We start from the raw sequence: 72089 nt of genomic DNA on the forward strand, positions 1-72089 counted from the left end.
ACTTACCAGGTTTCACTTCCAGTTCATTTCAGAGAGTGACAATTAGAAGAAACAAGGAAGGCCTTTGTTTTGTTTTGCCAGACTCATTTCAAGGAACACTACACACAGCCTGCCTACTCACTTGTTTGGTTAAAGAAAATGTTTCCACTCCTCTTACAGCTCCATCGTAATGGAAAAACGCTCCGGGTGCCAAACCCACCAGCAACATTCACCACGCCAAAGACTTCGTCACTCGACTTGTGTACATTTTTCTCACTTGAGTAGATCAGCCAAGAGTCAGAAACTCTCACGGGCCTCTGGAAATGGGACAAGATCAGTCAAGCTCAGTTTGCCCCCCAACTCTCTCTTGAATAGCAAAGGGAGGTTTCCTGAATCGCAAGGCACATAGTTTCACTTGGGAACTCAGCCAGATATTTATAGCAGAATCTGGTGCACTGGCCTCCATGTCGCCCTTTTGCCTGGAAGCTTGCAATGCTCAGAGTTTGTGATGGTTATTTTAAAGACAACTTAGAAAACTACAAAGACCAAGAAAGCCGTGTGCCTTCTAATGCTGTTTTGACATCGCTTACTAGAATTTTCTATGAGGTCGGATCAGAGATATTATTACTGGTGCATAGTATTGTTAGCTAAATTACAGTATACCTCTCATTCAATTTCACACTGGGGAAAATTGAAAACTTCTAATAGACAAGGAAATTATTATGTAAGAACTTGCATGGTAAAAAGAAATTCAAGAAATAAATGATTCATCTTGGGTATTCTGAAAGACACCTTATTATTAGTCTAATACATAAATAACAGGAATGAATTATCCCATATCTATAAGTAGCTTTATCTGGATAAATCAGCCACTGGGATCATATTTATGAATTCATGGACATAATGTAATTATGAAATATTCATTAAGGTTTCCTTGTATGAAAGTGTGGAAATTCACTCCACACTCAAAGTTTAAGGAAAAAAAAAAAAAAACAGTTCAATGAAAGGGTTGGCTTTTCCTTTTATAGGGATTTACAGTACTTATCAGTGGGTGTAGTTCACATTAGCATCCGGTGACATTGCTTTGTCTGTATATATTTCTAGCTGTCAACAGAATGTCCTGAGGCAATTGCATCCTGATTCTATAGCTATCTTCTATTCTTTTAGAATACACAAGGGTCTAATTTTCCATCGACAAAGCATGAAATCATGTAAGAATGCCACGTAGACAGCGTGTGCAAACAAGTAGCAGATTTTCAACATCAAAATGCATGGTAAAGTAACAGATAAATTTCCTTGCTCAAGACAAGAGCAAGGAAATCAAGACCTTTTATAAGAAAAAATTAAGGTTTTCTTCGCAGAACTAAAAGTGTGGTAAAATTCAAACAAATTCTTTCACCATTTTGCATGTTACTATGTATGACCATATCATTTTCCTTTGACTTACAGTGAAATTATTTTATAACAGAGGTGTTATGTGAGTATAGATTTCAGGCTCTTTAACTTCACCATGATCAGCCTTTGGCAATTATCAAATTAACCAGATGACGAACAGGTTATCACTTGAATCCAACTGCATTAATGTTAACTCTCACTCAACACTGTATAGTGAAAAGACACAGAAACCAAGTGTTCATTTATTCATTATTTGGGTACAGTGGGATAGGCACTCAAAGTAAACATGAATCCTCAAAAAATGACTTTATAAAATATACTAAATGATGCATTCAAGATTTACCTACCCTCTCTGGAACATGTCTGAGTTTGACAAACTGTTTGAAATTATCAATTCAATGATGCCCTTAAAAGGGGTTAGCTTTGGCATATGTTTAAAATGCATTCAAGACACAAGTCTCTTCTGCTACAGGAGCTACAGAAAGCTCCATTTAACAACAGTGAGCTGTCGGAAACAGCTTAAATTATCATCCTCTATATGCACCTCACATTTCTACAACTTCAAGGCATTTTTAAACATTCTCTCTACATAATGTACCATTTACTTAGCACGTGGCATTCATATGTCTAGCTGTAAAATAACTTGTTGTAATTTAAGCAAACATGTTTTAAATAAAAGGTAGCTAAGGCCTCTAATCTCTGTTGTATTACACACAGGGAAAGCTTCCATAAAAATGGATTTCCTAGGCAGTCAAGGGCCATAGAGTTTCCCCTTAAGAAATATCATAAGCTATGGTTTCCCTATATGTATTTCAATATATCTGAATGACCAATTTCACTAATTATGTGATGTTATGAATGGATTTGACTAAAAATTGAAAGGAAAATGAAAAATAAAAAATTTTTTCCTATATTTTTTTTTCATTTCCAAGCAATAACACTCAATGTAGTAGTAATATGTCACATATTCAATTAAATAAAAATAATAGATTTGGTAAGTTAAAATGATATGCAATGTACTACATATGTTTAAGTGATGTAATTTGATAAGTTCGGACGGTGTGTACATAGGTGAAACCACCATCATAGCCAAGAAAATCTTGCCTTGTACTGCTTTTAAATTCAGCTCTATTAGTTCCACCTATGGGGAACTATCCTTTCCCTAGGTGTAAAAATGAGCAAAATGATACACAAACGTCTTTAGTGAGTGATACTGATAAAATGCCTTGAGTAAGTACTGGATTTCCTTCTACATATCTATAACTTACATAAATGGAATCTTGTAGCTTTCAGCCTTTTGATATTGTTGTTGCTCACTTTCGTTTTTTCTCTCAAGCAATAATTTTGAAATTTATGACAATATTTCACTTTTTTATTGTATGGATTTCATTTTATGGATGTACTCCATTTTATTTACCTGTCATCTGCTGATGGACATTTGAGTTGCTAAATTAAGCACAGTGAGCATTCATGTATAAATCTTGACAGAACATACACCATTATTTCCTTTGGGTAATTGCCCAAATATAGAATATCTGGATTATTCAGTAGTGGCATATTTTATTTGTTGAAGTGGATACCAAACTCTTTTCCAAAATAAGTGATCTTTACCCTTAGCAACCATTCTGGAAACTTGGAAGAAATTCGTTTCATATGTATCATCATCCATGCTCGACATCATCAGCCTCTTTTATTGTTATCATTTTAATAGATATATGATGCATAGATATCTCATTATATTTTTAATGACCACTTTGTTAATGACAAATTAGGTTTAGGAATTTCTGTGAATGCGCTTTTATTGATGAAATGTCTGCTATAATTTTTCCCATCTTTATGGAGTTGTTTGTTTTGATTAATAGTTTATGTATACAGGATATAAGTGTCTTAATCATTGGTATGACCTATAAGTACTTTTAAGTGTTTGGTGAGAAAGGAAAGCTTAATCCCAAAGAATGACTACTGCAATGCAGGGGTACTTGTAGATGATTAATCTTTGGCACATAATACATTTTATTTTCTATTCAAAGAACTCTACAATTGAGCCAAGAGCATTCCTTGCTCCCTACGTCCTGTAAGTGACCTAAAATGGCACATGGTATTTTCTCCATCTTTAATTTTTGTTGTTCTGTGATTCATTTTCTCACACAAAATATTGCATATACTTCTATTGAAAGTTTAATGAAGTTGGAATTGCTCAACATCTATAGCCTTTCTAGCTTACTGGTGCTTGGCTCTAGCAAGAACTCAACAAAGATGCAGTGATTGAAATGAGATGTCTTCTCCTTGTTCTGTCATAGTGTGTATTACAAACAGTCAGCTATCACAACTTTCCACTTCTTACTATAGCCAACAGTAAATAGTCTCATCCTTAGCCAGAGGGATGAACATATAGTCCCCAAAGGGACCCATACCAATACTGACAGTAAAGAAAGGTCAGATTCTCTCTGAAATGAGTCTACAAAGAGAAAATAAAACACTAGACACACTTATGTATTATGAATTCCAGAACAGGACTTGTCTAAGTCAAGGAAGTAGCCAGATATTCTCCATGAAAAACAAATGATCTCCTCTATTTCATTGCATCTCTGATAATATGGAACAGACGTGTCCACCTGTGAGACTGAACACTTGTCATAAGAAATCTTCATATCCATGTAAGCTCAGTACATGAGTAAATAAAAACACAGCTTAAATTTATGTAAATGGAAACTTGGCCTTGGATATATCAGAAGACCCTACCAAAAGATGTGCATATCATTCATATATCCGACCACACTGATGATAGTCCTAGAATACTCACTGAGACCATGTGGACCCTGGTAAGAGAAAGATATAGACACAGTTGCTGCCCATTTGGATTCTAGTGAACTACCAGTCCCTGGAGTAGAAGAGTCTGCCTGGGGATCCTGTAGTTTAAGAACTATCTCTTGGCATTTTCCATTTCTGTCTTCCAAAGTGAAAGATGCAGCTTTTATTTCCCAAACAAAATCCTGCTTGTTTTAACTAGCAAAGAGCAATCTCCAGAGAGTGTCAAATAACAATATTGCAGTTGTCATTGTGACCTTGTTATTGAAGAACAGAACAAAGTCTTGGTGGGGTTGTGATTATTATTTTTGCATTCACATGTAGTCTTATTCTCTATAATCATTACTTTTCAGAAGCCTGATCTGAAATACAGAACACTTTCATTACTGCAAAGATCAGCTTCATTACATGAACATCCGATGACACATTTCTAAACACTGGCTGTTCTTCTCCCTCCAGGAAGGATGTCATCAGCAAAAGGGAACAACTGCTCTTTCCAAAACTCCAATACAGGAAACTCATAGTGTCCCCTAGGAGCTTCTCTAATTCAAACGTAGACAACAAACTCACAGCTTCCATCAGTTTCTCATGCTTCAGTTAAGCCTTCTTCCTTCTGACCACAGGGATTTCAAACAGACAATCACTCTCTCTGATTTATTTTGTGCTTAAAAACAATGTATTATGACTACATGAGTCATACTCACACTTGCTGTGTCCCCATGCCAAATTCAATGAAAATTAACAATTAATATTAGGCTAGATAATTGGAACACAAGCATAGTCCCTTACCATTCAAGCATAAAATTTCAATTTTAAGGAGGAAGACTTGTGGAGTTTCAGTTTGGAAGTGGATATTAAAAATAAAAGGAAATTAGAATGCAGCATTTCAAATGCCCAAGTAATCTCTATTATTACTATGAAGCCATATTGAATTTTTCATGCAGTGTGTGTGTGTATGTATGATACTTTGTATATTTTCATATAATAGTAATTATAAATATTTCACTCTCACCTTATAGATTATTATATTGCAATACCCTTTTCCTTTCTGATAAACTCACCAACGGTAAAAATGATCATTCTTACAGTGTCAACCATTTTCTCTGAAAATTAATGATATGACTTAAAATATAGCCTTTCAAGTTATGCAGAGTGGAGTAATCCTAGTTAGAAAATCTTGTCTTTGCTTTGTGAATTGTACAAACAGTTCTGAGGCAAACTGTGTCCTCCCTTCTCTACCTTTTCCCAGATACCTTAATGATTGCCTTGCTAAGTTGATTGTTATCGTCATTCCCAAGAAAGAGGATGACATTTTATCAATATCACAGCATTTTCGAGGAGCATAGGAAATAACAGTATGCCACTTCTGAGAATTTTTATAAAACAGAGAATTAAACTGGCAATTAACCCATCAGCAGTGCAAGCAGATGGGGGTATTAGAAATGGGCCCAGTCAACCTATTCTGAGTATTTATTAGGTGTCTTATGTGAGCTGGTATACACAAATTTTCATAATTCACCATTTCAAGGCTATACATTTTTCTTCTTACATTCTAAAATCTCATAGCAGAATTTTTATTATATGCAAATAAACAGCATTTGATTAGGTCCTGAGGCAACTTCACCTGGATGGTCAGAGGAATGGCAATTGGAAGGAAGTGCATTTCATGACTGAAGTGTGTTTTCCCTTGAGGGAAACCACCATTTGATTTTGACATTTATTTGTCCTATTTTATAAAGGACAAAACTACAATTACACTTTTCTTATACTGTACATCAGGCATTGTTTCAGGAAAAAAAATCATATCAAAGACAGTCTGTTTGTACACAAACAAGCTCAAGAGCAAGTTTATGAACAAATTCCTGTTTAAAATCATAGTGTACTAAGAAATATTACTTCACTAATATTCAATGTCGAGGGTATAAAGAAGACAGCCATAAGAAATCAAACTGAAGAAATGGATTTCATGCATATCCCTGTATAATGTCATCTTGACTTTAAGTAACAAGCAAAATAAAATAAAATATGGGTTCAGTACTTGATTAATTACTCAGTTCCTGTTTGTCATGTAATTTTTAGGATCCTGAAACAAAGGTGTTGCTTGATAATTAATTTGGTTATTCTAACAGTAGATTAATATTTGTAAAATAAATTTCGATGCATTTTAAATGTTTTTGCTATCTGTTTTAAAGTTGAAATTGTTGCTTTCTCAGTCATGAAATAATCTTCAACCCTATAAATAGTTGCCCTTACCTTTTTGTAATTGAGCTTGATTATATTAAATGCAATTGCAAAATGTATTTCACTTTTCTATTTATCAAACTATAAGCTTTGCAAATGATTGTCTTAAGCAAGAAATACATGGTAAGAGACTGGGGCTAGCCAATGACAGCTATAATTTTTCATTAGAATGGAGAAAGCTTTTATTTCTTAATTGTTTTTTGTGCTAGCACTTATAAACAATTCATTGAACTTAACACATTGTAACTTGCACCCTAAAATTTATGTCTTCCCAAACACACGATTTCCTGTAAAGCATCTACTTGTAAGAGGAGCCTGAGTCATTAGAGGAACATGCTGATAATAGTTTTACACTGGAGGCTGAGGGAAAAGAATGGAGAAGAGGAAAAGAAAAAAGGAAATAGGAAAGGAGAAAATAGGAGAGAGACTTGAGGGACCATGACAATGTGTGTTGATTGTTTAGTACAAAAATAAAGCTAAAAGTAGGACTTGGAAAGTTGGCTCTGTGGTTAAGGGCACTTGCTGCTTTTCCAGAGACTGGAGTTCAGTTCCCATCACCCACACCAGTGGTATATGACAGCCTCTATTCCAATTCGAAGTGTCCCTGGCCTATAATACCAGCACTTAGGAGGTAGAGCCCAGGACAGCATAATACGAGAAAGGACCCCTCCATAGGGCAGGTGTGGGGGAGCCTAGATTAGACACAAACCACACCAAAACACCTATTTTCTCTTTTCTTTGCTTTATTAAGCTGGGAAGAAAAGTAACAATGGCTGATTTCTGACTCAAGAAGAAAAGCTGCAAGAAATCATCTTGCAGGAGTGGTATTTAAGAGGAAAAACAGGTGAGGTCTGCGTTAGAATGGTGTAGGAAGCTATCCGGTGGTATGTTTTGACTGGTTATGTTCATTAGGCAAGCCAAGGGGGGCTTTTGATTGCTGGACATGAATACTTTGATAGCTGGACCTTAGTGGTCAGCCTCAGGAGGGAGTGGCCAAATAAGGGAATTAGTGGCTAAGGTTAGGAATGCAGTCTAGTGGATTTTACCTAGCCACAGGGAATAGGAGAAGGGCAAGCCAAAGACGTGTTTTGCCATGCTCTGGCTGGCTGGAGTCTCTTCAGTCTCAAACACTATTAAATAGACAGCCAGAAAATCCTTCACTTCCATTAATATCTCCATCTTCTGGCACCTTGCCTTCAGCTCTGATGTTTGAGTCCAAGGAAAGAATCAGATGATCTGACCAGCTATTTATAAATCAACTCAGATTCAACCTGTTTGCGAGCTCACCTCACTGAACTGCCTATCCACAATCATGTAGGTTCCTCTGCCCCAAGAAAGCCTTCTGATTTGTTTGGATGACCTGGTTCACTTTACTCCAAGGAGATGTGACTAATTAGTTAGTAGCAGATGAGAACCGACGAGGTAGGCAGGGACATAAGAGTCAAGGGAGAGCCGGGCGGTGGTGGCACACACCTTTAATCCCAGCACTCGAGAGGCAAAGGCAGGCGGGTCTCTGTGAGTTCAAGAACAGCCTGGTCTACAAAATGCTACTTCCAGAACAGTCTCTAAAGCCATAGAGAAACACTGCCTCGAAAACAAAAACAACAACAACAAAAAGAGTCAAGTGAGACCTTGAGTCCTCCACACTTTAGCTAATGGGCAAGCACCACATAGATGGATAGATGACAGCCTCTGCTTGTTCTTGTGTCATAATACAATGACATCTAAAAGACGCTGTGGGGGCGATGCGGGGCGGGGGCGTGGATGGCAACAGGCAACCTAATCCATGATGCACAGGCAGTGAATATGTACAATTCGAACTTTATCTCCCCGTGAAGCCGAAAGTTTCTTCTGAGGAGAGAAACATCTCCCACCCCCTGCAGAGATTTGGAGTGTGGAGCTCAGCAATAACTGGCCAGTGGCCTAGGGCCATTGCAGCGCTCTTCAGGTGTCATGCTTCTGAGAGGCTTGACACAACCTTAAAAAAAGAAAGAAAGAAAGAAAGAAAGAAAGAAAGAAAGAAAGAAAGAAAGAAAGAAAGAAAGAAAGAAACTGTCTTTAATATGAATGGAGGTGGTATGACTAGAATCCTGACTCTTACTCCTTGGGGAAAGTGAGAATTCCTGAGACATAGAGAAACCTCCAGAGACAGCAGTGGGAATGAGCAACAGGGGCATGAAGCATCATTACTACAGGAAGCATGAGTGTGAGCCTTTCTTCACACCTCCTTCCTCATCAGTCACTTTACCTTTAATCCAGCTCACCTAAAGAGAGCATGTGGCCAAACTGTGGTTACAGAATCAAGCCCACAGGTACCCTCCTTTTTCTGGCCAGGTGGTCTTTGATATGCTTGCTTATCAGTCACAGCATTTCCATAAGGAAATGCAGCACTTTCCAGACTAATCCTCTTTGTAGCCCATGTTGTAGGCCAAAGTAAATGCCAACAGGGCAGTTCAGCCACTGAAGCAGACTCTGCTTGAGGCTGAGTTAGGGTCAGTTACAAACTGTCTGATGGATGCTATTCCCTACTGACAGTCCTAGATAGCCATGTTCCATCTGCACACCCAACTGCAGATTTCATCAAAGAACCAGAGAACCTTCTCCATTAAAGAAGGAACAGTCCACTCAGAAGCGAGTAACTTGTCTTAATTGTGATAGTTTATACAAAAAACATATAAAAGCTAATTTGCTATTCAAGAAGACACCCACAGCTAAACACTGAGCTGAACTCTGGAATCCAGTTGCAGAGAGGGAGGAGTGATGAGCAAAGGGGTCAAGACCAGACTGGTGAAATCCACAGAAACAGCTGACCTGAACAAGGGGGAGCTCATGGACCCCAGACTGATACCTGGGAAACCAGCATAGGACTGTTCAGAACGTGGGTGTCAGTTAGGAGGCCTGGGCAGTCTACGGGGCCTCTGTAAGTGGATCAGTATTTATCCTTATACAGGAATGGACTTTGGGAGCCTACTCCACATAGAGGGAAACTCTCTCAGCCTACAGGAGGGCCTAAGCCTGCTCCAGATGATATAAGAGATTTTGAAGATCCCCATGGAAGGCCTCTCCCTCCCTGGAAAGCAGAAAGGGGATGGGATAGGAGGTAGGTGGTGGGCCAGGGAGGAGAGGATGGAGAGGGAACTGGGATTGATGTGTAAAACAAGATTGTTTCTAATTTAAATTAAAAAGAGAGAGAGAAGAGAAAAACAATCAGAGCCAGAGAGATGGCTCAACAACAGAAAGAAAGAAAGAAAGAAAGAAAGAAAGAAAGAAAGAAATCATGTGGTCATGTGGGAGAACTGGCAGATAGATTCTTGCTGTCACAAATTTCATTTACCAGCTTTGCTGCATCTCAAGAAAAACAATCTGTCATATATATATATATATATATTATATATATATATGTGTGTGTGTGTGTGTGTGTGTGTGTGTGTGTGTGTGTGTGTGTATGTGTGTGTGTACTTATGTAATCCTAGTGATTTAATTTTAGCAATGAGAGAATGTTTTCTTTCCCTATTAGAAACTTAGCACAGGAACGTTGCTTTCTCCTTTGTATTTTCCTGTAGTTACATTATGTAATATAAGCATGCACAGAAAAATGAGGAGATTTGGTTAATCAAGTTTAAAACATTAAACATGAATGACTCTTCTCTCTTTAAGTCTTTAATAATAAAAACAGACCAAAGATATCAACTATTGCCTGGCTCTAAAAAGCAGTATGATTAAAATATTGGAAGAATGTTAGGTACTACAAATGAGGAATTTGTAAAAGAGAGAAGAAAATTTATGTTGGGTAATTAAATATTTGGGAAGTTCAATAATATGGTAAGCATTGTGGAACATTTAAATGTGGTTTCTGTTCTTATTTCCCCCTTCCTACTTTCAGCTTTTTGTTAACAGATCTGCCTCGCTCCTGAAGCTTTGAAAAAGAATTTAAAGCCCATAAATTTCACAAATCCTAAGCAGGAAGCATATATTAGTTCTTCAAAGCATATTGATATTTTTTTAACTGTGGATTTTAGCTTTCATGTGATAAAACTTTAGTGATTTCCTTACCATGTCTTGTTAAGGCTTAAGTTCCTCATTTACATATTTGATGTCTCCCAGGAGACAGACAAGCTTCAAGTTAATTATCTATGTAGCTGTAAGAACTCTTGTTTCCTGGTTAAGAACTCTTCAAAAGAAAACTAATAGTTATTAAATGTTACACTGAGTCACCAAAAGTAATCATGGTACACAATGAGAGGCACTAAATAGGCACTTAAATTTAATAAAAATATCCTCAACTTTTTTGCAAGATAAATGAATATAAATCAATTAAATCTCTTACACTAATGTTCAAGAAAAACAGACAGCAGAAACCAAACAGCTGAGAATCTCTGCTGGAGAAAGTGATTAGGCACTGCTGGAGGTTTGTAGAAATTATGAAATTTGGAAAATAGACCCAGTGATCTCAGACCCACAGTAGACCTGTGGTGGAGGAAATGCCACAGGAAAAGAAACTGTCCTTTTCTCTAGTACATTGGTTCTCAACCTTCTTTATGTTGTGACCCTTTAATGCAGTTCCTTATGTTGTCATGACTGCCCATCATAAAATAATTTTTGTTGTTACTTCATAAGTATAACTTTTCTACTGTTGTGAATCATAATGTAAATATCTGATACACAGGATGTTTGATATATGACCCCTGTGATAGGGTCATTCAACACCCCCCCCAAAAGGGACACAACCCACAGGTTGAGAACCACTGTTTTGGTGATGAGTTATTGTATAGTACACATGTGTATGTTTGTATGCATATATAATATAAAACATAGCATGAAGTACAAGCATGCTTATACTGATATTAGATGAATAAATGTTTTATTTTCTACAAAGAGAAGTCAACATACATAAAAATAATCTTTGAATGTAAATGCCTGTTAAGGGTCTTTTTCATAGAATGATGGGAAACAGAGGAAAGAGGACAACCATAAGACAGACTTGACTTGCAGTTGGGAAATTGGAACCATAGCTATCAGGTGAGTTAATTAATCTGGGTATCGTGCAGTAAATGAAAGTGTGCCATCTATTTCACAGGGGTCCATTGTGTCTTGCATGTGAAACAAATTTACCCTGTTTGATTAAGGATTACTGATTGCTTCCAATTTATTATATGTATCCTATAATTAAGTCACAATGAGTTCGGATGAAATGGGGATGGTCTTCTCCACAAAGAAGACAACAAGCTCATTCTAGGAAGACCTTGGGGGTCATTCAAGAAGCAATTAAATGTTCTCTGGGGTGCATTAAAAGGGAAAGAGCTTGATGGGCTGAATGGCCTCTCCTTATATGCACCTTTTTCAATATTCTGCTTTTATAGAGACACATGAAACCATGTCATAAAATAACTCACAGCAAGAAAAACAATGCTGTCTGTTCTGCTATGCTAAGGAAAATGCTGTTAAGAAAATAATCTATTCTTCACTGAAAAAAAACAAGTGCAACATTTGGCAAACTGCGAAGCTTTGCCAGAATCTGTTTAAGAAACATAAGCAAATCAATATCTCCTGGACCATGTGCAGAATCTTTGATGATTTTTCTCTCCTGTATGTTACTTAAATACCTTGCAAATTCTTTTCAGCAAGTGAGATGAAAAGAATCAAGATGGGTATCTGAGTCATGCTGTGAGTTTTTATAAATATTCTTATAAGTGGGCAGCATAAATGAAACAATAGTACCAGGCACCTGCTAAAACTGGCATGGCAGAAGTTATTCAGTATTATGGCAACAAGGGAATAAAACTGAACTTAACTCCACTGAGTTTTTAAGGGAAGGAAAAATATGTAAGGGCATTTAGATATGAAGAGGCCATCTTGTATTTGCTAGTTGGTGCTTATGAGAGCTAGGCTCTTCCTTTGCTACAAAGACTGGAAGATAGGTAATGACTAGATTTCTGGGAGCAGGTTTCCATTTCAAAAGGACAGAGGAAGTATTTGTAATTATAGGTGTTTTTGAAGTGGGTGCGGTAAGGAGCTCACTGGTTACCGACAGAAGTTACAAGTTGAGTCAAATTTTAGTCACTTAGCTCCTTAGTCAGGAATGAATGCAGCTTCATATAGAACTCAAAACAGCCTGTAGATGGAAAGATGGCTCAGTGGCTAAGATCACTTGTTGCTCTTGTAGCAGAACAGGTTCAGTTTCCAGCAACCATTTGGTGGTTCACTAATATCTGTATCTCTACTTCTAAGGGATCTGTTGCTGTCTTCTGATATCCATAGGCACTGGGCATATACATGGTATGCATACATACATGCAGGCAACACACACACAAACATAAGCATAAAGTAAATAAATCGAAGAAAGGAAGAATGAAGAACCTCCTGTAGTAACGGTCCATCTTTAAAAGGTAGTTCTTTCAAAAGCACATGTCAAACTAAGCCAAGCTGCTAAGAGTTCATCTGAAAACTTTGGTGATTAAAGAAACTGAGATATCATAAGATTCACTTTCATACACTAAAGACACCAATGATAATTTTGTTTATACATAAATCAAATTGTGGGCTGGAGAGATGGCTCAGTTGTTAAAGGCTATGCTCACAATAAAAAGCAAACCTTATCAAGTAACATGTGACACAGATATTACTTACAAGGACTGTCTGCAGCAAAGACCCAGAATGAGCACATTTATACATAGAGCACACAGATCATTTCTATTGGAAAAATGAATAAATATAAAAAATTCAAAGAGCCTAACCAAATCTCAGCCACATAAATCATTTGTCGTTATGTTTATGGATAACATTCACTCACTCTCAGCTTCACTTCCTCATTTTCAAATAGCAGAGAACCTGTGGTTTACTACACTATACTTGAGAGATGAGAGAGATCAACAAAACAAACATAAACAATGCTTATATACAAGTTCACAAAACAGTAAAAAACATAAAGCATGTATTTAAAGTTGCTACCAGAAAGAGAAGCAGAGACCAGACCAGAGTGGACCTGACATGATCTCTCTCTCTCTCTCTCTCTCTCTCTCTCTCTCTCTCTCTCTCTCTCTCTCTCTCTCTCTCTCCATTGCAGATTGGGTTGGAAAGGCAGAGAAAAGACTTTAGTGGTTCTTTATGGTTCTGTGCAAGTTGTTCCCCAATAAAACACCCATTTATCATTTATCTTGTGTCTAGTGAACTATTTACACCCATGCCTTCATTAGATACTTGTGTTTGTATTAGTATCCATTATTGAATGCCTAAGTTTATATATTATAATATTTGTGTTTCATAGTAACACAAGAACACATCAATTATTCCTTTTCTCAGGAGGTTCCTCTTTCTGCTTCTATCCACACCTGAATCCATGCCCAAAGGGGTGTGGCCACACTTACAGTTTCCCAGGCAAGATACCTCACAGACGTTAGTGCTGTATTTAGATTTTTTTTCTATAAAGCCTAAAACAAATCAAAATCTTCTGTTGAATTTTTAAGCAAGAAAATGGCATGATATGATACTCACTAAGAAAGCCACTCAGTTGGCAGTATGGGGAATGGGTAAGTATAGGTACATAAGAACTGGGGACAGTGTAAGAGCTAGGGGCAGGTCTAGATGTGGCCACTGGAAGACGAAGAATAAAAATGTCAATAAGGGCATTTATGAGATTTGTGGTAATGTGTTCTAAGGTTGAATTTGGTAGTTTAGAAACAAAATGATATGCAAAGAGGCTGTTCCAAAGCAGTAGGTTCTGTGATGATAACCTTACCCAGAGCAGATAAGGAGGGGATGAGGAAGAGTCGGTGGATTCAAGAGGTGACAACAAGACAAAAGCAACAGGACACAGTACTGGCATATGTCACAGTAGAGGGGAAGAGCTTGTCCCGGTGAGAACACTCAGAAAGGAAGGGCAGGATTAGCCTTGGACAAGAGGAACACCTCTTCTTTTTCAACAGGAGGGAAGAAAAGAAGAGTAGGTACAGCATGTGTACAAGCTAGATTTTGTCAGCAAGGCTAAGCATTCCCTCATCAAGCAGTGCATCTGTTAGGAAGGGAACAGTGTGACAGACAGGAGCGCACTGTTTCAGAAAGCATGGAGAAGGCAGAGCAAAAGAGCTATCGAACTAATTATAGGCAACTGGAGACTCCTAAGCTTGAGGAAGGGAGAGGAATGGCTGCTGGCATGGGTTTGAGAAGATGGAAGTACATGGTAGAATAACACTGGGAAGCAGGGCAGCAGCGCTGTGGTAACAGAATGAATGCAGGCTAGGAGGGTGGGGAGATGTTCAAGAAGAAGAATAGCTTTTTCTAGAGGAACAACTAGGAAAGGATCATTGCTTCTGTAATTAAGTTTTCAGGGAAAGGAAAACAAGAATCCTTTTTTTTTATTTTTCTCTGTAATGTCAGAGGCAGTGTCTTCAGTTGAAACAAGAATATGGATGGGCAAGGGCAAAAGACAGAGGCTTATGAAGTAGGAAAGATCTATACAAGAGCACCATAAGAAATTCCAAGCTGTGCCATCCTGCAGCTAAAGTTAGCATCCGTGCTTTTATGGTGGTAGCATTCCATGTAATGGAACCATATGTGTATTTCCAGACACATGATTTTGCAGAAATCACATAGCTTTATTGATTCAGGTTGGGATATTTCTTGGTGGTTGAGAAAAGAGGACAACAACTTAAGAATTCTGAGGCTATGATGCACTGTGCTTGAAGTAATGAATGACAGCAACCAAGCGGGATAAGAAGAGAGGGGAACATGGTTATACTGATACATGGGAAGAAGTAGAATAGAAAAGAGAAAGCTAAGGTAAAGGATAGCAAAGGTCAATATTAGTTTGGTAATTTTATAAAAGGTCAGAAAAAGTGACAGAAAATAATGTTTCAATAATGTTTCATTGTATTGAAGAATGAATCGTTAGAAGGGATTACAATGCTCAAAGCAGGATCACATAGGCACATAGGCTCCCGAAACAAACTGGATACCAACATCACCAGAAGGAAAGTAAAAACAAATGTGCCTAAGTGTTTTGTTGAAACAGTAATGTTAAAAAAAAAAAAAGCAAAACAAAATCTAAGGAATGCCACTAGGAAGTGGGTTTGAAGGGAGAACAGTAAATTAGCTATAAATACCTGACAGCATCTACATCTTGGCAAAAGCAAATAGAAAATTTAAAGGACAAAAGAATGATAATTTGCCCCAGAGAAGATGATCTCCATGGCACAGGAAGTGAGGACAGTGCTGCTCTTACCCAGAAGCATTGCTGTGGTAGAGAAAAGAGCATCTATGAAAATTCTACCTGCAGGAACTGGTCAGTTTCTAGGAGCAGAAGGGAAGGAAGCTTTTCAAGAACAGTTGGAGGATGCAAAGAAGCAGGATTCCAGTGGTCAGAAACGTGTTCATGGGGAAGTGTGGTGGAAAGTGGAGACAGGCAAGGCGAAGCTCAGAGCAGACATGGGACCACCAGAGACAGAGTGAAGGGATTCAGTCCAGGGGCATCCAGTGATAGGGATGCAGCAGTGAGGGGGGTATTTGTTTTCCCAAAGTTATTTCATCCCCCGGATGAAATCTGCAGGGATGCCAAGACAATAGGCACATACCTGGCATCCATATCATTCCCACTGTAAGGCAAGGTGGAAGTAGCAATGGAAAGCAGAAGAGAAAGAAATCAGACTTAAAAAATATGAGGTGGGATCAAAACCAGATTGTATGATTTCAAAATTTTGTTTAGGAAGGTGTCTGGTTGTAATGTTGACACAGCATTTGTTCGCTCATTTGGGGGTTCAAACAATAAACAGAATGAGTCTCTTTAACTCATGTATGCTTTTGGAAATTGGACTTTTCACAGGTTAGATCTAAAGTAGATGACAAGCACAGCTCACTTATTAGCCTTGTCACACAAGCACTTATCTTAGACATCCTTTCACTATGGCAACCTCAGGCCACCTCACTTATTCTAGTAGCCCCAGTCTTTTCTTTGTTTCTAGAATCTCTCTGTGTCTCTCTTTCTCTTTCTCTTTCTCTTTCTCTTTCTCTTTCTCTTTCTTTTTCTCTTTCTCTTTCTCTTTTTCTGTTCTCTCTCTCTCTCTCTCTCTCTCTCTCTCTCTCTCTCTCTCTCTCTGTCTGTCTCTCTCTCTCTGTCCTTTGTGTGTGTATGTGATATTTCTTGAACCATTCACATTATGTACTGCAGTGTGCTCTGGTACTATAGTTCCTGATCTGAAGGTGTCTGCCACAATGCCAAGCAAGGATGCTTTATAATAGCTCATCTTCTCCAAATTCTATGTTCCTTCTGTGTCAGTTCACTCATCCATAAACACATCGTAAAGACCAGCCCTTCAAGATTCTTTTTCACATCCTATAAATGTAATGATTTATGCAGATGTTTCAGACATAAACATGATGATGTGTGTAGATGCTCCCTCATATGGTTATTTTAATGTCCACATAGGGATTCCGGCTTTTCCAACAAAGTGCAAACCCTTCCTTCAGGAGGAGGAATGTCATCCTGTCATCTGTAGCCTTAGTTCACATCAGGGTTCCTCTATAGAGGGGTTGTAGTAGAATGATTGTCTTGTAAGACAATCTGTACACGTGAATTGGGCTGGAAAGAATGCTTTAACAAAAGGAGTGCCTCTCCAGGAGGAATTTTAGGTTTCATAACAAGATAGTGAAATATTTATGAACAAAATGGCCTTTCTACACCCTCCAATTATGTAAGTTACTTATGGCATCAGCTATGGCAGGGAGGTTTTGTTAAACATATATTTACACATAAGAACTGTTATAAGATTGAAAACATAGTTTTAAAGAGCACTGCTAGTGTTAACTGTATTGAGAAAGCATCTGAGTAAGTATTAGAAAACATTTCTGAGTGACGTGATTAATATTGACTAAGTTAATGAAATCTGAAGAATCAATCATAATGACCTTCCAAAAGTTGCTTTTCATCCTGAGACTTCCTTTGAACAGCTGCCTCATGTCTGAGCATGCATCTGTGCTTACAGGAGAAATAAGGAAATAAATAAATAAAAGACAAGCTGAGTAAAGAGGCCACCTGCCTGAGCCAGTCTGGATGCTGGCCACTATGTGTTGAGGAGCTATTGCGGAGTTTCTCCCTCACAGCTGGAAAGTGGCTGTAGATGAACCGTGATCTCACAGCTGGCTCAGCGGGGTACCACATCAGTACCCCTATTACTCTCCTTGGCTATATCAAGAATGGCAAGTGCATGAAAAATCAACTCCCCAGAAGCCAATGATCAGACCAATGATAAACACTTCCCATCCATGTACACATTCTCTGTATTTTCCTTCAGAACACAGGATGACACTCTGAATACTGGCTCTCTCCAGGCCTCCCCTCCAAGGTGAGTTGTAGGATCAAAAGATAAATAAAATACAAAATTAAAACCCATGAAACTTAGTGGTGAATTAATATCTAAATTTGGGAAATAGGCTGTTTCCTCTGGGACTGTATCCTCAGAGTTTTTTGACACAAATTTGAGGCAATAGAAAATAAATGAAGCCTAATAGAGCTCAATTTACAAATTAGGTTAATTTAAGAACCATAGGAGACAACAAATGTGCAAAAGAACCAAGGTAGAGCCAATATGTTCACAGTTTCCATGAAGCCACAAAGTTTAATGCTAACACAACTCCGAAATGCTAAGCAGTGTTATTCTTTGAAAAGCATGTAATGAAAGGAGGATAGAAAGAAATGGGAAATGTTTGAAAACAAAAGTGCTATTCACACAGTAATGAAGCAATGAAATTCCTTCTGTAGCATGAGATTTACATTATCCCAGGAAACACAATCATTCTGCCCCCTGCTCTGAGCCTGCTTGCTTGGGTAGATTAAATGCCATCTCCTGGCTCTTGGTACAGAAACAGACCTAGAATTATAAACCACTGTTCTAAGAACATACTGATATTTTAAAGTACCTTTCAAACACACAGAGTTTAGACTCCCAAGTCTAGAATGTGGCTAGAACTGAGAACTGCACTTCCACAATACACTTTTTGCCCAAATTCTGAACTTGATTTACCATCTTATGATGGCTTTTCAACCACTTACTCAGAGGTTCCCAATAAAGTTTTTCATGTGAATATGTAGTGAAAAACCCCAGAAAACTAATGAAAAGCAATTGTAGATGGCAATGTTTCTGACTGTAGTGCTTAAGTACTCGAGAATCAACATCCCCAAAGAACTCGGTAAGGAAAAGGCTAAATCAGAATTGCAGATAGATGTTCTTTCATTGCTAATATAGACTAAAGACAAGTGAAGGATGGTTGAACATTTATTAAAACAAAAAACAAAAAGAATTAGAGTGTTGTAAACTGAAAGAAACTCTAAAAATCAAGCAAAAAAAAAAAAGCAGGAAACCCACCAAAACAAAAAAAAAAAAAAAAAAGGGAACAAAAGGCAGGAGAGGAGCTGGCACAAGGAGACACAAACAGCTGAGCATTTGAAGAGATGTTAAATCTGATTAATTACTAGCAAAAATGCACATTAAAATATTACTTCCCATTCATCATATTTTCAAAAATTAGGAAGTTGAGTAATATCAACTTTTCAAAATGTGGAAATAAATTATTACTGTCATTATAGGGACTGAGTAGGCAGGCACAGTGAAAATTTGAGTGCTATAACCAATGACACAGCAGTCACTCTTTAGAGCAGGACATCAGCCAATCTACTACACACTTAAGGGGGCAATAAAGGAAAATACAGTGAGTGTATATTTATAAACTACCCTTAGCCTCAACGGTGAAGAACAAATGTAGACAGCAGATATAAGAAGATCTTAGAAACACAGTGATTAAAACAGAAAAGAAGGACCAAGAACTAATGTCCAGAAACTGTTTCTGCACTTGTGCAAGGGAATTCTCCACAAATGCTTAAAATATAGCATAGAAAAGAGTTAGGTGGTGTCAATGGTGGCAACAGTGTCAAAGCAACAAACATGTGGCTTTAAAGAAACCCAGAATTCCAATATTTGCCTTAATTATTTTTCTTCGGTTGTGATAAAATACCTAGCAAGAAGCAGCTTAGGAAAATAAGGCTAACTTTAGCTTCCAGTTCTGAAAGGATAAAATCTGTGTGGCAGGGAAGATACAACCACAGGATCCTGAGTCTACCCAGGCAACCAGGAGTTGCAGCATTTCATCTGAACACAGGAAACACTAAGGGAAAACAGGAAGTAGGGACACTACTAAAGCTTCTACAACCTCAAATACAGTGCCACCAGCTGGCAACAAGCCTGTGCCTATGAGGGACAATTCTCATATTCAAACCATAACAATACCATGAGTAGAAGTTCAAGATCATGTTTAATGTTAGAATGAATAGTAATTACCTTGTTGGATATTTTTTTTTCTTTCCAGCAGATACAAAATGGCCCCTATCTCAAGGAGGAGCCATAGGATTAGGATTGTATGGATCCCACCTTTCTCAGTTCTATTGCAAGAAAAGAAAGCCTGAAGGGATTTGTGTCAAGAACAGAGTTGGAAAGGAGCTTTCATGCCAGGTCTCTGACAAGAATTTATAATTCTGACAATGTATAGATAAGCAATAAAACTTATTGAATACTCATATACTCTAAAGGTACATGATGTTATCAAAAACACTGGGCATGAGTGCAAGGGAAATAGTTTAGTAGGTAAAGTGATTGCCTTGATAACATGAGGACATGAGTTCAAGTCCTAGAACCAACATTAAAAAGCTGACTGTGGTTGCCACATGCTTGTAATACCAGCACTGGGGAGTCTAAGACAGGCAAATTCATGGGACTTTATATCCAATCAGTCTAGTCTGTATGATCAGTTCAAGACCAGTGTGAAACCCTGCCTCAACAAAAGGTAAATGACACATGAAGAATGGCATTCAAGGCTGATCTATGATCTCTGCATGCATACATACAAATATAAATACACACAAATATTCATGATGTATTTTATATCTTATATCCAACAGCTAATACTTTTAAATTCAACTTTCTTAAGTTCATATTAAAATAAGACATTCCTAAATTATAAATACGTGTTTGCAGTAGAAGGCTGAAATGAAACAAAGAAAACTAAGTAAAAATGGGGATAAGAGAGCCTTGACAGAGAAAAAATTTAAATAATCTGCATAGTGCCTGAGAAGCAATCAGCTATTTAGAAGTCAGACAGGTTCATGAACATATCTTACATCTTGTACAAAAAAAATAATCAAGAAGACATCATCTTGAGAAAGAAGTCTGAAGAAATATTAAAATAGAATTCATCTAAAGTTAGGGAAAGTTTATATACATTTGGAAATTTGAAAGTACAGTAAAATTTAATAAGAAATTTCCCTTGAATATTGGAACTTAAGGTAAATTAAATTAAAATTTTAATTATAAGAGGAAGAGACAGAATATGTCATTATACATTCTGGAGAGGATTCAAGATATTGGAAGGGTTGATGTCTTTGCCTCCATGTGTATTCTAATTGCATGACAAAAGTAAAATTTTGCCTTATTTAATGAAACCATATCATTAACTTTATTCTTGGTTTTAGTTGACTTACCCAAGAGCATGTGGGATTCCCAACTAGCAAAATGAAGAGAGAATAAAAGTAAAGGCTCCTGAGGAACTGGCACTTATCTTCTTCTAGCACTGGCTTCTATGTTTAGTCTCTCCTCACTTTGTTCACAAATGTATATGTGTGCAAGTGCCAGGCATTTTGGGCTGTGGCAACATAAAGGTGAATGAGATAAATGCCAACCTTATGAACCTTATATTTTATTAATAAATCACAAAATAATTACACATCTAAAAAAAAGTAAAGGGATGCAATTGGCTGTGACAAGATCCAAAGGGAAAATGGAGAGGCTGAAACTGCATTAAAATGACATATAGTTTAAAGTTATAGAATAAGCAGGGTAAGAGATCAAGTCAAAAAAGACCCAAATTAAGCTCTGCCTCCCATCCCTGCATAAGAGTGGTCAAGCTTCCAGTGCTTAGCACCTAGAGACTGATTCTGATCTCATACCTCAGCGCATAACATTTGTTCTTCCACTGTGGCCTCAGTTCCATTTATTTGCCTGTAGCTGAAATGCACCTTCAATTCTTCCTCTGCAAGTATGGACATTCCCTTGAGTTGTTAAGATTGCCCTCCGACAGTGGATTAATCAACAGCAACGCTATTCTTCCTACCCAGAGTCATTCTAAAACTCTATTTATGATGGGGGACTAATGCAGTCCATCAAATAATTATATAATTTCCAAAGGTTCTTCCATATTTGGAATACATTTAAGACCTTGATGCCACATAAATTCTGAATACAGCCTGTTCTTTATCAAAACAGTGACTCCGAGGTCAGCAGCCTATATCAAATCATCAAGTTCTGTTTGCTACCATATAGATAGAGAATTGTATATTTTTATGGCACCCCATTTAGATATATGTATCATTGCATAACACATACAAATATTTTGAATATTTAATCAATCCAGATCTTGCATTTCATTAATTTGGCATTCTACCTTGCTTTGTTTCATTGTACTTATGGAAAATTCTGGTCATTAACTAATTCTTCTCTTGTACATATGGAAGAAGTGTACTATAGTTGGTTAAATCACACACTATAAAACAGTCAACAGCCACTGACGCTCTACAGCCAGACAAAAACCATGTATGTAATAACATACTGGAAACCTAACTAGCTTAAGAAATCATGCTAATCAGTTTGTGTATTTCTGTTTCCTTTTCTCCAAAATAGAAGACATAAGTCCTAAAAAGTATAATTCAGCAGAAAACAAGACTTGGTCAAGTTTGTGATGTTTGCTACTGGCCAAATGCCTAACCCGAGGCAAAAATAACTTACAGTGGACCTTGGTAGAGGTGGAAACAATGGTAAAACCAAAACTTACTTTGATTCCCAATAATTTGGAGAATAGGTCATTCACTAAATTGATTTTTAGCAAATTAGCTTTAAGGAAATTGGTCATTTGGCAAATTGGCTTTCAGCAAAAAAGCTGTCTGCTAATTGGCTTTCTGTGAATTATTTTATGTAAATTAGCCTGTTTCCTTTTTAATGTAATGTTTGAAATTACTGGACATTTATTCTCACTCTAGAAATCATCAGTGGCCTCAAGAAGGTTCAGATTGTTTTCAAAATCTTGCCTGCCAATAATAGTAATTCTCAGGGTCTGTCAGAAATAGACATGTTTTCTTTGATTCAAACTGTGAAGGGAGGTTTCTCTTTCCTGTTTTGTAATGTTTGACCTCACTGGAAAAAGTATATCTAGAAACCCCTTACCCCCAAATAACTCCATGAAAGACTATGGCCTGGTGCTCACTCTACCAGGCAAAGTATTCTAAGTTCTGTAATACAAGCTTAGTCTCTACACTTTATCCCCCTTCAATAACGTCAAATGTATCACGATACTGTGTATTGCAGCCATAAAGATGGTCAAAATAATTTCTTCCACAGATATTGCTCATCTCTGCCACATCCACCACTGTGTCTCACACCCAAAATGTTGCCAATTCAGGTGTCTTAATTTCCTAATCAAACTCTGCTAGCTAAGATGTTAGCAGACTGATTGGGGAGGGAAAACAATCTCTGGGAAGACAAATATTTTGTCTCTAGTGTCTTTTTGTTTTCTACATGTAGTTTTTGTTCCATTTATTGTGAAAATATACTGTGAACTCTTGCAACATGCTTCATACTATGTGGCTCTGTCTTTGTCCTCAGTAGGTTAGAGATCAAGTTGGTTACTTGCGATTGTCACAGTGCACACTGGAATAAACATGTAGTGCTACTGCCTAAAGAGAAAATTGAGGTTCACGGAAAAAAAAGTGATGAGAGAGCTATATGTTTTTCTAAAGATACATAATTGTTATTTGTCATAATGTCTTTGGAATATATATATATATATATATATATATATTATATATATGTGTGTGTGTGTGTGTGTGTGGTGTGTCAAATATCTTCCATATTCCATATTCCATATATTCCATATATATATATATATATATATATATATATATATGATATGCTTTCATTTTAAATAAGTGATACTGGTGTCATTTCAAAGGCACAAATACTGCCAAAGTGTTTCTGTCATGTTATTTGAATAGATACATACTCTCTCTTAATGGGGACCCCTCAGAATTATTCATATTCAAAGGGGCTAATTACATTCCTTCTCTATCAGAGGACAGCATGGACCATAGGATGAAACTGAAGGTCTGATTCTAAAGGAACCTCTCCGGAGAGTTTCTCTCAGCCCAGTCACTCACAGAATAAGGAAGTCTAAAGTGGGAAATGAAAACTGTGTTTCTACCTCTAGCTCTTGCTGTTGACCTGGAGAGTTCTGCATGTTAAAAAGTTGTCATCATGGCTCAATGATAAAATGTGTCTTTTGGTGTTCATGGAAAAGCATGTTGGGACCCAGAAAAGAGAAAGCAAAAATTCCATGACATCAGCCCAATGGTCTCATTAATGCTGTTTTTGTTTTCCTTGAATGAATAATTTCTGTAGCATTGCAGGTTGTATGGACTAAGACTGTAGCTGGGTCAGATGGACAATCAAAACACCATGGTGATCACTTGGCCAAATAACAATCAGAACCTGGTGACAGGTTCTGTCAGTACAGTAGGGTTAAAAGGGGAATATTTGACATATAAACTTCACCTATTCCTGCTGAACAGAGAATTCAGCATCCTTATAGCATTAGAAAATTCTTGTTTTGTTTTTTTTTTCCTTTTTATTTAAACTAGAAATAAGCTTCTTTTACATGTCAATCCCAGTTCCCTCTCCCTCCCATCCTCCCCTGCCTACCACTGACCCCCTATCCCAACCACTTTCTGCTCCCCAGGGGATAAGGCCTTCCTTGGGGGATCTTCAAAAGTCTGTCATATCATTTGGAGCAGGGCCTAGACACCCCTCCCCCATGTGTCTAGGCTGAGAGAGTATCCCTCTATGTGGAGTGGGCTCCCAAAGTCCATTCCTGTACTAGGGATAAATGCTGATCCACTAACAGAGGCCCCATGGATCAACCAGAACTCCAAACTGACATCCTCATTCAGTGGGTCTGGAACAGTCCTATGCTGGTTTCCCAGATACCAGTCTGGGGTCCATGAGCTCCCCCTTGTTCAGGTGAGATGTTTCTGTTGGTTTCTCCAGCCTGGTCTTGACCCCTTTGCTCATCACTCCTCCCCCTCTGCAACTGGATTCCAGAGTTCAGCTCAGTGTTTAGCTGTGGGTCTCTGTTTCTGCTTCCACCAGCTACTGGATGAAGGCTCTAGGATGGCATATAAGGTAGTCATCAATCTCATTATCAGAGAAGGGCATTTAAGGTAGCCTCTCCACTATTGCTTAGATTGTTAGTTGGGGTCATCCTTGTGGATCTCTGGACATTTCCCAGTGCCAGATTTCTCTTTAAACCTTTAATGGCTCCCTCTATTATGGTATTTCTTTTCTTGCTCTCCTCTATTCTTCCCCTGACTCAATCTTCCTGCTCTCTTATGTCTTCCTCTCCCCTCCTCTTCTCCCCTTCTCTTTCTCCTAACTCCCTCTCTCCTCCCCCCCATGCTCTCAATTATCTCAGGAGATCTTGTCCCTTTCCCCTTCTCCGGGGGACCATGTATGTCTCTCATACCCAACTATTAATTCTTGAGCAAAGTATTGTACAAATTTGCAAGTAGAGATGTTTCTTAAACAGAAAACTGCATCCACTCTAATTCAACGATTTCTAGTTAATTTGCACACAACTCTACTTTTGTTAGTTTATGAACACATAAAGAAAATAATGGCTAAATTTTGTTCAAAACATAATTATTTTGAATACTGTAAAATAACAAATAAAAAGCTTTTTAATGAGTTCATCATGTTTGGAGGAATACTAAGTGTTATTTTTCAATTATATGATTAGGATAAAAAAATCAAGTTTTCATGCAGTTACTTCATTACTATAAATGAGACTGGGGTTACCATTGGCTTGGCTAAATTCTCTTAAAAAATAATCTTCTAATGCATTATAAATTACTGTAAATTCTACTATAATTAATACAGGAGGATGCAAATTTATATGTATTCATACTTGAGCAAATTATGGCATATTTTATATAAATTATACTTTCTGTTATTGTTTTTGAAAGAGAAGAAAAAGCAGCTACAGCCTTGCTACACTGGGCTTTTAACTGTACCTGCTATGCAAACATGCACAGATTTTTTTTTAATGAAATGAAAACAAAATAGGCATTTTCTGGTCTAATGAGCTATTTCCATCAAAATAAATTCCCCAAATGGAAGTATTACATGGCTCATGCTAAGCATAACAAAAATGCTTTATGTATTTTCAGAAGTGTTGTGATATCCCAGGAATATAGGACTTTGAAAGCCAAACACAGGGCTGCAGCAATGTTTCAATAACTGTATTCTTCACTTCTAATCAGAGAAGCACCCAGGAGCCCTGAAAACAAGCAACATGAATACAGGCTTGAGGGGAAAGAGAAGTTCACCAATAGTTGAGTCTCCTACTGCTCAAAATAACAGGCATGCACAGTGGGCTGACTTTTATTATCTGTTGTATAATGTCTCAAGTTTAGTTATTTCAGTGAGATTGGAAAATTTTCAGTGGGCTTTTGTTTAGGTATTCCCAAAATAGCCTTTTGAATTTGTGGAATATCATTAAAAAGCTTCTGAAAGATGGCACTAAATAAATAGGTATTATTTTCCTTAACTACCCAACTCTCACCAATTCCTAAATGATACAACATATATTCAAACATCCCAGATATGGTTGAAAACTAGGATAAGTTAGACACTAGGCTAGTGTTGCTGGTAGAGAACATTGCTAGAGGATCCTAAGACACCATGACATAATCAATTTGGGTTTATTATTATTATTTATTATTATTATTATTATGTTGTTGTTGTTTTGTTGTTGTTGTTGTTGTTGTTGTTGTTGTTTAGTTTACACCCTAAAGTGATTACACAGGAAGTTTTGTTCTAAGCATTCAGTGAGGAATAAAGGTTAGAGACATTTTTTCAAAATCACAGTTATTAACACAAGATGATTTTATTTTACTCTTGTATCAACCACAGGAACTAGTGAAGAAACGTGAGTTACCCAGATGACTTGGCTTCCTTTGAATGCAGTAGCTAATGTCCCATTTGAAGGGTAACATGCTCAACTCCATTCTTTGTAATTCTGTTGCACTCATGGGAACCGAAGGACCTGAGAGGTGGCTAACTACTCTTCCTTTCATGTTCTCAGCACCGAGAACAAGTCCCTGAATGCAAGTGTGAGGCCCTGTAAGTGTGGAATGAAGAAGACTTTGAAACAAAATTCCCACCAAGAAGTCATGAAGTCAGCATGTTTACCAGAGAAGAGCTATCTGGCTCCTCCAGCAACTGTTCAGTTCACATTACAGCAAATGCTCAACCTGTGGGCTTGGGCTTACAGGCTCCCATTGACCAGATGACACAGCAGGTGACACCAAAAAGGACACCAGTTTATTGAAAAAGAAGTAAATTGTTAGCTTGTTTTTCTTCTGAATCTCAGAGCATTCGAAAATATCATGAAAGCTACATGGTACCAATAAATACTGTGCAGTACAACATCACTGTAGTGCTTAGTGTGATAAGAATCTAATTAAGAAACAAAGGAAGGAAAGGAGGGCCAAAGGAGGGAGGGGAGAGGAAAGAAAAGAAAAGCTGACTACTCAATTATGTTCAGAGTCAGGTTATTGCAATAGGTACTACTGGCATGGTAGACCCTCATACAAGGCTGCTCAAAAAAATTACCAAATGAAATCTGTCCATCCTATGTCCTCCATACACATCCTCCCCCCACACAGTGAAGACAGAGATGAGCTACTTCCCTCGAGGTCCCACTCTGAGGGGTCTCTTCCCTGGATGCTCCTCTGGGTCTTCAGAGGGCTGTCTAGAATGTCTAGGATGTCACAGCCAATTTCGAGTAGATTGGTTTTCCATTAACTTTTTTTCAGAAGCCAGGAACTCAGTGTTTTGTTTAAGGTGTAAGTATTTGAACTTTTAACCTGTTAAAGGAGTCTTTGGATGATCAGCCTAAATAGAAAGAAGACATTCATGAAAGCAAAGTAAAATAAACCTACTTCATCAATGTTGGTCACTGTGTTCTCTGAAAAAGCACATATGTTCTGGTCTGCTTCCCAACTCAGATGATTCCTCCTCCCAAGCCCAGGTATGACTCCTCTTAATAAAGTGGGGGATATTGGAGGAAGATTAAAGACACGCTCAAGTCAATTTCTATACTTACTTAAGATGGGAGTTCTTACTGCATGTCACAAATGTATATCTACTGTTGAATAAAATCTTATCAAACATGAGCAAATAACAAATAACATGCAAATCATTTTTTCAAATCAGAAATACCCTGCTGCCTTAGCATGATGTTTCCTTTATGACAAATCTCTCATATTTTTCTTTTATCTCTAACCAAAAAATGAATAAATTCATTCAAATCTGTGTATACTTTGAGCCATGTTTAATATGTGGTATGGAGTTGAACATAGAAGCAATTAGCAAAACCTTTTGATGTACATTACACAGTGAAAGAATGGGAAGTGTTCCCTAAGGGGAATGGACTTCCTGGAGATTAATTCAGCAAATAGCATTTCATTCCAGCATATCTTCCCAAGAATTTCCAAAGAGAAGAACTGATGAAAGCCCTTCCCTTGCTGATAAACCAGGAAAATAAGTCTTCTGTTGGGTTGGCACCAGAAATTGGAAAGCAGATGTAATATTTGACTGGAAAAGAGTCAAATTAGTCCAATATACAAAGTATCTACCATGAATTTCTATTTGAAGAAAGAATTTTTAAAACTATATTTTAAAATAATGGGGGAAGATCACTAGAAAATGTTGGCATTTGAGGACATGGGCATTACCAGTAATAGCAGTATATGTGGTAATTATGAGCAAATGAGAGTTAGTTCTGAAAAGATCCTGAGAGATGCTGAAATGCAAAACCATAGTTAGGCTCCCTGAGGATTGCAGTGGCAATGTGAAGTGGCAAGCAACAAACAATTCCAGGACAAGTAGCCCAGGACAGACAAAAGGCAATGCTAGTGAGAAGATCTTGATTTAGGTCATACATTTATATGCTGACTCTGTATAATCATGCCAAAGGAGGCTTGCTGCCATTACGATTAAACATTTTTCAATCTGTCTTATCACTGTCATTTCAGTTTTGTCATATAACTAAAATTGAGCTGAAAACTCTGGTTAAATATTTTATGTATAATTGAGGTAGTTTTTGATGCCTTGCTTGTTTAAGATCTTCTATAATATTTGGAGACAGTAAAAACTGTGAGCAAACTCTGAGCTTCATTTAGGATAATAGAGAATTGAATGAAGACAGTGTGACCATGTGCGATTGTTATATGACATAGCATAACAAAGATTATTTAGTGTCTACTGATACAAATACTAATACCTATTGTCCTTAGATCCCTGTATGTGATAATACATCATGTTAACTTGTTAATAATTCCCTAGATGAGTGAAAGTTATCTGTGTATGACTCTAAGAAGGCTTAATCAAAGGTGATTGACCCACCCTGAGTGTGGGTGTCACCATCTAATGGATTGGGAACCCAAGTGACATAAAAATGTGAAAAAGGAACAGAAAGTCAACCTAGTGCCATTACCCCCTCTCTGTGTTCCATCTACTCTGGCATAAGCTTCTTCATCACTCCTTCCCATCGTGATAGCCTAAACTCTCTTGAAATGTGAGTTAAAGCAATTCCTTCTTCAAACAGGCCATTCCCAATGGACTATTGTAATTCAATTGTGAGGGTATTTGGAATAAAGTATCGTCAGGCTTTTTATAGATGGTAACTTATTTAATTTCTTTACAATAAGACTTCTGAAATGGAAATTATTATTATTTACTATGTAAACAGGGAAAAGTTGAGACAGAAATTTTAAATGACTCAACAAAAGCAGGAAACCCAAAGACTTTTTTAGGGAATATAATACTCTCAAGTATTAAATAATGCATGTGCAATATTGATATTATTAATTTGCATATTGGACCTCATTGTAAATAAAAAAAGGCATTTCTTACCGTTATTATTCTCTTATACTCAGCATTGGTAAGGATTCATTCATTTCACTTTAATAACAGGACAGAATTAAGACTAAGAATTCTAATAACATTGTCTACTGCACGTGTAAATGACACCTCCTATCTTAGATCTAAATTTCTCATCCATTCCCTTTCTCATGGCTTTCTTACAATGTTGAGTCCTTGTTTGCTTCCCATTCAGAACTGACAACTGGCTCTGTCTTCCTGCTTCTCCGCTTGCCATCAGTACTAGACCCCCTCACTTTGTGCTTCCTGGGGCAGTACTGTTTCATTATCTCCAGTATCCCTTAGTCTTTTGTTACATTTTTCAAAGATGCTGCTGAATCTAAAATCTTTCACTCTGAATCAATACAATAGTGGGAGTGGGAGGGTTCCCCAGTGACATTAAGGCTGAAAGACTAGAACAGGTTTTAATAAACACTTTATTCTTAAGGTTATTATATCATATATGATTGGGCAGCATTATAATAGATAATGGCAAATCTGCCTCCTCCCCTAAAGTGATGGTTATAAGACAAAAAAAGTTAATATTTATCTGTCCCTATAGCTTCATTAAGCCCACAAATTTTATTTCAAGAAGGAGGTTACTTGATCCAAAATATTATGCATTGGGAACTGTAGTTTAAACAGATTCATTCCAGGGCTGTGATTAAAGCCAGGCTTTATATTTAAGCCATTGTCCTGATATTAGCTCTGTCATTTACAAGCTTTGTAACCTGGGGCAAACGACTCATCTGTCTTCTATGTAGGTAAAAAGCTAGCCCTTGACTTGAACTCAGACATTTGAGCCAATGTTTACATAGAAATAGTCCAAATGAAGTTGTCCTCACTGAGAAATGTCTTTTATTTGTTTGTCTGATGTAAGCAAAGAATCCTAATAGATGTGAAAACATGTTTAAAATACTATAAAATATGACATGATTATTATCAAACATATAAGTAAACAAGCAGTGCATGAAGTTATTAATCTCAGGCCAATAGATTTTGTTATTGAAATCAAGTTCATAACACATAGTGATAGAACATAAATGACAAAAATTTGCTTGGCAAATGTCTATGAAATCAGGCATATTCTTCTAGAGGCATTCCTCAGATGACAAATTACTAGTTTATAGACAGTATACCCTCAGAAAATGCTCACATTTGCAAGGTATTCCTTCATAATATATAGGCTATAACAATATAGGCTGTAACTCTGGAATATTAATTTTTAAAACGAGTACTATATGGATTCAAAAGTAAATAATGAAGCAGACAGAAACAATTCAAGTACCTATAATAAAAATCACACAAACATCTGCAGCACAGATCGGGAGTGTATTTTATATGCTCTACAGGCTGTAAATGCTCTGTTTTATTGTGTAAACTCATTTCTAGGTGCTCCTTATAAATCAGAGCTCTGATTCAATATATCATAACACTGTCCTGTAAAATCTTTTTGAGTCATGCTTTGTTGACCTTTCCATCATAGGTGTTTATCAAACACTCACAAAACCTACATTCTATAATAAATATTTATGAACTGTTGTTGTCAAAATTTAACTAGCTGCAGTCAAAATATTTTAGAGGCACAAAAATGTTTCCACACAGTCTAGTGTGAGGTCACAAAGACATTGAATACAACCTTTCATAAGCATGTGTATTTTACCCCACTTTCTTAAACAATTTTTTTAAACAATTAGGAAACTTCCCCAATCATTCCAGTGAGATAGTTTCTGTACAAGAAAAGCATTAGACAATGTCTTTGATCTAGGGGGACTGTATATCTATGAACAAAGCCTTGATCCCAACCATCTTCTTTAAATGGATGCACTTCAAATTTTTTGCTATATTTTAAGAGTGAAGGCAAGGAGTTTCACAGGGAAAATTTCAGAAAAAGAAAAGTGCCCATCACTCTGAGTGTTTACATTAGCATAGAATTCGTACTTTCTTCTTAGTCTAGATAAATCAGTGTATTCCCAAAGACACATATGCCACTCAGCAAAGCCATAGAGACAGACAACTGTATATGGGGAGCTAACTTTTTATTTGCGTCATCAGTCTACAGCAACATGCTTTTTCTTTTCTCATAAATAATGAAATACCATTGTGGTGGTTTAAAATAGAATGGCCCTCATAAGGTCATGGTTTTGAATGCTTAGTTCCCAGTTAGTAGAACTGTTTGGGGAGGATCACAAGGTGTGGCTTTATTGGAAGAGGTGTGGCATGGGGAATGGGCTTTGGGGTTTCAAAAGCCCAGGTCAGGCCAGTCTCTGTATTCCTCCAATTTTCTAATAAAATGTGAGTTCTCAGATACTGATGTAGTATAAGTGTATACCTGCCTGCCTGCCTGTTGCAATTCCCCCTGCCATGACGATCATAGACTCACCCTCTGAAACTGTAAGAACGCCCCTAATTAAATGTTTTCTTTTATAAGTCACCTTGATCATGATGTCTTTTCATGGCAATAAAAAAGTAACTAAGACAAATATTTTAGTATCTTCTAATGTTTACAAATACATTTTGATGCCTTGGTAATCTTTTAAAAAAACCCAAATATTATTTCTCTGGCTAAATTCCTAAATAACATTTCTGCCATCCCATTTTAGGTATGAAAAATTTAGTATGGATAACATATATATGCCCTATGCATATAGTCAAAAACTTTGATGATTAATATATCTAAAAAGATTATTTCCTTAATAATTTATTGGACATTTTCCCCAGTGTATCTTAATTTCAAATTATGAACATATTAGTCTGTTTTTACTTACTATGAAAAAATATGAGATGGATCACTTGCAAAGGAAAGAGACTTACTTAACTCTCAGGGATTTTATGTGTTTGTTTCTATTTTATGTTTGTATTTTAAGACTTGGATTTACTGTGTAGACAAAGCTAGACAAATGCTTTAGCTTTGTTGGGTCAGAGACTTTTCCTATGGATCTATTCACCCAAGAAATGAAATCCTCGATAGACCAGGGTAACCACTGAACCAATGTCCAACTTAGTGAACCAATGAGTAGCTATTGGGATCAATAACCGAAGTATGGGTGAGAGGTTACTTATAGGAGCAGGGATGACTTAGAGCAGCTGCATCGCTGGAAAGCTCATCCCAACAGAATAACAGCTTGTGAAAGACACAGCCCTTGATCTTTCTGTAGTTTGCAGTCAGTTCAACCACTTGACAGATCAAGAATACTCTACAGCTCAGTCTCTTCCCCCAACTAGTGACTTATTCCTTTTTATACTGCTGGGAAGTGCCATAGCAAATAGTCCAAATTTCTGTTCTCTTGGACAGGTAACTTTTATTTACCTCCTGGCTCTCTTTAGCCTCCTCCAATGAGGGGGCTTTTCCATTCTGAAGAAACTGCCCTACAGTAGGCCACCCAAGTGCTTAGATTATGAATAGACACTGCCATACCTAGATTAGTTCACTGTTTTTAAGTCTGAAATTCCAAACAGCATAGCATTGGATCTAGTGAGGACCTAGTGGTAGGATCATGTATGGATGAGGAGATAGCTCATGGAGAAGCAGGAAGTCCCAGCACTAGAAACATTTTACAATAGCTTTTGTTTATTTATTTGTTTGTTTCCTTGTTTGCTTTAAAGAAGCCCCTTTAAAAGTCAGGAGATTGAGACTATCCCTTTCAACAGCAGCAGCCTCAGTGACTTATTGAATAGTTAGTAGGTCTTAAACATTCTACTACTTCTTAGTATCAACAGGATGAGGACCAAGTATGACACAAGAAACCTGTCAATCGCCAATTTTAGTCTCAATACAATTCTCCTTTTTCTTTTAAAATAGAAGTAAAAATATCTACATAAATGATGAATTACAAACAGTACCTTGCTTCTCCAACTTTCTTCATTTCTAGATAAAATGTTAGTACATATTGAAAATTTTCTTACAAGGGAGAAAAAATAACACTGCCGAATTAGTCAACTATTTTTTCTTTTAAACAGAAAAGAGAAAAATAAAAAGAAAAACATATAAGAGACCTCACTCATAATTGCTTCCATAGCATACTCACTGTCAAATCTTGTAGGAAAATTCATTTGCAAAACAGACTGTGTGAAAGGTTTCAATGTACTTTCCCCACTAACAGGAAAACAAACCACCCTAAACTCTTGATGTCTAACAGTATGACAAATTGTTGACAGTTGAATAACTATTTGTTATCAGTTCATTTTACTATGAGAATCAAAAACGGAATACAAATACAATTTGTTCAGCTATGCCGAGTTTTTTTTTTCTTTGTTGTTATACAAATTTGTTGTATACAGTTTGGCCAAAATCAAAGGAGATATTAGCTTGTTTTAGTGGACCTAGTGTTTTACAATTAATGGATAGTGATGAAAGAAGAAAGTAAGGGAAGAAGGAAAGAATGGAAGGAAAAGAGAAGTAAAAGAGATTAATTTATGATTGCTATTCCATGCATTCAACTCAAGAAACTTTGAGCAATTTTCTTCATTTTTCATATTTCTCATTGATTTCCTCCAGTCTTACTTTATCATATCATATTCACTTACAACTCTATGGTTTACCCTTCACTTCATATGTATTACCAACTTTGTGCCAAAGTACACAGCTAGTATCCAGCAAGGCAACAATATTCTATGGACACTTGCCTTCCTTGCAGTTATTATATGGCAGGAAACAAACAGTAAGCTCCATTTTAGCAAATATGCAACTAAAATTGTTAAGTGTCATGACGGAAAAAAATAAGTAAACATAGAAAACACTGAGAACAACATAATGCAAACATTTGTGTTAGTGAAAAAACTTCAGAAAATTTAAATGTCCAAGAAAGGGTATTAATTTAGAAACAACTAAATACATTCCAAGTGACATATGGATGAAGTAAATTATTATAATTTGTAAAACAAAAAGCCTACTGCTTCTAATAATCAGCAATAAAATGGAAATTTCAATTATATCAGTTATTAAAGTTACTATGTTCTTGTTCTATGATAAGCATTGTAAATAACATATTATAGTTGATTTTTATAAGCCATAGGACATTTTCTCCATTTGGAATTAATACTTTTTTCTTGTATGTGCCTATGTAAAGTTAAAACTGAACAAGCAGAATCACATTTATGCAAAATTTTGTATTGATTCATTGAAGAAAATATTTACCAAGCATTTACTCCATACCAGGTGTTGTTCATAATATTTGGGATCCATCTGTGACTAAAACAAAATTCTCTTATTTCAGAGTGTTACAGTGTTTTTGAGCAGAAATAAGCACAAAGAAACAAGGCTATTAAAATTTTGTAGTCTACTTACAGTGAGAAAACATTATTTTGTAAGGAGCTAAAACAAGTCAGACTAAGGGAGGTTGAGAGTATGAGATTTGCTTGATTTATGCATGTGTGATATTTAGGCCTCTTACTGTCTGACAAATTGGATGAAGAGACATTTAATCAAGGTGCCATGGAGAAGGTGAGGAGTTGTCATGAGTTTGTGTAGAGATAGAAAGTTCCAGGAAAAGGAAACATACAAGTCATCAGCTCATGGTCTTCAAGGTAGTTTTGAACAAAGGGAGCAGCCCTTTGTATATGGAAGCAAATACAGACTGAGGAGGAAAAAGCAAATTCCATATGATCTGAAATGATTTATTTTTGTTCAAATATTGTTAGGTTTCCTATCAATGTTAAGCTGATCACTAATATCGGTTATAGACAATTACTTAAACTTACATTATCCGTGAACATTGTCTACATACATGTAGATTTTTTTCTACTGCCACTATCTAGATCATATTCTATCTAATATTTAAAACTGCATAATAATAACATAACCCACATTTATGTAGTTTCAAATCTTAATCTATATCAGAGCCAAGAAATTTCCACAATAAAATACCATGGTTCAAATAATACACATTTTTCATAGTTTTGAATACTGAATGTGTGAAGTCAGAGTAATCCTATCATGAGGTCCTTACTGTCAAACTATCATCTGCATCTAATTTGCAAAGGCCTCATTTCCTAATACCATCACAGAGGGAGTAAGGATATCAGCATAGGAATTTGAGGAGTGCACAGTTCAGTTCACAGCAATCCATTTCTGAAATTGAGAAGTAGTCGAATTGAATGCTGTGTATAACACTGAGAATAAATAGAAATAGTAAAAGTAGAAGTAAATAAAATTAACTAGACATAAAGATGCTATTTAAAAGTAGTTATACAAAATTATAAATGTTATTTTTAGGGCATGAAAATTGAAATCAACAACCATTAAAATCATATATTGTATTAATAGTTTTAAATTATTGGTCTGTTGAATCTTAAAATCAATAAACAACTTTCTATCGATTACATTTTTATTGAATAGAATAACTTTTAAAACATATATTCAGTCAAATTATATACTATATGTTTTAGGACTGTTGTTTCTAATGTGACTATACAAACTAGTGTGATTTCCATAGCCACTGCCAAGTGAGATGGACAACCAAGTTGGAGCTCCATGAAACTGTGGCTTTAGTAACTAGGTATTTCTCTAATTTAAATAAAGTCAAGTCAACATGGTATCTATTTAAATTGTAAATTGACTCCATTTGGATTAAAAATTTAAGAAGAATATTTGTTAAGCTTATTCTGTATATTTCATAAACACTTGTTGATTGATTTACTAGCAGGGGTAAGACAAAAACCATGAAAGTAAACTGAAATAATACTGCTTCTATTCATTAACCTGAACCATTATATATTGGAATAAGTATCATGTCTGCATATAATATCACTGGCACACACAAAATAATTCAAGAGATTCAAGAAGTTTCAGGTATTATTTTTGTTCTGGTCAATCTCATCAATAGGTAGCTGGCAATCGTATGACTGCTATTTACATATTGGTACCACACTGGCATGGATTTGCATAATGTATTGAGGCTCTATGCTCTAGAGGGTTGCATTGTAACATATTGGTGCTTAATGAACTCTGAAAAAATTGATTTTCCACAGAGTAAATTAAGGAATGCATTATAGCTGTTAAAGCAATCTTAAGGGAAATCTGAGGCTTCCACTGCAGCACCATGCTTAGTAAGTAATAAATTACATGTTATACTTATTTGCCTTAATTCATGCTAATTTTGTCCAATTAATGTATCACAGTAATTCAGAAGCCTGTCACAGGAGAGCTAATTATTTATTGGATTTTGTGTTCTGCTCCCTAGGAGTCTAGCAGCAAACAAACTTGAGACTGTCTTTCTCTCAGGTCCACAGTGACATTCTTATGTCTTACTGTGGGGAAGTAAGATTTTTGCTTCTGTTTCAAGTTAAAAAATGGATCATGAGGTATCTTAGAGTCTTTCTTGATTGGTAAAAGAGTTTGAAAGCCTTCCATTCTATTAGGATAAAACTCAACTCTCTTTGCTATCAAATATTTTACCTTATGAATGTCTGTCTTAGAGCTCTGAAGGAGAGACCCAGTAAACTACTTTTACACATTAAAATATTGGTTTATTGTGGTGTTTCAAGCTATACTTCCACAGTGAATTGAGAAGGTGAAACATGTGTCTTTATAATTTGCAACAGACATGAGCCATTCTTTTGTTTTAATTCCCTGAATATTTCAGAAAATTCCAGAGATTCTCTAGATAACTGTATCCTCTACTTCATTCTGTTCAATCTTGATTCAACCCTTAATAGTCCTCATGATATTCCAAAAGCATTAATTAAAAAAATATTTTTGCCTAACTCACAGTTAACAATTGATGTTAGATTAATGAAAGCAGATTTCAGTTTTCTATGGTACCCTGTAACCTCACAACCACATAAATGAGTTATTCATTGGATTAATTTATGTAATTCATACCTATAAATAATGTGGCAATTGCTAAGTAGTTTGCACACCTTGCTATGACATGGACATCAGAATTAGTGGGTCTGTGACTTATTATTTGTGAAATGTTTGCTCCTTTCTACTGGAATCCTGAGACTTGTGCCTTTTGCAGAGGTATTGGTTAAAAGTAAGAAATATTTGATCTTCTAGTTTACTACCTCCTGTGAGTATCAGGTGAGCACTTGTCTGTTGTATTTCACCCACAATACTTCTTGAAATGTACAGCTCTTTGAATCCCACACATGAAAGGAAAAAGTAGATTTTTACAACCCTGTTTAGCTTGATGGGATAAAATGCCATTTTTTATCCAGCTACTGTCTACCATAGTCAACTGAGTATCTTCTAATCAATAAACATCAAGATATACACAGTTTTATAGCTCAATATATTATTTCTTCGAAAGAGAAATGTACCATCAGCATCATTCTATCCTATTTCTATTGGCCATTTATATTTCTTACCCAAAATTAGAAACAAATGTCTTATTTAGTCTCTTCATATACAATACATTTTGGTTCATGTTTTCTCCCCTTTGTTTTTATTTTTTAACTATGCCTTAGAAGATTAAAATATGCATATCACTTTTTCCTAGTTTATTTTCCTTTTAAGACAGTGGACTGGTGAGTAACATGACTTCTTGGAGCCATGAGTTCACAACTATAGTTCCCCCTTAGTTTACTTTGAAAGTTTAAATAAGTGGCAAGTAAAACAAAATAACTGACTTCCTACTAAATTAAATGTCTCTGAGGAATAATCAGAAAAGGGAAGATGATTACTACTGTTTTCCTTATCTGTGACAACATGTCCACTACATGTTTCTGCCCATAAGGATGCTTACCTCTTTAGTGAAGGATATAAACCCTTTGCTTATACTTGCTCATCATGATTCTTATAGGACCATGATATTAAACTCTTGAATCCTTACCAAATGTTAACTGATAAAACTGAAGCTCACTTCATCTCCTCTGTGTATTTTAGGTTAGATTCCTTTTATTTCTGGAATCTGAAAAATCTTAGGTCATTAGTGACTTGAAGTAAGACCAGGTTGTCTCTATTTTTCTCTTTCTAGAAAGACTGCAACCCAGCATGAAGGGCTGCTCATTGCAGCCCTTCACTCCTTCACTAGCTAGATTTCACTGGTGATTGCCAGCTCCTACTCTTGTGTTTTCTCTTGGTGTGTTTGACATGCTAGGGAGAAAAGCTCTGTAAGGCTTAACTTCACAGAAATGACAGTAGATCTGGCTGCTGAAGGACATCCCAGGTCTTAATCCATTTCAGTTTTAAAGCATAGTCAATCATCATCAACACCAATGATCCCTGAGCTTCTACATGACATTTTTTGTTTTTCTTCAAAGACATTGGTGATGACAGACCCTACCAGGAAACGGCAGGACTCTCTCTCTCTCTCTCTCTCTCTCTCTCTCTCTCTCTCTCTCTCTCTCTTCTCTCTCTCTCTCTCTCTCTCTCTCTCTCTCTCTCTCTCTCTCTCTCTCTCTCTCTCTCTCTCTCTCTCTCTCTCTCTCTCTCTCTGTGTGAGTGTGTGTGTTTTCAATTGTATTTTCCTGTGCACGCACATGAGGAGGTCAGAATTCAGTGTCAGCCATCTCCCTTAGTTGCTTTTCACCTTGTTTTGGGTGACAGGGTCTGTTGCTGAATCTGGACCTTATGCTTCAGACAGACATCATGCTGGTGTGTCTCAAGGAGCTGTCTGTCTTTGCCATCTCTCCAATGGGCACTGGAGTTCAAGGTACATTGCACAAAACTCAGCTTTTTGTATGGGTGCAGGCAATAAAAACTCATTTGCTCATGCAAGCATCATCCATTGAGCCATCTCCCCAGACCTCTTCTTCCAGCCTCTTAAATTTGGAGATAAAATGTTCATTGTTTCAATTTGGCTTCTTGTTATTCCTTTGATCAAGTTTCTCGAGATAATAGGTTACTACCTGTTCCAGGTTATTATAGTAACACAGGACTTTAGATTACAAACACCTTTGTAGCCTCCAAACAATGTTTACCATATACTGGTCATTCAATTCTACTCATTAAGTCTGATTTCTACAAACTGTGCTTGGAGGAGGCTGGGCAAGTTCCAAGGTGAGCATCTTCTGGGAAAAACCTACATAATATACAAAGCTAAAATCTCTCATTTTAAAGTAAAGCTCACATTCCTCTTCCCTCCAAATCTACTAGATGTCAAACTCAGCTAACTTTACATTTGAGTGAAAAATATCAGACATAATTGAAACTAAAAATATCACATCTAACTTTACACAGGGCCATTTGCTTCCTGTTCTTTTACATGTAGATGCTATAATGAGTTGTCAATATTTACTCTCACTAAATGTGCTATAACAATAGGATTTTAAGGTGAATTACAACATTTCTAGTCTTTTCTCTTTGCAAATAATAATTTATCATTCCCTAACTGGATCTATGTTTAGAACATAAGGGTATCTAACCTACCCAGGCCAATGACATTGAAACCTTGGAGCACATTATTTTGAGTTTCCCCAAGAGTTTACAATAATGACCAGGTCTTAAGAGTATGAGTTACAAAAGGTAGTACTTGGAGTCTATGAGTGACAGCTATCATAACCATCATTATTGGGCTCCAACACAATAAATCTCTGTCCTTGGAGGCTGCTGCTCAGTTTCACTCTCAGGATCCAAACCGTTGGGTTTCTATCCATTTTCACCTGGCCTTCTCTAGCATTCAGAGTTTGGCTTCCTTCTAAGTAGCTTAGATGGGACTTAGGATGTGAGTTAACCTATTTCCAAGAGATAGTGGAACAACACTTTCTCTCAGAGCAGATTCTGGTTTAGCTCCAGCCCTACACACAGTTCTCCAAGAAAGTTGGTTGAGTTCCAGAGAAGTCTAAGTTCTCCTCTATCCTCTTCTTATGGTGAAGACAAATCATTGCACATTGAGTCAAGAAGATTTGGGACTGATCATTAGGCTGCTATAAACACAATTCTAAAAACTCGTACATATATATTATCCAGCAAGAATTTACTCTGTACCAAAATGTCTACTCCCTAGATGGCAAGAAAGAAGAATATGAACTCTTAAATGGCACAAAGAGTCACCAGTTGCCCAGTTTCATTTGCACTTAGTGCTTATTTCGTATAGTCTGATAATTATCAATGTCAAGAATTAGCTAATAAATTAAAAAGGCTTTTCTTGGATCAGCTGTTTGGAATTTCCTATTTTATTAAATGTCAAAATTGGTATTGGGAAAAAACAAATCCTTTCACTCCCAATTACAGGAATATTAGGCTGTCTTTTCTCAGACTGTCTGCTTTCTGGAGATTGTCGAGCCACTTAAGCTGAAGATGTGCCTGTTTCAGGCCTGCTTTCTCTGTTGCAGTGGGAGCTAAAGAACCAGGCTCAGATTATTCCCACTTTAATGACAGAGGGCAAATGGCATTTTGACAATGAGCACACCCCACGTTTGAGCCCAAGGTTTTAGGAAGAATGGTTCAGGCCATCTAGGCTTATTTTATACTTCTATGAACATGTGATTGCATTTTGTGTGTGCCAATATCAAAACTAACTCTAAAATCTAATTTCTTCTTTTTTAAAAAATGCAATTGTCAACATGATGTGAATTGGCACTTTTCACATAAAAAGAAGTGCTGTTGCTTTAATCATTTCCTCCTGGAATGGAGGAATGAGCCCTGGATTTGGAGTGCTTAAGTGATAATGACTTCCAATTTTTTTTTCTCCTGCCAACAGACCTTCCGTCTCTAGAGTATGATATGTTACTCTAGTTATACCCAACTATTGCTTTCAGTATCTAATCCCTAGTTTTTCTATAAAGGAATCAGTGTCTCCCACTATAATCTACACACCCATCCAAGATACCCTAAAACCCTTCTTTCTTATAGTTGTAAACCATGCCTCAGTTTCCATAATTGTTATTTCTGCCTGGAATTCTCTTCTCCCAGATATCTTCAAGGCTCCTCCACTCATCTCCTTTTCCTTTCCATTTCTTCCATAAAGCCTTCCCTAATCATCACTGAAAAATGTAAGCTATTCATAGCATTCTTTCTTCTTCCTTACTTTTTTCTTACTTCTTAAAACAATCCAACCTACTGAATGTTTTTATTTACCTTACATTCTTGTCAGATATGTTTGTATATGGAATTTGTGTATAGAATTTTAAGCAAATTAGAAGGTTTTTATTATATGTAAATGCCAATAATTGTTATTTTACCTGACATCCAGGCTGCTATGAATATTAAATAGATAGCAGAGTGTATATAAATGACTTTACCTGGTATGACATTCTTGACACATCTTCCAATAAATGTTGGTTAGCACGCTTCCCTTTCTTAATCTGTAAAGTAGAAATGGTAATGCTAGTTACCTGCAGTGACTGATTCATGGTCTTCTATGATACGCTAGAAATATCCACTTCATTGAGAGGAGGGAAGCACTCTGAGGATGTAATTAAGCTGAAGATCTAGAAATATGATTATTGTGGACTATTTAGGTAGGTTCTAAATTGAATGACAACTGTCTTTATAAGACTTATGTGGGGTAGGAACTACATGGGACAGGAGGCAACAAGGTGACAGGAAGAGATCAGGATGGCATAGCCCCAAGTTAAGTAATACCATCAGCTCCCAAAGACAGAAGCCACAAAGAAAGATCACTCTCTTGGAACCAGAAGTACCATATCCTTCCTGGATTTTGGAATTATAGATTCCAGAGATATGGATGCATAAGTTTTCATTGTTTTAAGTTTTCAGGTGCATGGTAATTTTTATGGTGATCTTTGTTATCACAGCTATAAGAATTTAATTCCTAGGAGAATTGTTGTGATGACTGATGAAGTTGACGTGTGCTCAGCTATTAGAGACAGCACATAATCAGTAAATGAACAATGGTCATTGTTGTGATTGTTACCAGTCAAACTCTAACTCAGTTATAAACCTGAAGGCACTCAAGGAACTCCACAGAAGAAAAGGTGGAAAGTGTATAAGAGCCAGAGGAGATAGAGAACACCAGAAGAACAAGGCCCTCTAAGTCAACTGAGAAAATCTCATAAGGACCCCAGAGACTGAAGCAGCAAGCACAGGTCTGACATGTTTCTCTGCATTTATATTATAGCTGTCCTAGTCAGGTTTCTATTGCTATGTCAACTCTCATAAAGGAAAACATTTAATTGGGGCTGCTTAGAGTTTCAAAGGTTAGTAGTTCATTGTCATCATGGTGGGAAACACAGAGGCATTCAGGCAGACATGGTGCTGGAGAAGGAGCTGAGAGTTCACATCTTGATCTGTAGGCAACAGAAGTGAATGCCACACTAGGCCAAACTCGAGCGTCTTTGACATCAAAGCCCACCCCCACAGTGGCACTCTTCTTCCAACAAGACCCCACCTAGTCCAACAAGTCCACTCCTCCCAACAGTGCCACTCTATGTGGGCCAAACAAAGGTACTAGGGGGCCATTCCTATTCAAACCACAATGGTTTTCTCTTTAGTGTTTTTATGGGACTCTTGAGTGTAAGAACAAATGGGTCTCTCATTCCTGCGAGAAGAAGGAGGAGAAACTGTAATCAGGATGTATCATATGAGAAATGAATCTATTTTAATAAAAGGAAAAAAACAAAAAAATTACTAAAAAAAAAAAACTGGAGTCATAAGTTCTCAGACTTGATAGACTTCATGAAATAACTCACACTTCCATGGCGAATTTCCTCAATCTAAATTTTAAACTGATTTGTTTTACTTTCAGTTGCTTATAGTAATTTCTGTAGGATCTTGATGAGCCCTGTTGCCAATTTTAACTGTATGTATGGTTCGAGGCCCCAGGGTTGGATAACAAAGGGCACTACAGCAGATGAGAGTGCATTGTTCTCTGATGCTCCACAGCAAGTATTAATGACAGTCTTAAATTTAAATAAGTTCATTCATCTGGTTTGTTTGTTTCTAACTGGTTTAATTTCCCAGATTATCTGCTCTTTAAATTTAGCTTGACATAGTAATACTTTGGAAGTATTGCATTTAAACCTTCACTCCTACAGGATGTCTGAGTGGTAACATGAATGAGGAATGTGTTGCCCTATCAGTCTGTACCATGCAGAATAAATACCTGTCCAGGGTGCTTTCTAGGTTACAAACCAGCCATGGTTGCTGTGCTTCACACTTTTCTATCAATCATTCAGAATATCTTCATGCCTATGACCTTTCTGTCCTGTCAGTTCAGGACCATGGCAAGGTATTTTAGTGAAGCACCCGATTAATTTGTAGAAGACAAAGAAGAAGAAGAAGAAGAAGAAGAAGAAGAAGAAGAAGAAGAAGAAGAAGAAGAACAAGAACAAGAAGAAGAAGAAGAACAAGAAGAACAAGAAGAAGAAGAAGAAGAAGAAGAAGAAGAAGAAGAAGAAGAAGAAGAAGAAGAAGAACAAGAAGAAGAAGAAGAACAAGAAGAAGAAGAAGAAGAAGAAGAAGAAGGTGACTCAGTATGACAATTGAGCCACAGAGCTCAAGTTGTAGGTGCACACCCAGGGAAGAGTGCAATGCCAGGCATCCAATTCATCTTGGAGTCAAGAGGCAGTGCCCTGTGCTCTCTATCCAATAAAGTCATTGGAGGGAAAGTGAGAAGGAGGGGGAACAGAGAGTAAATCACTGACCTCTAAATTCTCAGGAGGCCAGGATTACGGTAAGAGAGAAAATCAATCAGGGTGTTTCTCTATTTCTATTTCCTTATTAGAAAAGGACCACACAGAGTGAGCATGGGTAACAAAGTACAACTGTGAAAACAAGATGTTGGCAGGAAAGAAAGGTGTGAGCAGGAAGGTGAGAAGGGCATATTTGGAAGTAGTCCACCTCATTTTCCCTGGGAATAGTTGGTGAGCCAGTAACATAAATCAAGAAAATGCTTCAAAGCCTTCATTATCTTTGAAGATCATTTATTATGTACTTCTGAGGCCAGAGTGGTACTTTCTGAAAAAAAAGTTGGTGTGTAGTAAGTGTGCTTGAATTACTATGAAATGAAATAACATGTTGACTCTTTTTAACAACAAAAAATAGCCTTTATTGAGCAATATATTTCAAAGCCCATTTAAATAAATAAAATTCCAGAATGCTTTTATTCCTTCTAGAATGTTCTAAAACCAAAGAGAGGCAGAATCTTATTCTGAGTAGATTGCTTAGCTTTATTTAGAAAGCAAAACTTGTTTTCTTTCCCGATTAAAATAGTATTTGTCTAAGAGTGTAGTATTTTCTGCATCTGTATAAATAGAAGGTACTTCAGCTAGATGTTAAAATAGCAGGGGGAATAATTTTATCCTTATCACAGCTTCTCTTCACAATTTATTTCACAATTTTATTTTATACACAGGTCAGTGAAAGTCTATATAAGTAACATGAGCAAAATATTTCCATTAAACCAGTAAACAAAAACAAAGTATCAGACTTCAAATGAAAGTCTTGTCTATTTTAAAAGGTAAACATTAGCTTTGGAAGAACAAATGGAATGTTATTCACAGGTTTGGCAAGATGAATGGAAACTGTTATTCATGCACTTTTTTTTCTGAACAAGTGATAATTTGTGACAGGCTAAATTGGTGTTGGAAAAACAAGTTATGGTAGATTGTAAGCAACAATTTAATGAATATACCACAGAGACTCAGAAACTGTAAGGCACAGGGAATTGTCACTAAATATATGGAACTGATTAGCTAGAAAAACCTCACATAGCTCAAAAACATATAGATCACTAATGTTAGTTACATTGCTGAATATTTTTACATGTGTACAAAGTATACCCAAAGCCTTGACTATAATTTTATTTCTCTAATAAATATACATGGTTTGGATTTTACAAACTCTTGGTTAGCAGTTATAATTCAAACACACACATTTTTAGATGGCAGAAATAGAAAGATATTGAGCAGCATGAACTGTCAATGGACACTTCAGTATGTACTATACCTGGCCTTAGGCTACACAGAGATAACAAGAAAAATGATATGGCTACTAATCTTAAATTTATACATTCCACTAATTTATCAAATGTAACACTCAAGACAATAAATATAAACATATATATGTATACACACACACATATATATATATATATATATAATATATATATATATATATATAATGTCATATATGTTCAAAGGAAAATAAAAGATGGCTTCAGGGAGAGTGAAGTCAGGTTGACTGGAAAGTTTAAGATTTAGCTCTGTTTGAGATTTTTCCAAGGAATAGACAATATCAATTTCTTTAAGTGTGTGTGTGTGTGTGTGTGTGTGTGTGTGTGTGTGTGTGTGTGTGTGTCATGTTTAATTAAGGTATCACCAATTAGAGTCTGTTGCATTAAAAGAAGACCACAAAAATTATTTTTCCTTTCATTCTTCAAGTGAAATTTTACAAATCTAAACCTGGTACCTAAACAGCAGTCATAATTCTTAAAGTAAAAGGGAATAAGGATTGAGTTGGATTATCTAGAGCACTGAGATGTATTAATTTAAAAAAAAAAGAGGCATAGTGGATGGGAGGGCACTTCCAGTAGACAAGCTAAGATAGGAAAAGTAGAAAATCCCTCAGCTGTCAGGAGGAAGCCTGAAATGCCTGGTAAGTAAGGGGGTGTTGGGCACTGTGAGACCCTAAAAGATAACATGCCAAAGGGTGAGGCATGAGTTGCTGACTGACAAAGGACTCTCCATGACTCCTGACTGTGGGCGTGTTGAGATGAGTAATACTTAGGAAAGGCGTTCTTTCTCATATCAGTGTACAGGATGGGAAAAAAATTGAGAACAGAGAAAATGGATGAAGAGAGATGAATTAGAAATATATTGGCTAAACACAGCCAGGATGAGCCAGCCATGGATATAAAGTGTGATTAACAGAATTTCTTCTGCTCCAAAGGATTATAAAGCAATGACTCCAGATCGGTGACAATAAATTGATTTATTGAAGTCAAGCCTTCTCTTCTAGTCCTCTCTCTCTTGTGTGCATACATGTGTGTTCCTGGAATTAAATGGCAGTTGCACCGGAACAGTATTTATAACTTAGGGTGTGTCCAGATTCTAAGGACTCAGTATACCTATATTTCATGTCTTGTCACCATTCCCTTCTCTAGTTGTCACTTTCCTTTGTTTAACATTGGTAAAACTAGATCTAAACTATAGACAGGAGATTCAGTTTCTCTTTCAGGTTTATTTATATGATGGTATTTTAAACTGGAGTGGTTAAATCAAATATTTTTTGTCTGTGTACATAAGGAATGGAAACCATTGAATGTTTTCATTTATTTGTTTTCCTTTTTCACTTGTTTTCCTCTTCAAGCATACAGTCTACCTTGGATGGTTGGAAAGAGATATACTGTAAAATCTCTGTTCAAACAGTATTTCTTCATTTCTTCACAAAGCAGTTTCCACATTTCTGGGGGGAGGGGCTTGAAAAGGTTTCTAAAACTCTGTGTGACCTGATATACAAAAATATACAAATTATGGATCTAAAGTTATGTAGAAAGAAGAGAACAACACATGAAGCCTTCAGCTTTCATATCTGACATCTCATAATTTGAGTACTGATGGTGTTGAATTGAGGAAAGTGGGAAAAATTGAAATAGAGTTTGTGTCTCTGCTTTCCACAGTTTTTAAATCAAAGCCACATCTGTGGCACCAAGTTATTATTAATTCCGGATAATGAGATATGATTTTTCTATTTTTTTATTTAAATTGGAAAAAAGCATGTTTTACATGTCAATCTCAGTTCCCTCTCCCTTCCCTCCTCCCGTGTCCCCCATTAGTCCCCATTCCATCCTTTACTGCTTCCCAGGGAAGGTGAGGCATTCCATGGAGGAATCTTCAAAGTCTGTCATATCATTTGGAGCAGGGCCTAAGCCCTCCGCACTGTGTCTAGGCTGAGAGAGTATCCCTCTCTGTGGAATGGGCTCCCAAATTCCATTCATATACTAGGGATAAATACTGATCACTACCAGAGGCCCATAGATTTCTGAGGCCTCTTCACTGACATCCATTTTCAGGGGGTCTGGTTCAGTCCTATGCTGGTTTCCCAGCTATCAATCTGGGGACAATGAGCTCCCTCTTATTCAGCTCAGCTGTTCCTGAGAGTTTTCCCATCCTGGTCTGGACTCCTTTGCTCATCACTCCTCCCTCTCTGTAACTGGATTCCAGGAGTTCAGTTCGGTGTTTAGCTGTGGGTGTCTGATTCTGTTTTCATATGATTTTAAGTGCCAGCAATATAATTCCTTCCATTGTCTCATTACATTTATTTTCTCTAAAATAATAAATAATTAGAATAACACTGCTGTCCGTGTTGGTTTTAGTGGTGTCGAAAAGCCATTGCTAGTTGTAAGAAATAGACAAATCTGCAAATATAATCATTGCTTCCCTTTTCCAAAGAATTGGGGTAAATTATGCCATACTCAGTATGTCGTTGTGTTCACATGCCACCACCTGGATACTATAGTTGAACACCAGGAAATTAGCAAGACCATTAATCCATTAATGAGGGGACTATCCACACAGTACCCAGCTGCCAGGGTTTTTTGTTTGTTTGTTTGTTTGTTTTTTGGATTTGGATAACAAATCAGTGGAATCTGCTATTTTGAAGAAAGCATCAAAGAATAGCAAAATTTAAAAGATGCAGAAGAAGCAGGAGACACAGGGGAAAGAACAAAGACTATGGAAAAGGAGGACAGTGTCTGCTGACATCTTAGGTTGAGATTCCCACTCACTGCTCTGTCAGAGGACACAGTTCAGTTCCCAGAACCCACATGGTAGCTTAGAACCTTCCCCAACTCCAGCTCCAGTGCCACCTTGTGGCCTCCGCAGGCACTTGGCACAAAGACAATACACTTACCTACAACTTACAACCCTGTACAGTAACAGAACTTCCGGAGGCATCACCATTCCTGATTTCAAGCTCTAGTATAGAGCTATAGTCCTGAAAACAGCTTGGTATTGGCACAAAAATAGACAGGTAGACTAATGGAATTGATTTAAAAACTCTGATATTAACCTGCACAATTATGAATGCCTAAATTTTGACCAAGAAGCCAAACCTATACAATGGAATAAAGAAAGCATCTTCAACAAATGGTGCTGGCATAAAAGGATGATGGCATGTAGAAGACTGCAGATAGATCCTTTTCTATCACCATGCACAAAACTTAAGTCCAAATGGATCAAAGACCTCAACATAAACCCAGCCACACTGAACTTATTAGAAGAGAAATTAGGAAATACTCTTGAATTAAATGCCACAGGAGACTGCTTCCTGAACATAACACCAGTAGCACAGACAGTGAGATCAACAATTAATAAATGGAACCTCCTAAACTGAGAAGCTTCTGTAAGGTAAAGGACACAGTCAACAAGACAAAACAGCAGCCCACAGAATGGGAAAAGATATTTACCAACCCCACATCTTACAGAGGGATGATCTCCAAAATATACAAAGAACTCAAGAAGCTAGTCTCCAAAACATCAAATAATCCAATTAAAAAGTGGTGTAAAGAACTAAATAGACAATTCTCAATAGAGGAATCTAAAATGCCTGAAAGACACATAAGAAAGTGTTCAGCTTCCTTAGCCATCAGGGAAATGCAAATCAAAACAACTCTGATATACCATACCTGTCAGAATGGCTAAAATAATAAAACACCAATGACAGCTTATGCTGGAGAGGTTGTGGAGAAAGGGGAACACTTCTCCACTGCTGGTGGTAGTGCCAACTCATACAGCCACTTTGGAAATCTGTATGGGATTCCACAGGAAAATGGTAATCAGTCTATGACAAGATCCAGCAATTCCACTCTTAGGCATATACTCAAAAGAAGCACATTCATACAACAAGGACATCTGTTCAATTATGTTCATAGCAGCATTGTTTGTAATAGCCAGAACCTGGAAACAAACTAAATGCCCCTCAGCTGAAGAATGGATAGGAAAAAAATGTGGTACATTTACACAATGGAGTACTACTCAGCAGGAAAAAATAAAGGCAATGCAATCTTGAAATTTGAAGGTAAATCGATGGAACTAGAAGAAACCATTCTGAGAGAGTCACAAAAAGTCAGGCATTGTAGGTACTCACTCATATGTGGATTTTAGACATAGAATAAAGTATTGCCAGCCTGCAGCCCAGGCTCCTGGAGAGGCTAGTAAACAAGGAGGACCCTAAGAGAGACATACATGGTCCCCTGGAGAAGGGGAAAGGGACAAGATCTCTTGAGCAAATTGGGAGCATGGGGGGAGGGGAGAGGGAACTAGGAGAATGAGAAGGGGAGAAGAGGAGGGTTGGGGAAGACATGATGGGACAGGGAGGTTGAGTTGGGGGAAGAACAGAAGAGAACAAGATAAGAGATAATATAATAGAGGGAGACATTATAAGTTCCAAGAGAAATCAGGCACTAGGGAAATGTCTGAAGAGCTACAAAGATGACACCAACTAACAATCTAAGCAACAGGAGAGAGGTCACCTTAAATGCCCTCTCCTGATAATGAGATTGATGACTAATTCATATGCCATCCTATAGCCTTCATCCAGCGGCTGGTGGAAGTAGAAGCAGACACCCCCACCTAAACCTTGAACTGAACTGAAATCCAGCTGCAGACAAGGAGTACTGATGTGCAAAGTGGTCCATACCAGGCTGGTGAAACCCACAGAAACAGCCTACCTGAACAAGGGAAAACTCTTGGTCCCCAGACTGATAGCTGTGAAATCAGCATGAGACTGATCCAGACCCCATGAATGTGGGGTCAGTGAGGAGACCTGGGAAACCTACGGGGCCCCTTGTAGTGGCTCAGTACTTATTGATACCATAGGAATGGACTTTAGGAGCCCATTCCACATGTGGGCTGAGTAGGGCATTAGTTGATGGGAGCAGGGGAGGAGGAGAGGGAGAGGGACCTGGGATTGACATGTAAACTAATTTTCTTTCTAATAAAAAATAGAAAAAAAAAAGGAAAACAAAAAGACCACTTCCCAAACAAGCAATCCTTCTTGCTAACATATCACAATGAAAACTTGTTACTGCCTTTATTTTTAGTGTAGTCATTCTAGCACATCATTGGTGTCATAGTGGTGTTGATTTGCACTTTTGTCATTGTTAGTTATAGAAAAATCTTTTTACTTACCCACTATTCTTGAAAAACATCTAAATGTAATCTTTATCCTTTATTTTAATTATTTGGTTAATTTTATTGCACATTTTAGAAGTACCATTTAAACTATAAGACATTTGGTTTTTAATTTCATTTTTCAAGAGAGGGTCTTTCTACATAACATTGACTATCCTGGAACTACTATGTAGAGCCATCTGGCCTTGAATTCACAGAGATCTGCCTACTTCCATATTCCAAGTGCTGGGATGAAAGGGTATGCTCCAGGACAACTATCTAATCTATAAGACATTTTGTTTATTTTGTTGAATTTTTTGTATCTTCTTGTTTACTGTCGTGATTAGAGATGATTGTCTACTTTAGAGTCATGAAGAATAAGTTTAGTTTTTTATTTAGCTATTTAATTCTATTTTAGTTTATTTTACATGTGGGGTGAGCTAGGCATGCTACTTCATTCTTGGACATAAAAATTTCCAATTGTCTTAAAGCCATCTTTTGAAAAGTACCCTTTCCTGTAGTGAATTGTCTTGGTACTATATAATATTTCCCTTTTCATTTAAATTAAAAACAATCTTGCTTTACATATCAATCCAAGTTGCCTCTCACTCCTGTCCTCTCAAGCGCCCCCAATCCCCATCCCACCCCCCATCCACTCCCCAGTGAGGGCGAGGCCTCCCATGGGGGGATCATCAAAGTCTGCCACCTCATTTGGGGCAGGACCTAGGTGCTCCCCCATGTATCTAGGCTGAGTGAGTATCCCTCCATAGAGAACTGGCTCCCCAAGTCCATGCACTAAGGATAAATACTGGTTCCATTGCCAGAGGTCCCATAGATTGCCCTGTCCTCCCAACTGACACCCACATTCAGGGGGCCTGGTTTGGTCCTGTGCTGGTTCTTCAGCTGTCAAACTGGGGCCCATGAGCTCCCACTTAGTCAGGTCAGCTATTTTTGTGGGTTTTTCCAGCATGATTTTGACCCCTTTGCTTATCATTCCTTCCTCTCTACAACTGGATTCCAGGAGTTTGGCTCAGTGTTTAGCTATGGATCTCTGCTTCTGCTTCCATCAGCTATTGTGAAGGCTCTAGGGTGGCATTTAACGTGGATATCAGTCTTATTATAGAGGAAGGGCATTTAAGGTAACCCTTAGATTCTTAGTTGGGGTCATCCTTGTGGATCTCTGGACGTTTCCCTAGTGCCAGAATTCTCTTTAAACCTATAATGGCTCCTCTACTAAAGTATCTCTTTTCCCGTTCTCCTTCTCTATTCTTCCTCTACTCAATCTTTCTGATGCATCATGCTCTCCTCCCCACTCCCCTTCTCTCATCTTCTTTCTTCTACCTCCCTTGCCCCTCCCCAGTGTTCCCAATTAGCTCAGAAGATCTTTTCCTTTTTCCCTTCTCTGGGTATTAATGTATGTCTCTCTTAGGGTTCTCCTTGCTTGCTAGCTTCTCTGAGTTTGTGGATTGTAGGCTGATAATCCTTTGCTCTATGTCTAATATCTACTTATGACTGGGTACGTACCATATTTTTTTTCTGGGTTTGGGTTACTTCACTCAGTATGGTTTCTTCTAGTTCCAGCCATTTGACTGTGAATTTCAAGATTTCATTGGAAATATATTTTAATTTCAGTTCTCTGCTGAAGTTATCTCTATGGAATATGTTCTTGGCATATTATTTTTACTATGACACCAAATTCAGTGGTAAACTCATTTCTTCCCTGGTGACGGCTTAGTAACTTTAGCTACTGGCCACCAGTATGAGGTGTTTCTCCCCAGCTTCCCAAGCACTGCCTTTAGAAGCCATCATGTCCACCCATGGTGCAGCATTTAAATTGTGGTTGTGTTTATTCCTGCTCTAGCCCACAGCCCAATGATTGATAATCTAACTTTCTCAAATTTAACTTTATAAAAGAAACAGTATTTCCCTTCCTCAATAATGAGATTGATGACTACCTTATATGCCATCATAGAGCCTTCATCCAGTGGTTGATGGAAGCACAGGCAGACACTCACAGCTAAACACTGAACTGAATTCCTGGAACCCAATTGCAGAGAGGGAGGAGTGATGAGCAATGGGGTCAAGACCAGGCTGGTGAAACCCATAGAAACAGCTGACTGAACAAGGGGGAACTCAAGGACCCAAGACTGATGGCTGAGAGGCCAGCATGGGACTGATCTAGACCCCCTGAACTTGGATGTCAGTGAGGAGGCCTCAGAAATGTATGGGGCCTCAGGTAGTAGACCAGTATTTATCCTTAGCACACAAATGGACTTTGGGAGCCCATTCCACATGGAGGGATACTCTCTCAGACTGAACACAGCGGGGAGGGCCTAGGCCCTGCCTGGGATGATATGACAGACTTTGGAGACCCCCCATGGAGGGCCTTACCCTTCTTGGGGAGCAGAGGGAGTATGGGATGGGCTTGAGGGAGTTGATGTGGTGTGGGAGAGAAGGGGAGGAAGAGGGAGCTGGGATTGACATTTGAAGCAAGCTTGTTACTAATTTAAAAATAATAATAAAATAAAGAAAGAATTAGTATTTCTTTAAACTCTGTCTCAGAGGCTCAGATCCTAAATTTCTAACCTCCTACTGATGTCTACACACAGATGTTCTGCTACAACGCAGAGAATATGTTATCATCCTTATAACTTGATTGAATGCCAGTGTTGTGTTTTTGTCTTCTATGTAGGGAAATATTCATCCTCTAACCAACAGGCCTGAAACCTCAAGCACATCTCTGATGGTCTCTGATGCTTTATCTCCTATTATTGACAATTGATTTTTGTTTGTTTGATATACGGATCAATCTAAAAGACCTCATTGGGGATTGAACCCTAAGCATAGGCTGTATTCATTTTCCAGTACTATCATAACAAAGAAATACACATTGGGATTCATTAAACAAAAGAAATTCAGTGTCTCATCATTCTGAAGGACAGAAATCTGACATCAGGGGTCGGCAAGGCCAGTTGTTTCTGAGGTCTGTATCATGAATATTCTCACCTCTCTCTTCCCTCTTGGTATTTTTGTCATCCATCTTTAGTGTCCCTTGTCTTCTGCTGCATCTGCCTGATGTCTACTTTCAGATTTACATGGCTTCCCTTCTCTCTCTCTCTCTCTCTCTCTCTCTCTCTCTCTCTCTCTCTTGTGTGCATGTGTGTGTGCTCATATGTGTGCATGCACACATATCTATATATTCCCTTCATGTAAGAACCCTGGCTGTATCCAGTTAAGGATTGACTGTACTCTTGACATGATTGGTTCTTAACTATTTTATTTGTAATTGACTTTTCTCCTAAAATTACATTCTGAGTTTCTGGTGCTTAGGAGTCTGACATAGGAATCTTGAAAGACATTGTTTAACTCTTAGAAAACATCGAAGAAAAAGTGAGATTAAAGAACCCTAAAGAGAAAATCTCCACAAGTACACTCGACAACTCCAGAGTTCAGCTGTGGTACAGTCAGTGCAGCCATAGCACCACAGGGACCTCCAGGGACAATGGTAGACAGAGACACAAGACTGGATCCACTTCAAGGATGAACAATTTTTATTTTGCCATTACTCTTTATATATTGTTGAGTTATGTATACAAGAGATACCACTTCCAGCAAAGCTTAAGTCAACAGTCTCTTTGAAGCCCCTTTATGAGTTCTTCCTTCTGCACTTCTCTGCCCTTGTGAGATCGTTGCCCAGAAGGACATTCCTCTTAGTGTTTGTTCATCTACTGCCTGCAGTTTTTCAGTCACAGAACCACATCTGGGTCAGACCATCTGGACTCCAACAAACCAGACTTCCTACACTTTCCAAAAGTTTATTCTGTTCACAGGACAGGGACTCCCTCTAAAGTAGCTATAAGACCAAGGTTTATATTGGGAAATTTTGTTAAGAAATTGAAAAGGTTTCCTATGTAGAGATATTTAAAGAACTCAGAGATGTTATAGGGTAATTCTCATGTAACATGTTTACTTAAAGAAAAAACACTCGGTGTCACAAAAGAAAATATATACTGACAAGTGCTGAGGTCAGAAGGACATCCACATGCTAGTGCAAAGGGCTCTTCCACATGTACAGACCTTGCTGTATATCTGGATTAAACTAAGATGTACTTATGAAATATTGGCATTTGGAGAGCTCAAAGTATAAGAATCAATATACCTTTTATGCTTGCTTTCTCTGGTTATGCTGTCAAAACAAACTATTTAACTAGTTAAGTCATTTGGAAATTATCAGTAAAATAAAATGACCCAAAGGATAGGTATAGAAGTTACATACTTTTAATAGCATGTGATAAATCCCACTGCCCCTAGTCTATGACCAAGAGTCAAAGTCAGACATCCAAGTATCCCTAGAAGTGAGGTTAACAGTTCTTGGGATCCACAATTAACTATGACAGTATAGGAGGAATCAGACTGGAATGAAGATGGACAGCAATGGAGTTTCAGCAGTCATTAAACAATCCTGTGGATATGGTCGACATGAGCTATCAGAGGAGTCCCCATATGAGACAAGGGGAGAAAGAAGAAAATTAATATTGCCTTTTCAAGTTGGCACGGTATGAGAGTTGAATCTGGCTAAGCATGATCCTGGCCAAGAATAATAGGACTCATGTAACAATAGGAAGGGGCAGTCAGTCTCATGAATCCAAGATGAGATAGCTGATTGTCAGAAGGTCATATGACCTAAGCATGCTGGGTCATAATAAACTTAACCAAATACACAGTCCTAGAGAAGCAGCTGACTTCAGTCAAGATCAATTCCAACTCCAGAAGTAAGTTTGGAGTTGAAATATGTATGCCTCTGCTGAGGAATAATTGTATCCATTCCAGAAGGCCAGAGCCAGACTAGGAACAGAGGATTACACACTCTGAATTCTACTATACATGATATGTTGACTTCCTTCTAATAGTTACTGTTTCACTTAGATTTTTCAGAGAAAATTCACCTGACTAACCATCAGTCAAACTTAATGGATTTTACATAAAAAGCAGTTCCCAACTTTGTTTTAGTAATTTCAATTTTATTTCCTTTAACTCCTTTTGGAGGGAAGAATAATTGCCATGCATCTTGCTTTCAATCAGTGTAACCCATCTTATCAAGACAAAGGCTATATTTATATTTTGAATAATAACTGCCACAGTATTGTCAACATTGAAGGTCCTTAGGAAACCTGACCTCTGATGATAAGTGTTCTCCAGATGACCCATGCCCTGGGAATATGAATCAGAAAGTATGACAGCAGAAAATCATCCACAGGTTAATGCAACAACTGTAATAAGAGTCTTACTTCAAATATAGACATAGTTATCAAAGTCTCAAGGACCAAAAATAATAGGACTCATGTAACAATAGGAAGGGGCAGTCAGTCTCATGAATCCAAGATTGTCAGCAGGTTTGCCCTGTGCAATAATGGATGAAACCAAGATATGCAGGATTATAATTCTTGAGCAGGTGATCATTTGGGTAACACACCACATTTATATTCAACTGCATCAGGCCTTACACTCTGAGTTGGTGTTGAAATATAAATGTCTTGAAAGACTAGAAGTTCATAACAGAGTTGGGTAAACAGATTTAAAGTTCTTATGGAACTTGCCCATGGCTCTGGGTACAATTCTCAGCATAGGAGGAGGAGGAGGAGAAAGAGGAGGAGGAGAAGAAAGAGGAGGAAGAGGAGGAGGAGGAGGAAGAGAAGGAGGAGGAGAAGGAGGAGAAGGAGGAGGAGAAGAAGAAGAAGAAGAAGAAGAAGAAGAAGAAGAGAGGAGGAGGAGGAGGAGGAGGAGGAGGAGGAGGAGGAGGAGGAGGAGGAGGAGGAAGAGGAAGAGGAAGAGGAGGAAAAGAACAAGAGCAAAGAATGAGTAGGAACGGAGACGCCTGAGTTTATGTAAAGATCTCAAGCTCTTATGTTGAGTTTCAGGCCAGGGCACCTCTACTGAGCAAGAAGCATAACCAGGTTGAATTTGGAAGCCACAGCAAAATCTAGGTGTCAGTGAAAGAAACCCATCTGATGGAAAAGGAAAGATAGTGCTTTTAGAAACAATATAGTAATTTAGCCATTGAAGGAACCACTAAGGGAAACTTGGAGACAAAGAAAACTAGATGAAACCTCAGGGCTTGCTGAAGACATCATTTCTTTGCCTATAAGCCCAAAGTCCCATTTCATTTAACATTTGCTTGAACAAAATGTCCAACTTTCCATTTTTTGGTTACCTTATCAGTCCTATGATCTGAAGAATGGGAATTAAAGTAAATCTGAAGCTCTTGCAAATCTCTGCAGCTGAGATACTTGAGAGCAGAAGGCAGCATCATTTATGGATTTCATTATCCTGAAGGCCCCAAGTGTTTGAACACCTGATTCCCAGTAATCTCACTGTTTGGGGGAGTTGTAGAATTGGTAGGCAGAGCCTAGGTGGAGAAAGCAGAGAGCAAGGGGATGGTTGCTGTAATCTCTCATCTGACCCACATTGCCATTCTGCTGTTTCTTGTCCTTACTTGAGATGTGAGTAAACAACTTCATTCTCCAGGTACCCCAGTAGCTTTCCCCTCCTCTCTAATCACCCTGACAATGATGCTGCTATGATGGTCTCTATCATTCTGTTATGAGCCAAAATAAATCTTTCTTCCTTAAAGCTGTTTCTTGTCAGACATTTGAACATAGCAAGGAGAACTCTAGGGAGTACTTTCATAAAGAAAAAAAAAAACCCTAGGTAATATTAGCTGAAGAAAGAAGGAAAGAAAAAAAACCACCTGTCTAAGGAAAGAAGCAAATACACTCTGATATCCAAGTACAGGTTTCTTGTATTCTCTTACTGTGAGTTGTTGCATCTTTGTAAAACAGTACTAACACTATTGCCTTCATATCATTAATGGATCCCCCACAAATGTGACAATTTTTCTCCCCTTTAACTGTTTTTCCTTCTTATTGGAAAAATAAATCTGTTGCTTCCCAATGGAATTGGTAGAATATTGACACAGGTTATTTTAACTGAAACTATTGGGGTGAAAAAAAGAAAACTAAAGCATACCCATTTGGAGTATTCAGTAAATATGATGGAAGCTGTGGGTGGTCAGTACAAAAGCAATCTCTCCAGATGATGTTGTCTCTATTGGAACAGAACTGCATAAACCCAGGGAGGGTGTGCATTCAGCTGATTTACTTTAATTTTGGTGAATTCTATAGCTTAAATTTAGCATCCCCACTCCAGGGAAGTCAGGTTCTTTGGAGACTGGATATCTTAAATCCTTAGGCCAAGATAGAGTCTTTAATTGAAAAATAATTTTATTCTTTCTTTTTGTTTCAAGGGGTAAAAAAATTAAAATCACTATTTTTTTCTTTTTAATCCTAAGAGAGGTTTCCCCATTCATGACATAATTGAAGTTTTCAAACCTAAAACATCTTTAAATCAGAAGCGAATCAAGGCTAAATAGGATCCCTATTGAAGGTTGTGGAGCCACCATGAAGCTCTCAGAGGGCTCAAAGTAGGACAGTGTCATAAGAAATCAGGCTAGAAATAAGGGCAGGGGGCCAATAGGGAAAAGGATTTAACAAATAATTACCTCAGGAAACATTTACCAAAACTTGCAAACTTTATAACCTAGGTGATCACTGACATTAACCTCTAGTTTATTTCGGTTGAAATACGAATAAATGATGGAGAAGAAATACATTCTTCAAGTATTGTTTCTTATATTTATTGTAAGGCAATACAGTATGGTGGTTAAGAGTACAGCTGAACATTATACCCAACAAGGTGTGCAATTCTGGATTGTTTCAGCACCAGTAAAACATCTCTGGCCATAACAGTTTTTAACATGTTGGAAGACTTTGTCCAATTAACATAGGATCTTAAAGTACTTAAAATTAGGTTCTCTAATCTGTTTTTCCTTCTGCCAGCCAAAGTCAAGAGAAATTTTAATGACTTCTGGGAAAGGATATTTCAGGTTTCCCACTGACTGAGATGGTTTTATTCATTCAGCTTTTTCTATATAATCACTTCCTGAACTCCTGATCAACTCCTGCAATTCAAATAACAGTTGACTTTTGCACACGTGGGGACATTTATCCACATAGTCAGGACAACAAATTTGCTTTGGAAGACTGATGCTTCTGTTTCCAAAGGATTTTCAAGTCATGTTCTTCTTCCTGAGGTAGAGTCACATGCCACATGCCTTTAACAAAGTAATCAAAGCCATCTGAATACTATTCTGTCACCTCAATACCCCAGTGACAGAAGAATGTATTCTATAGTGCCTAAATTTCAGAACTTCTCTCCTGAAAATGATTAAAGGTCTTAAGGGTTTTAGTTTTCCCTTTTTTCCATTTGTTCTTATGCACCCTCTCTCTCTCTCTCTCTCTCTCTCTCTCTCTCTCTCTCTCTCTCTCTCTCTTCTCTCTCTCTCTCTGTCTGTCTGTCTCTGTCTCTGTCTCTCTCTCTCTCTCTCTCTGTCTCTCTCTCTCTCTCTCTGTGTGTGTGTGTGTGTGTGTGTGTGTGTGTGTGTGTGTGTGTGTGTGTGTGTGTAACTATACATATGTTGTCACATTTGTATTTGGGTGTATTTCAATGTGTGTTCTTGTGTAAGTGAAGGTCAGAGGTTGATGTCAAGAATCATCCTCCATTGATCTGCTTTATCCATTGAGGCAGTCTCCCAATCAAACCCAGGGCTTGTTGATAAAGCTAGCTAGCTTTCTCTAGCTAGCTTTCTCTAGCTAGCTTTCTCTAGAATCTCCTGCTTCCATTTTCCAGGCTGAAATTTGTTTTTTTGGGAGGCAAGCAGTTTCTCCACATCCACCAAACATCTTACGTGGGTTCATGGATCCTCATGCTTGTATGGAAATTACTTTAAATATTGAGCTGGCTCTACAGCCCCTGGCTCTTCAGAATCATTGATAAATATAATTAAAACTTCTATAACAATGACTTAGAGTATTGAAATGTTACCAATAATGGATTACACTGAATGAGTGCAGTCTTTTGTAAATGAACATCTTACTATTTTTATGAAGTCACACATAAATATGCTAATATTTGCCAAGGAGGCTATCATTACCAGCGAAAAGGATTTTAGTAGCTTTTTCATTATCCTAAGTTGGTTACCTCATGGTATTAAAGTTGGCATAAACTTGTCTATCTTTGGTAGCTGTAACAAGGACTGCATCAGGAAGATTGCTAGTTTCAAGATAGCTTGATGGGCGTAAGCGGACCTTAAAAAACAATCACATATTGGTGCATTGTGTTCTGGGAATATGAAATTGTCCTTGACCCTAAGGATATTTTGCTTTTAAAATCATCTTTCAGATTCTATTCTAGATTTGTAAAGCTGAACTTTAAGGACAGGCAACACACACACACACACACACACACACACACACACACACACACACACACACACACACACACATATCTTTAATGAGGCTGTGTCTCAGAAAATTCAAAATGAAATGCATTCTTTAATCTCTGTGAAATTTCATAATTCATTCTTTTGACTTAGCATTTTCTCTTGAATTTTATGCAATATTTATGCATAGCTATAAATATTACAAATGTATTCATTCAGAAAATACAAATAGATAGAAAAAAAGATAGATAGATAGAAAGAGAAGGGCTCCACAGAGTCAGACGTTTGAGTTGGTCTCCAGTTGGTGACACTGTTTGGGAAAGATTAGGAGATGTGGCCTTAGAGGAGAAATGTTGCTCAGGGTGGGCTTTATGGCCAAACATTTTCTGGTGAGCATTGAAGACATAGTATTTGAGTCACCTTAATTTGAATAGGTTAAATAAACACCTTTGCCCTCGCATCTTCACAGAACTGTTCCAGTGGAGTATATAACCAAACCCACATGTGTCCACTGTCAATATGGAGTCACTGGCCTGCCTACAAGAACAAAAGAATCAGCATATTCAAAACTAAATGGCAGAATCTAGAGTCAACTTCATTCTAACTGTGAGTGTGTAAGCCAAAAAAAAAAAAAAAAAAGAATGTGTAGGCTGCAGCCAAGAAACAGAAGCAGCCAAAAACCGAGCTTGAAAAGCCTCAGGCATTATGTTTACAAAGAAGTTCCCCAGCCAAGCAGAATATAGTATAAATTTATAATAAATGAAAATATTTCATAGTTATAAATTTTTAAACCAAAACTAAAACTTAAGAATAAAAAAAGGGACAATCTTTTCCCATTCAGTGGGCTGTCGTTTTGTCTTACTGACTGTGTCCTTTTCTTACAGAAGCTTCTCTGTTTCAGGAGGTTCCATTTATTAATTGCAGATCTCAATGTCTGTGATACTGGTGTAATGTTCAGGAAGAAGTCTCCTGTGCCAATTCATTCAAGGGTATCTCCCACTTTCTCTTCTAGAAGATTCAGTGTGGCTGGATTTATGGTGAGATCTTTGATCCATTTGCACTTAATTTTTGTGCATGGTGACAGATATGGATGTATCTGCAATCTTCTGCATGTCCAAATCCAGTTGTGCCAGCACCATTTGTTGAAGATGCTATCTTTTTTCCATTGTATAGATTTATCATCTTTGTTAAAAATAAGGTGTTCATAGGTGTGCCAGTTAATATCAGGGTTTTCAATTAGATTCCATTGGTCTATCTGTCTATTTTTGTGCCAATACCAAGCTGTTTTCAGAACGAAGGCTCTATAATAGAGCTTGAAGTCAAGGATGGTGATGCCTCCATAAGATCCTTTATTGTACAGAGTTGTTTTGGCTATCCTGGGTTTTTTGTTTTTCCATATAAAGTTGAGTATTGTTCTTTCAAGGTATGTGAAGAACTGTGTTGGGATTTTCATGGGAATTGCTCTGAATATGTAGATAACTTTTGGCAAAATTGCCATTTTCACTATGTTGATTCTGCCTATCCAAGAGCATGGGATATCTTTCCATTTTCTGGTATCTTCTTTAATTTCTTTCTTTAAAGACTCAAAGTTCTTACTGTACAGGTCTTTCACTTTTTTGGTTAGTGTTACCCCAAGATATTTTATGTTGCTTGTGGATATTGTGAAGGGTGATGTTTCTCTGATTTCTTTCTCATTGCATTTATCATCTGTATATAGTAGGGCTACTGATTTTTTGAGTTAATTTTGTATCCTCCTACTTTGCTGAAGGTGTTTATCAGATGTAGGAGTTCCCTGGTTAAAAAACAAAAAAAGAAAAAAAGAAAAAGGGAGAATCAACAAGGTGCAAATGAGATTTTTTTTTAAATAATTCAAAACCCCCAAAACAACTGAAGCAAAATAATAAAGTGATTTCTTAATTTTAAATTTCACCTGTCACACTATATATTATCTTTTTATCACAGACCATTTTCACTGCAATATTACCACATATTCATTTTCTGTCTATAAGGTACATGTAAAATATTTATACTATTAATCCTTACTATGTGTCCTATGTAAGCACACAATAATATGAAGTATATATCCGTATTTCATATTATTTGGCATGCAATGCTTAACAACAGTTACATTCTGATTTTATCAACCATGAACGGTTATGTACACCTGTAATCCCACCTATTTCAGAGGCTGAGGCAAGAAGATGGCAAGTTTGATGCCAGACTTTAAAACAGTAAGAACCTATGTCAAAACCAAGTAAAAAATATCTGGGACTACAACTCGATAACAGAATTTCCATAGTATATATTGGGTTCTTTTTCAAACCCCATTTAAATAAAGCCAAATAAAGAAAATAAGATCAATGTCTTGATTTTTAATTTCACCCTTCACAGAACATTGTGTCTCTTTATCCCACATTAGATTATTTTTTGTATAATATCAACAAACATTCATTATGTTTTTATTATTATGCTTTCCTGGTGAAAAGTTATTGTTGTTTGAATTTCTGTGTCTTTTAAAGGATTATCTTAGCCAGGGTATCTAACTGAATTCAATTTTAAAAACCTAATCCTACTCTGAGTTCAAGTGCTTTGTTTCTTAGAGTTTTGTTGGGAATATAGAAACCAAGGTAGTTATTTTTTAACTGGTAGAATTTAGTACAATTATAGAAGCTGAGTTTTAAATAAGCCAGATGGAGACAACATGAGATAGTAAATAAATGCAACCCCAAGGTTGGGGCATTAAGAGTGTCTGAACCTGCAGAGCTAGAAAACTGTCATTTTATCTCATGACATTTCTGGCAAATATGATTCAGGAGAAATTCGTCAAAGTTGGCATTCAGACATTTGAGGGGCAGTTATTGTGTAGAGTGAGGAAAGAAGGAAATAACTTAATCAGGAATACACATACTTCTGACAGGAAGGAGGGGTTCAGAGGTCCAGATAGGCCAGTAGTCCTTCAGATCATTTCACTGATCCCTAGTTTGTAGTATTACCCAAGCCCGTCCCACTAATGCTACCAGGGGAGCCCCTGACAAAGTAGACGTGGGAGAGTCCTGGTTCCGGAATCACTGGACAGGTTGCAGAATTTTGGGCTCAACCTTAATAATTGGTACACCATGCCTTATCATTTTACAGTTTGGGTATATTTTGTTTTTTTTTTCTTTTAACCTTGATTGATTTTCCTGTTAGTGGAATTTCAATGCTAAGCCTATAGACATTTTGTATGTACCTAAATCTGAGAAAAAGCATTTCTTTGCCTTTGATAATAAACAGAAACTCAATAATTATGAAAAATCTTGGTTTACAGTTATATCTACATTCCAAATTCCTTGGAGATTATTCCACAGTCATTAGGAATTTAAGGTCCCAGAGGAGAAGTCAAATGCCATATCTAGTTGATTGTTTTGGGGTAATCAATTTTTCTCCAGAATTCTTTTATTATTACTACTATATTTCATGGTGCCTCTACATTGCTTGGTGTGGAATCCAGTAACTCTGGCAAACTATATCATAATCTGTAATTTGGGAATGTGAATCATTGATTATTGCATATTTTTCATTTGTCCTATTTTGTTTTCTGTGGCTGTGCTGTTATTCAGTGTTGGGTTTCCAGCCATTCATACTTACTTCATTTTCTTTATCTTAAGAAAAAGCACTCAAATGTACACTTTCTCCTTTTTATTCTGTCCTCTGAAGTGCCACTCCTGCTCAGTATCCCTTAAGGCATTCTTTTTTTTTCCAACTTTTTTTTTTATTTGAATTAGAAACAGGATTGTTTTACATGACAATCCCAGTTCCCTTCTCCCACCCATCCTCCCCTACTGCCCCCCCAACTAAAACCCTATCTATCACATATCCTTTCTGCTCCCCCTGAATGGTGAGGCCTTCCATAGGTTGTCATCAGTGTCTATTGTATCCTTTGGGATATGGTCAAGCCCCCCCCCCATGTGTCTTGGCTCAGGGAGTATTCCTCTATATGGAATGGGCTCCCAAAGTCCACACCTATGCTAGGGATAAGTACTGAACTTCTACAGGAGGTCCCATAGATTTCTGAGGTTTCCTCACAGAAACCCATGTTCCTGGGGTCTGGATCAGCCTCATGCTAGTATTCCAGCTATCAGTCTGGGGAGCAAGAGCTCCCGGATGTTCAGGTCAGCTGTTTCTGTTGGTTCCACCAGCCTGGTCTAGACCCTTGTGCTCTTCACTTACCCTTCTCTGCATCTGGGTTCCAATTCAGTTCAAGGTGTAACTGTGGGTGTCTGCTTCTACTTCCACCAGCTGCTGGATGAAGGCTATAAGATGGCATGTAAGTCAGTCATCAATCTCATAATCAAGGGAGGGCATTTAAGGTAGCCTCTCCTCCATTGCTTAGATTGTTAGCTGGTGTCATGGCATTCTTAATTTACAGAAATTCTCCCTATTATGTCTTTTATTTTCCCTCTTATTCTATTTTTTGTAATATTACTACTTTTGTATTTTCCTTATGAATTTCAACTCCTTTCATAAATATCACAACTCCTTGAAATTTGGTGGTGAAGCCAACCATATTTTATTTCTAGAATATTCATTATATAATTTTCAGAGGTCTTTTCTTCTTTAGAAATTCCCACAAGTGCTATTTCTATCATCTCCTTCCTTAGTTCATGGCTCTGGTATTGCCTTTTGTTTTTTCCTAATATATCCACAAAAAAAGCTCAATCATCCTCAAATTCAATATTCCACTCATGAGTGTGAGGATTGTCTGTTCTCCTTCGTCTTCAATTATGCCATGGCATCATAATTTCCAGCCTGTTCTTCTACCACAGTCATTTATGAATTCATTTCCATTTTTATATGTTTCCTTTCAAGGTTTATCCCATCCTTACTCAGTAGACTCCAGGTATTTAGTGAACCCCCTCCTTGCCTGCTATAACTTTACACTTTGAGTGGAGACTAATGTTTTTGCTTCACCAGTACACAGAATGTTTCCCAGTTGTCCAATTTGAAACTGAATGAAAATGTAATAGTAAGTCTTACTTCTAATAGTAAGACAAAGTTTCTTCATAAAAAGAAGGCAGATGAACCAATGGCCCTATCATGTTAACAGTTTATATCAGATCAATTTCACATGTTCTTGATTCCAGATTCTCTAGAAACCACAGCATGGGACAAGACTTTTGGGCTCTATGAATTCCTAGTATCAACAGTAGGGTAGAAGGAATGTGAGTTGAGAAATGATATTGAGGAATACTAAGTCATATGGTACCATGTCAGCCATATTTCACTGCCATGAACCTTTTGAAGAAGCCTCAGCCAGTGAAAAGTCCAAGAACTGGATCAGAAAAGACCTGAGAGGAGTCCCTAGAGCTGAACAAGGTGAGATTTATTCATTTCTAAGCCCTTTCCTTTTTCCAATCTCCCAATGAACTAAGTGTCTTGAAGAGGAAGCTAACACTGTCACATGACCGGGTTGTATCGGGTGATTTTAGGTGATAAAAATGTACATTTCATTTGAGTTCAGGTGGCAGGAGAAACTGAGTCGGAGCATAGACAGCTGCTCATCCTAATTGTACAGAATTAGTGGGGAGGAAAGCTTTGGCAATCTGAAAACAAACAATCCCTTGTCTGTTCCTGACGAAATCAGTGATCCTGGAAGAAAAAAAGCTGAAGCAATCAGAGATAATTAATATGTAATATAATATATGGTACCTTATAACTAATCATGAACTGTTGTTGACTCTTGTATTGACATATAACAATTAGGTTCAGTATTACTTATACAGGTTCTTAGTACTTTGGGGACAACATTTTTGCCACAATTCAAGAGCAGGGTTTATTCTTCTGATAGGAAATTTTTGGTGAGTGTATAGTGGTTGTTGATATAGAGTACTCATGGCCATGACAGTAACTGATATTTTTCTTAATACTTCAGAGAAAGGTAAGGTTTTACTCCTTATCTGCTTTAACATGTAGCTAATAATTATCAGTATGTCAATTTGTAAAATTATTCTAGCTGGTTTATTCTTAATGAGAGATGAACTCTAATTTAGTAGTTGACATTGTTTAATTCATTTTCAAATTAAAAAGCATTCATTCTCTGCTGGAATGCTGAGCATTTGACAGGTCACAATTTCTGTTTACATTTTCTTTTGAAGGAGTTGGCTGATTTTGATGAAATACAGATAGCTAATAAGAGGTATCAAGGTAAAGTATAAAATTGTTTTATGTAGTGAGGGAGATGGCTCAGTATGAAAGTGCTTGTCACACAAGCCCAAGGACCTGAATTCTACAGGTTCCCTAAATTTTTTTAGGCTGGGCACAGTATCTGATATCTATAGTCTGGGTACTCCTACGGGAAGATGGGAGTCAGAACAGGAGAATCCATGGACACTTGCAGGACAACTAATATGGCATTTTCAGTAACCAACCACAGAATTAACAAAAAAGAGAGGGAGAGGGATAGATAAAGGGAGAAATTGGTTCAAACATGGTAGAAGGCAAGGATACTGAGGTTGTCTCAAGAGGTGACTAAGCAGGGAAAAGCACTTGCTGCTAAGCCCCAAGGCTTGAATTTGATCCTTAGGACCCTTACAAGGCCTTATTCCTGATGTTGTCCTTTGTCTTTCACGTGGACACCATGGCATGTGCGAGTGTGTGTGTACACTACACAGATAAAAATAATAAATAAATAAAAATCTAAAAATAGGTGGCAGTTTTTCACACTAACATGCAACGTTTGATTATATAAATTATGATTTGTATTCACTAAGTAGACAAACTAAAATATGAACGGTTTTAGCGTTTTAGTGGGTAATGGTAATAAATCCCATCACCTTGAGGAATCTCAGTCTGTAAAATGAATGACACAATCTCTTCATTTGACCTATTGTATGTCACTTTGCACCATATAGGCAGTGGTACTCCAAGCACAGGAAAATGGCTCTGAGATGCTTTCCAGTTCATAGAAAGTGAATGTTACAGACCAAAGTAGGCTCTGGGCACAAATTTGAAGCATGTATTTATGAAGAAATTGCAAGTTTCTTTGTTCAACATTGAAGAGAGAGAGAAAACCCGAATACACACAGTGTATCCACAAACACACAAATAGTTCTTCTCCAGATCCATGACAAAAAAGATACTTTAGGAAATTATATACCTCCTAAGTGAAACTGTTATCAAGGGTAATTTTTCCCTAGCCAATTTTAACTTTGTTTTCATTTAGATGGGGGGAGAGTATAAGGATAGGCAAGAGTAGAAAAGCTATAGCCACAGGAAAAAAGAATTGGATAGTAAATTTAAAGACAATCTAGAAATATATACTAAATTCATCGGCAAGTATTAAAAATCAGGATTAAACTCCTAAAACACACAACCTAGAGCACCTTACCCACTTCCCACAAAGAAAAATCAGTATATTATAGATTTATAATTTAAAGAAAATCAAAGTTCAAAAATGCATTGTTGTTGGTTTTCAAGTAGCCATCCATAGTTTAATTATCATCAAATTAAATATTATATGCAACCCAAATTCTTGGATGATCTTGCATAAGCAAAACCACTTTATACCAAATATGTTTGCACTTGAGCAATAAAATCTCCCCCTGGCAAGTTCTACTGTGCGGAACACAGAATACATGCCGAGGTTTTTCTCTGCTTCTTCTCCAAATCTGACTGTACAATGTGACCTTTACTGAAAGCTGGCATTATGTACCGATATTTTGATATCTCAATTGCATGAAAACACTCTTTAATAATTTGAAAGCAGTGACCTGTCTCAAGTCATATATGTATAAAACACAAGTCGAATATTTCAAATCAACTGAGAAGAGACAGTGGAAGAAGGGGCATTCCGTAGTGTTAGAGTAGCTTCATTGAACAGCAGTGCCAGAGAGGATCTATAAGGCACCCTCATTCTGTAACAAAGACTTTTAATAGAGAAGGTAAAGATAATGAATACCTTCATTTCTTAAATTTAGATTTCTCTTTTAAAATGTTCTTTAGCTGAACTCTATTCCACACACCTGAATAATCATACATTTCTTCACATGTCCCTAGCTGCCTTCCAGCATTTGCTTTTTAGAAAATCTACCAGGACAACCCACATGAAAAATGTATACCCCCACAGAGAAACTTTTTTTTTAACCAAATGACTTGTTTCACTTGTTACAAAAGAGAAACTAACAGGCTTTTCCAATTTTTTTTTTAATATTTCTGGTAGCAGAAAGTGGTTTTCAGTTACTCGACAGCTACACCTTATCTCGCTGCAATTCTCTCAGGCAATGCAAACACGTTTTGTGTCCTTTCACAGTGCAGTTCACTTGGAGACAAAAGCAAGAAGAATTTGTTTCACTTGAGCTATTCCCTTTTAACATATGCTTTCCAGCTGACTAAAGTTATCTTTTAAATTGTAACAGTCAAAAGGGCAACGGCCATGACCATGAAAGTTGTTATATTCTCTTTTTTTAGCCTTTTAGTATTTAATAAAGGGACAGAAATTTTTTTCTATGTAATTTGTTCATTAATGTAGTATTCTCAGCTTACCATGTACATGCATAGTCCTACAATTATCTACAAATTAACTGTATTAAAAGATACCTGATTTTACAATATAATGTTTAAAACTACCTCTTATGAAATATGACCACTGGAGAGAAAAGAATTCTTATGTTGCCATTCTAAATAAGAATATCTCATTGGCCTTGCTGTTAAAAGAACAATAGAAGACTAATTAGCTCAACTATGTATTAGTCCCAGCGAGGGAACCCTAAAGCCCACAGTAATTTTGACACAGATGTGTGCCACATGATACCTTTATTATATGCTAATGATATTTGACCAGGAAACATAATAAAAACTTTTTGAAAAAAATCAATTAGAACAATTTCGCTATTACAGGAAATAAATGCTTTATGTTCACTCTAATTCTTCTAATATTTTTGCTAAGTTAATTATGCCCTGTGTTTTTCTATTTTACACACCTATCAAACATGCTTAATAACTTTAAATGACCACTTGTAGTGCATAAATGTATATGGTCAGCGGGTTAACAAAGAGTTCCTGTTTTTCTTGGTTTTTAAAGGTATGCTATATCTACCCTTGTCTTGACAGAACTTCATCAAGGGTACAAGTTTATTTAGTTAATTGAGGAGAAAAGGTTTTTGTTGTTTGGTGGTGGGGCTGGTTGTATTGATGATGGTAGTAGTGGTATTGTTGGTGGTAGTAGTTGGTTGTAGCCCAGATCAGAAACATAGGACAAAGCTTGGGAATTAGCAAATATGCATCTTCATCAATATTTGTTGGGATTAACGAACAGCATCCTACGATTGCTTACTGTTTTTTGTCTATTCTGATAACTTCTTTGCTGTCAGAGTTCATTTGCCAGTGAATACTTTATATCACACTGAGCATGCCACTTTGATAACATTTATGGAATCTCTTCATTCCTGAAGAAAGGAAGAATGTCAGGTTCTCAGTTGTGAAGAACTAACTACACAGCAGATATCATTTTCAGAAATGTTCCTCATGTGCCTTGTGCAATTAAGTATTCAGTAAAAATTATGTGTGTCTGATGGGAAGTGACAACACTACTGATTACAGAGAAGCATTACCCTCAATCTCAGCTTTATCTGCAAACGACCTGAGCAGTTTCACAAAATACCACTGCCTGGGTTCCACACTCAGCAATTCAGTTATAATTGCTTTATGATGGGGCCTGGGCTCTGTGCTGTTTAAAATACCTCTATGTAACCCTGATCTCCAGCTAATGTGGGAATCTCTGTTCTATAGGATGGTCTCTCAATGGCTGTGATGAAGGAAGGAAATGTTAGAGCAGCTGTCTCAGGATTGAATCATGTAACCCCAGTAATGAGAAAGTGAAGACAATAAAACCTCTGAGCCTGGCTGTCCAACCACCCTTGCCAGATAATCTCTTGGTTTAACAAGAGCCCTTGTCTCAACAAACAATGGGGATGTCTCCTGAGGAACTAAACTCATGGTTTTTCTCTGGTCTGTACATGAAAATATTCTCTTGAATTCTCACACACACACATAAAATCATTTAGTTCAGAAATAGGTGTCAGCCATGCATGGTGGACCAGGTCTTTATTCCCAGCACTCAGGGAGGCAGAGGCAGGTTTGAAGTCAGCCTGGTCTACAAAGTGAGTTCCAGGACAGCCAGGGTTATTAACACAGAGAAACCCTGTCTTGAAAAACCAAGAAAGAAAGAAAGAAAGAAAGAAAGAAAGAAAGAAAGAAAGAAAGAAAGAAAGAAAGAAAGAAAGGAAGGAAGGAAGGAAGGAAGGAAGGAAGGAAGGAAGGAAGGAAGGAAGGAAGGAAGAAAGAATTAGGTGGCAAAGTGTTCATGTGTTTGACTACTGCTTAGTGTTGGTTTGAACATTCTTCCAGCTTTAAAGATTACTAATTCCTATTTATCTAAACAGCTTGAAATTAATCTTATCATAAATCAAAGGATGAAACCCTGATCTTGTCACTCAGAAGCTCAGCCCAGCTATTCCAGGGCATATATGAAAATAAAGTTTGCATATCTGTGACAAATACCCAAAGCCATGCTGTAAAAGGAGGAAACTTTTATTTGGGCTCATGATATCAGTTATATTAAGTCTGAACATGAAAATAGGGATACAATGTGATACAACAAATCAGCTCAGCTGGTGCTGGGCAGGAAGCAGATGGTCAGAGAGGAATGGGCATCAGCCATGAAATACCTTCCAGAGTTACAAGAGTATGTCTCCTCCATATATGCCCTGTGAACTACCTCCACCCAACCCACTTACCTCCTAACATTTCCTCCATCTCCCAATAATAACATCAAGTTCTAAAGGCATCCCTGGGATAATCCACTGAATAATTCAGAGTTTTCATGACCCAGTGCCAGCTTTGGACCAAGCCTTTCACTCATGAGAAATACTTCTTATCCACACTCAACAGTATACCAAATCTAATGCTATTTTCCACATTAAGCATTGGGGCTGCACAGACCACCTAGCAGTAAAAGAAGGTCCTCAATGTTTAGGTTCATAGACCCAAGTGTAACCAATACATTTTGTTTTCCTAAATTTATCTTCTAAATCATTCATATTGTTAATAACTTTTGAGACCTGTTTAGATCCTTATGTTAGAATTTTTGATACATCTAAGAATAAGAAAAGACATTTAAGCTCCCATGCTAAAAGTGTGGCAAAATAGGGGAAAAGTGCATGAGGGAGAAATAGTGAGAGAGATAGTGTATAAGGGGGAAATAGAGCAAGATAAAGCATTTGAAGAATCCATGGGGAAGGAAAATGAAAAGATTGTGCAATCTATAGCATTCCATGCATTGACTTGTCAAATGGAAATATTTTCTCTAATTGTTTTGTCATCTGCAAATTGGAAAGAATTCCTATTTGGCAGAATGGATGAAAGAATCTGACAGTGAACCAAAGGAATGGATCCTAAAATGCAGCCACAATCATAAAAATTATTATTGCTAAGAATAAAAATGACCTTCAATGCGTCTTCCAAAGTATACGATGAGGCAGGATGAAAACCCCATCTCACAAGCAATGTATGAGCACCCTGCTCCTCTATTTTATGAAGGACCTTATTTATGCAGTCTGAAACTTTCCACTAGTATTTAAGTGGTGGGAGAAATGGAGGTTGCCACTTTGGCAGCAAATATACTTCCAAGATGTTGCCTCAGCCAGAAATGTAACAAAAAAAAATTACTTCCTGAAAAAGGAGAGAAGGCTAGCAGGATTTTTCTTTCCTTTTCTTTTCTTTCAAAATCTATTTTAACCTAATTTTTAAAATACTTATATTTCACAGTAGGATTGCTTCAGTTTCAACAGCTCTTTGTATGCAACTGCAGGCAGGTTAAGAGTTTAGAGCACCGTTATTATGACATGATTTTTTGACAAGAGCAATCAGCTATTGTTAGTGAATGAAAGTTGAAACGATTGGATTGGTCAAATAAAAGCACTTTAGGCTGGGAATGCAATTGAGAAAAGGCAACAGTCAAAACACTGCCAGGGTGATTCATGGTGCTGGAATGTCATCTGGATCAGGTCAGGAGAAATCTTAGAGGAGTGTCATGGTTTACAGCTCAACTTCAATTTTAGATTCTGATAATCTATGAGTTAATGGAAAGTCTGCAAATGTGGTCATACTAGTGATGGTAAAATGTTTATCACTTAGAACAGGGAACACAGAAAAAAATGAATAAAAGTCCCACTTTAAATTCTCTCTTGTCAAGGATAAATAACATGCACATGGATTCTCATATAGTAGGTTTTATTTGTAGTGATTTATGTTTGAGACTCTGAGGCTTTTGT

This window comes from Cricetulus griseus, assembly GCF_003668045.3.
Source record: "Cricetulus griseus strain 17A/GY chromosome 1 unlocalized genomic scaffold, alternate assembly CriGri-PICRH-1.0 chr1_0, whole genome shotgun sequence".
In the NCBI taxonomy this organism is placed as follows: Eukaryota; Metazoa; Chordata; class Mammalia; order Rodentia; family Cricetidae; genus Cricetulus; species Cricetulus griseus.